This window comes from Megalops cyprinoides, chromosome 3 (assembly GCF_013368585.1).
Source record: "Megalops cyprinoides isolate fMegCyp1 chromosome 3, fMegCyp1.pri, whole genome shotgun sequence".
Lineage (NCBI taxonomy): Eukaryota > Metazoa > Chordata > Actinopteri > Elopiformes > Megalopidae > Megalops > Megalops cyprinoides.
The window spans coordinates 10,136,817-10,208,905 of NC_050585.1; the positions used below are offsets into that span (position 1 = coordinate 10,136,817).

At 39.3% G+C, this 72,089-nt stretch overlaps 4 protein-coding genes across 4 annotated transcripts; 1 reads left to right on the forward strand and 3 right to left on the reverse strand.

Annotated features, from left to right (window-relative positions):
• Positions 1–11,677: 11,677 nt before the first annotated feature.
• Positions 11,678–27,296, reverse strand: LOC118775287 (immunoglobulin superfamily member 5-like). Its single transcript, XM_036525121.1, has 9 exons — positions 27,182–27,296; positions 25,769–25,845; positions 24,490–24,801; positions 18,454–18,744; positions 18,037–18,162; positions 16,226–16,250; positions 14,227–14,315; positions 13,687–13,751; positions 11,678–12,841 (listed from the first exon to the last, which is right to left on the reverse strand). The coding sequence occupies exons 2-9, from the start codon at positions 25,812–25,814 to the stop codon at positions 12,737–12,739; spliced, it is 1,059 nt and encodes a 352-aa protein (XP_036381014.1). The 5' UTR covers positions 25,815–25,845; positions 27,182–27,296; the 3' UTR covers positions 11,678–12,736.
• A 4,789-nt stretch (positions 27,297–32,085) lies between these two features.
• On the reverse strand, positions 32,086–40,134 carry LOC118774116 (SH3 domain-binding glutamic acid-rich-like protein). Its single transcript, XM_036523272.1, has 7 exons — positions 40,026–40,134; positions 38,983–39,168; positions 38,535–38,615; positions 36,081–36,119; positions 35,770–35,811; positions 33,354–33,380; positions 32,086–32,157 (listed from the first exon to the last, which is right to left on the reverse strand). Exons 1-7 carry the CDS (start codon positions 40,068–40,070, stop codon positions 32,086–32,088), a joined length of 492 nt encoding a protein of 163 aa, XP_036379165.1. The 5' UTR covers positions 40,071–40,134.
• A 3,321-nt stretch (positions 40,135–43,455) lies between these two features.
• Positions 43,456–52,886, reverse strand: get1 (guided entry of tail-anchored proteins factor 1). Its single transcript, XM_036525556.1, has 5 exons — positions 52,723–52,886; positions 51,386–51,551; positions 46,500–46,567; positions 44,867–44,981; positions 43,456–44,279 (listed from the first exon to the last, which is right to left on the reverse strand). Exons 1-5 carry the CDS (start codon positions 52,810–52,812, stop codon positions 44,206–44,208), a joined length of 513 nt encoding a protein of 170 aa, XP_036381449.1. The 5' UTR covers positions 52,813–52,886; the 3' UTR covers positions 43,456–44,205.
• A 464-nt stretch (positions 52,887–53,350) lies between these two features.
• LOC118775337 (non-histone chromosomal protein HMG-17-like) lies at positions 53,351–56,872 on the forward strand. The gene is made up of 6 exons (XM_036525214.1): positions 53,351–53,562; positions 55,003–55,029; positions 55,204–55,233; positions 55,320–55,355; positions 55,617–55,730; positions 55,940–56,872. Exons 1-6 carry the CDS (start codon positions 53,545–53,547, stop codon positions 55,988–55,990), a joined length of 276 nt encoding a protein of 91 aa, XP_036381107.1. The 5' UTR covers positions 53,351–53,544; the 3' UTR covers positions 55,991–56,872.
• Positions 56,873–72,089: the final 15,217 nt, after the last annotated feature.

A 72,089-nucleotide genomic window follows, 5' to 3' on the forward strand; every position in this document is an offset into this window, starting at 1 on the left:
GGACTTTTAGGACTTGTAGGAAGGTAGTATCCAATGTATGTCTTTTGGGTGTGGCCATTATTTAGCAATTATAACAAATATTAAAGCAACTTATCAGTAATGCTTAAATTCAACTGTTCATGTTATTGTAAATAGAATTTGAAGTGTTAACCAGAATAGTATCAATATTAAAATATCAAAAACCACCTCATATTAGATCCCCATATTAGAGTATGAATATATGCAATGGGCAGTGAGGGAAAATCCCTGCTGTTTAAATTCATTTGATCTTCAATTAGTAATGGAATATGAAGTACAAGGAATGATGTTGAAATGCAAGAAGTATCCTTACCTTGGTGTGTGTTATGAATCCAATGGAATAACTACCTGTTTCAGGGACAGGTAGATGAGCAATTCAAGAGTACAGGGGGGTTTCCATTACACAGCCTTGCAACAGTTGCATACAAAATGTCAGTGGCTTGAGACCCCCAGAGCTGAAAGACTGCCTTCTCGCAGCTGAAGTTCATGCCATCTGTAGCCATTGCTGACAGATGGGGAGATGCCTGGAGTCCTGTAGGCGTGGATCTGTCCCAGAAAAATCATTCCCAATTGAGCCACCCAACTTAGGACAGCCCCAAATCAGTACAAAGCTAGTCTACGAATAGATGAAGAGCTGTTTTCCAAAATGCTGGTGGACACACACAGCTGGATAGAGGCTACAATGGCTTACACATATCATAGAAGCAAGGTCCATCTTATTGGTCTATGGAGAGTTTGTTTCTCTTGGTTAGCACTGATCATGAATACCCTTTCTCTACGAAACAGATTGCTCACTTGCAAAAAAAAAAAAATTACCTAGTCATCACATTATATAGTGTAATTTTTCACAACACCAGAAGCAATTTTCACCCTGGTCAGAAGTAAATCTGCACTCAATCCATGTACAGAAATAGTGCCCCAAAAGAATTTGTGTCACAAAAAAATAATGTCAAAAAAAGCATGTCACTATGCTGAATGCTTACTACCAGACAGGGATAGTTGTTGAGCAGTGGGCCTACAGGATCCTGTGGGGGATGCTTGAACTACCTGACTGTCCTCATCCCGTCTCTTCTGTACAGTTATCTATCAGTCTTGTGACTGAAGTGATTCAGACTGGCAGCTGCAGCAGGAGGAAGCTCAGAGCAAAGTGAAGCAGTTCTCTCAACAATGACATTAAAAGTTTCATTGACACCAGCACTGCAGACAAAAATGTCTTTTCACCTGTTTATTTTATTCCTCTTGAGAAACAGGAATGCAAGCACTTGTTATTCTGAGAAGAGCACTACTAAAGAAATGAACCCTGCAATTTTCAGAGCTGCGGGGTTTGACTGCATGACAGTGGCCCCTGAGGCTTTCCTTTCAGTGTATTAAAAGTATTATACTTTCCCCAATGTTTCAAATCCAAGTTTCACCAGTGAAATCAAATCCATTTACATCCTCAGTCCTTAATAAAAGTGTGTCTGAAGACAGAATTAAAAGAACAGACCTGTAAAGCACAGACTGCTTCTTCCTCTGAGGCAACATATATACTTTCTTTCTTCAATTTCGTTTTCTGCATTCGTAATGACAAAGGAAGGTCCCCATGACATGTGTCCCTTGAATTCTTAAGAAATGCTTGCCAGAGGGGTTTGGAACAAGGAGGCGGACTTCTATTCTGGTAAACCACAGGCAACCGAAAATACATTGTGTTGAGGCTGTATTAGATGCCATTACTGGAGTGAAGTCTGACATAAAGCCACATGAGGAGAGGCAGACCCTGAGAGTCTCTGATGTGGGTTTCATTTCAAAAGTGGGAGGGGGGCTTGATGCTTGATGGTTGTCTCTGTCAATCAAAAAATAGGTGCAGGTAAATGATGTTCCCTCGAAAGGTTAGGGAGGAAAGTCCCCCACCTCCCATAAATTATAGCAGTGATGGGAAGGTTGCTCCAGACATTCAAACTACGGGGGACTCAGAAGTACACAATACAACCCAAACTAAGACTTGTGTAAATGTCCCTGCATTTGTGTTGGTTTGTTGATATTTTGCATTATGTCTTCTGTCACATTGTGTTGCATTTTTGTTTGTGTTTTCATTTCGTATTTTCATTTTGTATTTTTTGTATTTTGTATATCTGTACAACCCAATTTGGTCTTATGTTTTGCCTGTAACTGTTTTTTTTTTCATTTTTTGTTTCCTTTTTGGGTTTGTGTTATTTTTGTGTTTAACTTTGTTAACTTTAGAGCCACTATATCAGACTCGTGCAATGTGTAAACATTCTCACAACATTCTCATATTGAAATATCAAGTCTCAAGTTGTTCTAACATTAGAAATATTTTGTATGTCTTCTAAACTGGGAACACTGTGAACAGCGTCCCTCTCCATTTAGACAACCTATTTTATGACTCCATTTACCCAACAGTGAATTTGTTGCGAGTGGTTCAAGCGGGACACCTTGCATAAATTTGTGAATAAATAAACTGAACTGTCAAGTTTACTTTTCGCATCTGCCCAGAGCCACAACAGCCATTTCTAAATGAAATCTAACAGCTAATTAAGTGAGAGGTTTAATTAAGCCATAAGGGCAATGTTAAAGGCCGTTTCCTGTAATGGCTTGAAACAAAATATGATGACAATTTTAAATCTCATCATAGCTACCTACAGCACGGATGCTCTTAAAAGCTTTTCCTTTCAGTCATTAACCAGCCAACTTACTATTTATCTGACACAGGGGAAACTGTAATCATAAGAAAAAGGCATCCTGCATTCTTCAGTCAAGGTGTGCAAAATAAGCTGGCATGTGTTATTTAATACTGGGCAATAAATCACGCCCCAGAAGTTGGACATTGCTGTTAGATGTAGTACTTTTTTGCATGGGAACAGGTGGATAAGTTATAAGTTTGGAAAAAGTGGGCAAAACAGGTAAAGCTAACAATGGACAGACATGAAGTGGAAAAAATAAAAAAAATGCTTCAGCTTTTTAAGAAAAGGGAATTACGAAAGAGAAACTGGCTGCTATGTACGGAAATCTTTATATGTTTGGAGGGATCAGTGACCGTGTGTTTACTGAAACATGAAGAAGTAGAATTCACGTCACGTACCATGTAGCCTGTACCTGAATTCTAGAATTGTGGAATTTTGTGCTCTGCAAGTAAATCGTTCCAATTTGTCACCCCTGGAATCGATCCAAGGTACCGTACAAGAGCAGAGATTGTAATGTGAATGCACCCATAATTGTTTTGCACACAACCACAGCTATTAAGTGAAGTTCATTTGAGTTCAAAGGAGTACCCGCCAGTTCACGTTCAGCTGGAAAGAGTGAAGAAAGGCAAGCAGTGATGTCAGATCCTAATGTGCATGAATAAATATTTATAAAGATTATACAGTGCTTTCAAGCATCACATTTCATTATCACAGTAAGATATAATTAACTGATGTGCAGTCACAAAGGCAGTGTATACTATGAGTTATCAAGTGGGGGGGGGGGGGGGGGGGTGGATAAGAGGATTTTAGTTTGCTCGAAAAAGAGTAAAGTGAGAAATAGAGGATGGTTTGGTAAAAGTATGGAACTGCAATTCCATAAATAGCCATAACAGAAGGAGCAGCCTCTGTCTTCACACTGAGATAAATGCATTTCATGAAAATGTGCTTAATATGTATTTGATAACACATCATCCCTTTATGAGACTGCACCTTCTGTAGACTTATTACCTCTGTGGTAGTGATACATCAAACCACTTTGAATGAGAAGCCAGCATTCAGATGTACGTCCACTACGAAGTGCTACCATCAATACGTACCTGAACTCTGTAAACTTATATTTACATGTTGGGTTTTGTTGTTAATGTGAAATCATTTTGCTCTGCACCCCATACTCAGCAGACATCTGCTTCTCACATACACAAACACTCTTTTTTGGGCAGGGGAAAGGGCAAGAGTACATAATAACCCACTGGGGAACCTGGAAGGCCAACATACTGCCACTGGCCCCACTGTTAATTATCTGTTTATTTTTTCTTTAATTACATCAAAAGAAGGACCCGTGTCAATTAGCAATGCAGATATGGGGAGCTGTGGAGCAGAGCCCCAATGCCTGGCCCTTTTTGATTTGTTGATTCTAGCTGTGTGACATCTGCAAGGAATTGGAGCATAATGGTAAAAAAAAAAAAATACTTGGCAAAAATGTCTGCACTCCCTGCAGGGGGCAACGCAACTTGTTACACAAGCGTTGTTACGCCAAGATGAGAGCGGGTCCTGCGCGAGGGTGATTCGGTGTGTGCGTGATGGCACATTCCATAAGGCTGGCAGAGACAGGGCCAGGGCACCGTGGAGCCGGTGATGTGAATTTATTTATTCAATGGCCCCCACTGATGCGAATATTCTTCTAGTGAGCTGGAGAAGAAAACTCGGCTTTGGGCTTCAATGAGCCCAAAAGGAAATGTAATTCTGGAGAAGAGAGCAAATGTGGTCACGTAACAGAGCTCTGATGTAACCGTGACTTTGTTGACTCACTGTAGGTCTGTCTATCAAAGAGCTGCCACTGTGAGTGTCAGACGGATGAAAAATGAGGAAAGGGTGGCCGGGTCTAGGCTAGCAGAAATGATGTTCAAACCTTGTATAAATAATGTGATTTCAAACAGTAAACTTATATAGGACTGGTGGTTCAACTTTAAACTGAGAAAGTGGGAGAATGTCTTTTGGATTTTCCTTTGTTTTGATTCAAAGCTAATCAAAGGCAATCTTGATTGTGTCTGAGCACATCTACTGTGTCAGACCATTTGATCTTGTTTTTGAAAGAAGCACATATTCAATGACTTCCAGCAGAGTAAAGAATGTGAATATCAGATCTACAGTATCATACTTGGAGCCTCATACTCTGGTCTCTTTCAGTGTGTTGTATTGTATTATGTTTTGTGCAGCACATTTCAATCAACTTCACCATCTCCTTTTAAACTCTTTGCAGTGTTCCTTAGCATCTCCTTGCATAGCAAAATTCAAATAGTTGCTTGAAAAAAATGTTATCCTGAAGATGGACTAGGCCCCACTTTAAGCTTCCAAAATCCAGTCTGGATAGGAAATGACGTTTCCCAGTATGTCAGAAGCGTCCATTTAATCAGGCATGTATTTCAGAGTATATATATATATGTACAAATTGCACAACCACTGTAGTCATTTCTCACTGATTATCCTGGCCTGATTTAGAGCATGTACCTCAACAACAGACTCATCTTTGGAGCTGTGATGTATATTACAACAAACTTGACCACGTTGCCTATGTCAGCACACCTGCTCAGGCAAACCATGTTAGATGTTAGCTTCATGCATCAGTTGTGTGTAAGGTCTTACAAAATGTATGATGACAACCGTGCTTGTAACTGAGATAATGCATATACAAGGCCCAAGCAATCAAAAGCTTGGCTGTTGCTTGCTTGGTGTTTCTCACTACAAGAAGGGCAAATGGGGTAAAGGCTTCTCTTAATGGTAGGTGCACACTTATCACACTTATAAGCATATGGTAGGCCCCAGACAAATATAAGACTGACTGAAGAAGACCTGCCTGACACAATGCTGGTAAATGAGGCTTGCTAGATGTAATGTCTTACTTATACCACGACATTACATTACCATCATTTAACAGACACTATCTAGAGCAGCTTACAAGGTGTGGCTATAAAGAGCATCAAACAAAGTGTCATAAAAAGTTGTACAAACAGGACACTTCTGACCATATTCAAACAGAGTGTCAGGGAAGCATGTAATTTAGATACAAATATTATACACGTATATTTACATTACATTACATTACATTACATGCATTTAGCAGAAGCTCTTATCCAGAGCAATTTCCATCACAATAGAACATAAATTAAATATTTGATTTTAAATATTTAATCTCTATATGTGTATTCCCTCACCATTATATTTCACATCATCCCTCAGCAGGTTTTCTGTAATTGCCAGCACTGTGCATATTTCAATGCAACAGGAGTCTCAGTATGTTCCCTTTCAATGCACACGCACGCTGGATAGAGTGTAGCTTGTTTGTGAGGTGGTTACAAAGAAGCGAAGGGTATGAAACCTGACAGAAAATGCATCCCAGTCTGGCACAGCTTGTTGGCAAGGAAAGCTCTTTATCATCTCCAGAGCATGATTTATAAGCTGAAATATTTTTGGTTGCTTGGTTCCACCATTATTGATTTTCATGAGGCCCTGAACAAGCATGGATTGATCACCATGTGTCTCGGTGTTTTTGCTGAACCCTAGAAGATGAGCATAGAGGATACAGAAATCTTTGCTTTTTGATTTCAACTGTTCAATCAGTCTTTTCTTAAGAAAAGGAATGATGTTTCATTTCAACATTTTTGCTATTTTCAACACATTAATATGTACTAAAAGACTTTAGTTACCACCCTTTTGGGGATTTGTGCATAATGGCAGAATTGACTCAGCTGCCACTATTGCTCCAAAACATGCCAGAAGAAAGCCGATATAATGCTAAATTCTGCCCCTTAATTTCGCAGTATGTACTGTATATATCACAGGGCTTTTGAAAATGTGAGAACCACTTAAATGCAACTCACCACACTGTGAAATTACATGTAACATCAAATGAACCACAGTCTACTCTGAGAACATCAATAATTTGATTAGAGTGCATTTGTTTAAAATTTACTACTTAAAATCCAGCCAGCAGACCACATGCATTAGTAGCACCGATATTGTTTAAGCTACTCTCAATGTAACCAGAGATGCAGGCTTACTGAATAGCTGAGTAGCTGATGACAATAGCTAGGGATAAAGGGACACCTGAGAAGAAAAGTTGGAGAAATGTGGTAAACAGTTCGAAGAACAAAGAAAGTAGCTGCGGATAAAATTACTGATAAAAGTCCTGCAGACACAGTTTAGCAACATGTCTTTTATCATGTGTGGACAGACAGAAGAAGCTCAGACTTCCAGAGCGCGACTCAAAGCGATCTCTTGCACATGCTCCAGATATGACAGGACTGAGACTGAGCACATACTGTTAGATGCCATGTGTGAGAACCATGTGCGCGGGCCATACTGGGTAGAGAGTTTACCAGGGACAGCAACAGTAGTTCACACACAGTAGATTCATGTAATATGAGAAATAAATGCTCAAACTTTAGACACATTCTGAAAATGTTGTGTTTTGGGAACATATTGGTTGTGAGTGAGCAAAACCAGGGGATGTAGAGCCAGACCAATGTTTGCACATACCAGTGTTTGCACAGTTTGCACACATGAGCAGTTAATTCCTGAGGAATGTGCAGAACATGAGATAAACTAACGTAGATCATCATAACTTCGGTATCTGGTCCAGCAAAAAATTCACTTAAAACGACAAAGGTCTCCCCCATCAAATGTAGCAATGCAATACTGTTGCAGCATTCCAAATTCTGTGATGGGTATATTTAATATAAATGAAATTTAAAATGTCAATTGTCAAAGCTTGGAGCCTACAACCACTGAAAATTGCTCAATTTTCTGTAGTTTGCAATGTGGCTGTGCTCTGACTGAGTTGTAAAGTTATACAGTACCTTCATCACATTTTCTCAGATTTAGAGACATCTGGCTATTTTTCATGAAGGTTTATTTGAGCATCATACTGTTCATGAATTAATAGCACAGAACAGCATACTGGATTTACCATTTTGTGTAACCATGAAAATTAGAAGCATTATCTGATATGTTGAGGACAAATTTTAGGAAATTTTAGGATTATGCTCCAAGTGTAAGGCTATAATTTTGTGCAAAATTCCCTCTGAGAACGCCAAATGAAAAATATACTTTTGTGATCACATTGTAATGTCAAGCCCAGGAGAGCAACATTTTCATTTTAACAAATGAATGCATTATTCCATTTCCATGTGTCAGTTCTTATGAGAGCATGCCGAGGTTCACACATGGTCTTGCACTAAGATTATCCCTTGGGGCTGCACAAAAATATGGAAATTAATTTCTTTTACCGTGTACGCTTCATAGAAGCAGATAATATCTGAATTATCTGAACTTCATATGCATGAGTTGTTAATCAAAGCAATATATACTTCTGAAGAACATGCTCTAAATAAGAGAAATGATAATTATAATGACAACAGCAATTAATAATAATTCTGTTGTTAGCACTGGAACTGTGGAACTGCCATTTCTCAGCTATTCAAACATTTCGATTTTTTTGTTACATTCATTATATACAATTTAAAGTGGTTGTCCTGTAAAATCACATCTCTTTCAGAATTACAGACTAAAGTAAAACAAAAGCTGTCTTTCTTTTTTCCAAAATATGTATGATGTCATGCTAATTTCATTTGTATTCCTGTTCAGTTCTGGGTTAATTGAATTGTATTTTACAACTATGTGACACATAAGGAGCTAACAAAAGCACTACAATGTTCCGGCAGTAAACTGTATTTGTATACTGACTGTGAGCTGTGTGTATATATTGTGATTTGCACCGTGGTAATGTTGAAGAAACCACTTACCGTACTATAATTTCCTATTTGTTTATTGATATAACCATCTGCCACTGGCATCCCCAAGTAACATCCCACCCATCTCAAACTGAAATATGATTGGATATTCCCAAATCATGCTTCAACAAGGTCCATAACTGGTGATAAATCTTTAGCCATCTCCTGCCATATTGCTGGACAGAAAAAACTCACTAAAGCACTGTACCCTAAATCCCACCCATGAACCAAGTTTTGTTCCAAGTTACATCTTGAACTGAGTCAGAAGCATACTTCCTCAATGAAACAAGGATGGCTTTGCAATACTTAAAAGAGAGAGTGAGACAGTGTGAAATGTGTGGGCTTTGCGTGAACCCGATAATGCTCAGAGCACACGTGCTGGCAAGGCATTTCCAACTCTGCTGAATAAATTCAGTTAGTGGTGCAGACAATAACAATTCATACTGTGTTATATGTTTGACGTTTATGATGTCATTTGAATTTTTGGAGTCACTTTAAAAGTCATACCCATCAATTTAACTGTATTTATTTACTGTGCCAGACGCCCTCATTTACAAAAGCTTTGCATCTCAAGCGATATGAAAATAATCATTTAAAAGCGTCTGCTTTTGGCAGCCCCTTTGAATATAATATTTGTACACACTCTGATCATCACATTTCTAGTACCATTATCACAGCATCCAAATTTATCTGGCTTGGATTTAGACAGCACTGTGGAAACCTTGATACCATCCATCATAATCAGATCCCTGACACTGTCACATGGACAATGACAATGTCAGATGGAAATTTACTCAGACTCAGGTGTCATAGGACTACAGCCTAGACAGATAACTAAACTGTGTTGGCCAACAAGAGCATCAACACTTCTACTGAGTAATTTAATAGCACTGTGGCAATGAACTCTTGAGTCAATGGGGCTGAAGATATTTGGTTCCATGTCATTGTAGCCCTGCAGTTAACTGTGTATAAAATTGAAGTCTTTACAAGGGTTGCTAAGAGGTCTGGTGGTCAGTATTATACAGCATGACTTTGATGTCACTGGTTATGGAATGACATTGAGCTTTCAGTCTCCAGAGATACCATATCTAATGTTCTAAAAGTGATATTAACATGGTGGAAATTCTGACATATTTCATTATCTCTCAAATACCTTGGCTTGTTAAAGCTGAGGGGACTCTTTTGTTAAACACAGAAAAAAAATATGCATCTTGCTGACCCTATGCAGATACTCATCCAAGAACAAAAAGGAGAGACCTGGCACAGATAAAATTCAGAGCTCTCCTCCCCCCGTGCTTCCTTTCTCTGAACCCCCTTCGCCTGTGTCACCCCTCCTATTTCTGCAGAGTCAGCAGAGTCACAGTGATTTCCCCCATAATGTCTCTGCAACTCATTCTGAATTTTGTTCACTATTATAAAGCTGCTGTATTACAAACTGAAGACACTCTGGATAAAAGTGTTTGGTCACTGACAGTAAGAATACAGACAATGCGATCTGTTTCTTTACCCCTACACTGTTTGGAGAACAAGAGAAAGAGCGGTCTCTGTAGCCCAGCACTGTCTCTGTAGCCTCTGCCTCACTGCAGTGTCTCCGGTGTGGCAGTGAGAGCAGATTAATCCCTCTCAGCATAGTGGAGGACTTTATCAAACAGAGCTGTGGCATCTCCTCCCTGACCCTTGGAGCTGTGCCCCGCCGATGAGGACAGGCAGGTCGCATTTCCGCAAAGGTGCAGACTCGACAAGTTTCCACAGCCCCTGAGGTGAAGCCACCTATGCCGGCACATGGGAGTGCATGTGCGGCAACCGGGCACACGCAGCTCGGTTCAGCTGCGGTCACACACTGAGGCAGAGGTGTCTCTGTACAATGCGCAGGACTCCCATTCTGTAAGTGCAGCAAGGACATACTCCTGTGCGCACTGCCATGATCTCCATCACAGCCAGCATTATACATATATGATGACAACCAAGTCCATAACTCAGACATTGTAGGCATGCATAGCCTACTCCAAACCGCAGCAAGCAGTATTGCATGTTTCACACTTCTCCTTTATGTTAAGAGGAACCTCTCCTGTGTGCCGAGTCAGTGAATCATCTGCTGCCTTTAATAGCTTGGCTTTTGCGCATATATTATCCCAGTTTAGAAAAACCAATGTCACCATACACAGTGTAAGTGTCAGGTCTATTGCAGCCCACAGTAAAGCTGCAATAAAGCCAAGCAAGCACGCAAGTACTTAGAGGAAGGCAGTAATGTCCATGAATTCTGTGGAAGTACAAAGCAAGAAAGACTCAACCAATGATGTAAGATACTCAGTGGAGTAAGAAGAGGAAGGCAGTGTTCTATATCATGATTAAAATTAATTTTACTGATGAAAGAATACCTAAAAACTCAGCATTGAATCTGAGCGCACCTGAGGAGTGGTTTTACTGATGCATACCAGTTTTGTTGACACACAGTGCAGTGACAAATATTTTCACTCAAACATTTCATTTCATTCATTCATTTAATTTATTTATTTAGTCAGGATATTACTGATTTCAAGGGACTCCTGGGTTTCATACATATATAAACATTGACAATTATTAACAATGTTAATAAGATGCTTAATAGCTGATACAATATAAACCAAGGTACACAAGGTTTATATTGAGACATAATTATATTATGTGAGAGACAAAGGGTAGAGTTAAAGAAAAATATGGAGAGAGAAGGAGAGAGAGGGATGACGGTCCATTTTACTTAGGACCACTGTCCACTGAATATTCAGAGTCTCTGTTTATTAACAACCTGATTAAACATGGAAGTCAGTCATAAGGAATCAGGCACGTGCAGTGGGATGCACCCCTGGGACTAACTCAAGTCTCTCCTGAACTCAGCTGTCACCAGGTGCAGTAATGCTAGTGTCCCCAGGGAGTGTCCCCGTCACTGTCACAAGCTCCATTAGCTTATAAACCCGCACAGGAAATCTCACAAAAGGCTGTGAACAACATAAAAAAAAACATTTTATACAAGATAATTTAGATTGAAAGAGCAATGCTTACAAACCAAAACAGACAAATGTTAGCTTATCACTGTCTCAATATTACTTGATATCTTTTCAAAAATATATATTATAATTATGTAAAAATGTTGTTTTAAATACAGCATAAATATGTAAATAACTGATTTCAGGTCTCTTCATTCAGGCCTAGTCTTGTAAAACTTCAACACCCAATGATTCTGAAGAATAATATGGAATAAAGAAAATTTGTGAATGGAGTTTATAATCTATAATTACTGACAGACTGTTTCAAGGTAGCAGACAATTTAGCAACTGGACTTGTCTGAGACATAATTTTTCATAACCTGGTGTATACAATTATCCATTTGAGGAGAGAAAGCAGAGCTTTGCTTTCAGTTTGAATAGTACTTGGCTCTAAGTAGCCTTCCAGGCACTGGTTTTATGAGTTCTTTCACAGTGAAGGCAGAGAGGTGGCCAGGGACAAAGGCCTTCTAACCCACAAGATTCATGAACCCCTGTTTGCGGCATGCCACAGGCTCTGCATACTCCATCTCGGTCTGACAGCGCTCTGGGACACCATGGCAAAGTTTTAACTACTTCTTCCTGTACCTCAGACACACAATAGCACTTTCCAGGCCTCACAGTCCAAGATCTGTGAACTCTAATCCAATATAAAAAGTTTTCTTCTGTGGCACAGAGGATATCAGTATCAGTTTACATATTCTGCAACCTGTTGCCCTGTGTGCTGACTTGCAGCTGTTTACATACCTATCTGTCACCTCCAGGTATGAGTCCAGACTAATCTCTAATTACATTACATTACTTGTTGGCATTTTTACAACATAAACAGTGAGCAACCTTTATGCGGCAGTGTTGTACCCTAACAACTGAGTTGATGGCCGTTCTCAGTGGTACAGATGACGTGTTTTCATACAGGAATTGGAGCCACAACCCTCGGCTTGCATTTATGTTTGTTTTTTAACTGTGGTACTGTTGGACCTTCTGAAACATGTTTGACTACAGGATGCCTTTGTGGCTTCAGAAAGGCATCCTATAGCCAAGACAAATTGAAAGGTGCTCTAACTGTCACACCTCATGCTCTACATTACTTAGCTATTTTTGCTGCCATACCTGATATACAACGATACAGCCATATTTAAAAAAAGGAAGATGAAATTGGACGTCTTGCATTTCCTTTCAGGGAGAGTGAACGTGATGCACACCCGCTCCCGGTTTGCAGAGCCCTGCGTCAGACGATGGTTGCATGCCTGTGCTTCCTGATTCCATCCGCAGTGAGCGTGTCGTGGCCGTGCCCATTGGCGGCGCTGTAACTCGTGCTAACAACATCAGGCATCTGGAGAGATAGCACAAAAGCACTCGTCTTAGTGATGTGTGGTATGCAATAGAGCCCACAGAGCCCCACAGAGAGGAACCTAGGCCATGGATTTGTGTACTGCTTTACTTCGGAAAGAACACAGATGGGGGTTAAAGATGGGGGTGCATCCTGCTATGTCCCCTATCAATCATCAGAATTACCAGTACAGAATATTTGCAATAATGTTAACATTATTTTGAGGAATTCTCTTTCAACTTTTCACATGAACACATGAACACACCCATGTATCATGCAAAACAATTGTAGTATAAATGAAAGTTTTCAAAAATTGAGTAAATGTCTTATTTAGGACATCCACTTAGTCAGTACAGTACATGATACTGAGTGAGTGATATACTGAGTTAGTAAGTAATATTGAGTGAGTGATCTACTGAGTCAATAAGAAGTCCCAGGCATCATTAACATGCATGCACCAAGCATTCATCCCACACAGAACTCTGATGCTTTCTTTGTCCAACCAAAAACTTATCCTGAGTATAATTTTATTTGTAAATTCTTAATAGAAATGCATTGCATACACCAACTGAATGGGCCTCTCAAAATGTCACGATGAGGTATGGTGTTGATTTGTGTTTCATAAAAATTCAAGGACGCACTCTCGTTGACTGTGTCGCACCCCAGGCTGTTTTGAGTAACCACTTCAGACAAACATTCATTTAAGAAGTAAGCAGGAGCACTTGCACCCAATCTGTTCACAATGTGTGTGCTGTCCACTCTAGTGTTCTCATCAATACAAGGCGTCCACAGCACCGCATAGAGCCGCCTGAATAATTCAGCTGCAGTAAGCTGTGCTCTTTTGTTACCTCAATAGTGCGGATGGAGTTCGTCTGGCTGAAGCCACTGTCATTGAATTCACTGTAGGCGACACCTGCGGAGGGATAAATGTACAATTTACCGTTTACTGGAGGCATCTTATTTACTAATTTTTCCACGTGGACTGTTGAGTGGCACGTTAATGGGTAATAAATGCTCCCTTAAAAGAAACTTTATAAAAGGTTTGGCTTGTTTATGTAAAGCATTGCGCATGGTTGGGCCAAGGTAGTAAATCAAACCAAGGAGAGGTGGAAAACAAAGCTCCTAATGGTAACAGGGAGAGAGAGTAATGTTAGTGTGAGTGTACCCATAACACTCCCTCTTTATTCATTTATTCCTTATTTATTTTTCATCCTGTCCTCCTGGGCCTGCTTCCTTTAATGTTTAGCTTTCCTGGACATTTCTATATAGACATTAGCTTTCAAATATATCTCCTTATCAGTCATTTTACTGGGTTAGGCCTGTACTGTTGTGTATTCCTGTTTAAATATCAAATGCATTCAAAAGTAAAGAAAAAAGACTCGTCTCACCTGTCTGGCCATCTGGAGAGTATGCCAGGTTATCCTTCCCCTGTGCTGCCCCCGCTGTGGCGCTCTTCTCATTTATGGATCTTGTTTTCCTGAGAAAACCAAAACACTCTCACCACAGGATGCTGGCTCATTCCAATAGAATGAAAACAGCTGGGAAATCAGACTCGTTCAGCAACAAGCCATTATACTTGTTCTAGTAACGATTAGGAACAATTTAATGAATTGTTGCCAACATATTGATAGAGATCATTGCTGTTCTAGCTTGAGTTGCATTAATTGTTGAAACAGCATCGTTTTACTCCAAAAATCTGCCACTGCTGTAATATTCTCCTATAATTGGACATTACATGTGACATCAATTTACCTTAAGGTTACATCACTTCATCCTAAAATTTGATGGGTTTTACTTTCAGTGTGCGCAAGGCACACTGAAAGTAAAACACAACTAGGAGACAAGCCTTCACTACTTGAGATCAACATTAAATGAGATTCAAATCATGAGCAGATGGTTCATAGTTACAGATTTGAATGTACACTTTGAATTTCCCCCGAAGAGCTCCATTTGTTTTTTTCTATATATGTACAAAACCTATTACCTGACTTGACTGTGTTTGCTAAAAAAAAGTGCTAATTTCATTTAGAGTACGCGTCAATTCATCAGAAAACTCACATCAGCCAATTACTTGAACTGTTTCACTTAGAGCTCCTGTTAGCTTGGTGAGGAACACTATTCCAGATTAAGAAAAGTCTCTGATCTCACAAGTGGACATGACAATAAATTGTGTTGAAATCCTGCTAGGATAAAATGGATATTCTCACTTTATAAATTAGTACACCACTACTTTGCTGTATTTGTGGAGTTTCTCTCCATGGTGTCATGGCAATCGCCATTCATAGTACTGTCGTACTAATAAAAGGTTTTGCTTTAATGAGAAGGGTTCTTATGGAAGTTTGGCCTTCAAGTCCCCAAAATTTTCCTCCCCTGCATGGAAAGCTGATCATGACAATGAAAATACTTCTGAAAACAGCCAATGTACATCTCAGTACTTTCAACATTCAAAGTTACTACAACAGTTGCTACACATCAAATATTTTGGTGTAGTTTATGTAGGAATTACATTATTCTTCCTCTCTTTCAAACACGTAGATAAAGGTTCTTTTATGCCAACCCACTTTATTTCTTAATATACTGTACACAATATTTCTTAATACACTATGATGATCATATTCAAACAACTACTCCAGGGTGAAATGCACCCAGCTGGCACAGGTTTGATGTATGCTCGACGGGCAGTTTGAGACTGCAAATTAGGGTAGGAAATTTAATACAGAGTGCTCCAAGCAGACAGAAGTTTCATTCAGGTCATGGAGGGATCGTAACAATATGCCTGCTGGGGTCAGGGCGGTTGTCGACCATAAATTTTGTGTGTTGGGGAGGCGTAAAGTTCACATTAGTAATAGCTCTCTTTCTTCTATTCATAAAAGGCAACAGCGTACGCATGTCTACATATGTTAAATATTTAGATTCATGGATTATTTTTTTCTCTCAAATGCAAGCCTCACAAAGAAGTTATTGCATTGAAACCCTATTAAATTTTCTGTGTAATAAAGGATTATTTATTTTTAACACAGTCAATTTTGTATATATTCTTCAGAAATCCCTCCTAAATAATCATGTTATCTGTTATCTTACATTCCCAAACAGCAGGGTAAGGGTTTAAAAGGCCTGGTGCTGAGTTGTGACCTCATGAAACAGAACTTTAAATCAATCTGATTAAAATGTATTGATTCGCTTTCACCAAAGTTTGTGCACATCGTTTCATAGATGATTAGCAGCTATAGACAGAGGAGACAGCCCTGCTTCATGGTTTTTCCTCCAGATTTGAATTAATTAGATGTAAGGTTTTGCTTCCGAAGCAAGCACTCCAATCCCCAGTGCTAATGAACTTCAGTCACTGAGGTGCAGGAGTCAGAATGGTGTCAGTCTGTTAGAGCTTACCTCACTTCCTCCTGATAGTTGGATTCTGAAAGAGAGTGAAATAAGACTTTAATAACCTGCTGAATTAAATTCATTCCTCTGGGAATTTGTGTTCTGAGGATGATTCAAAAGGATGTATATAATGCTATCCTTACAAACAATAACATGCACAGCAGAGGTCTCCTGCCTGTTTCAAAGTATTCTCAATTTGCTCAGCATTGCCCTGCAGGCCTGCATTAATACGATAATGTGTCCTACAACATTTTTTGCTTTTTTTTTTCTGGGAAGCATAACTGAGGCCTATGGGTGTTTTTTTTTTTTTTTTTGGTTCAGAAGATAGCATTAAGCGTTAATGAATCTTATCATACAAGCATCATTGGTTTCTTACTCCAGACCTATGGCATGATCACAAACAGTTATGTGGCGAAGGCATAAATGATGCTCAGCCGTAGGGACAAAACATGAACTCCTTTTTCTTGTTGGCTAGGCAACACACATTTCATTTTTTTAAAAAAAAAAAAACAACAGTATCCATATGAATGAAAATAAAAATACATTTTTGGATCACCACTGCATGTCCAAACAGTACTGTTTTTGTTCACAGACAGAAGAAAAGGAAGAGCCACACTGTATACGCAGCATGGCATTTATTTGATTGTCTAAGAAATCACATTAAGGGCTTTTGCTGAGGGCGAGTGACTTTGAGTAAAAATAAAACGCGCATTGTCTTACTTGTTTCCGAAAGGGGATGGACCAAATCAAGCATGGAGAATCTGTTAAACGTCTTGGAGTGAGGGAGAGTACACCTGTCTAAAAATAATCTCCAGCCCCTAAATGTGTCCTTGATTTCTGCTAGTCCTGAATCTGTCACAGAGATTATGGGAGTTTAATACGTGAGTCACAGTTACTTTTGTTATCGTATATGAGCAGGCTGCTCTGGAGCTAAGGACAACCATTTTTTAAGGGTGCTCCACAAACAACTAAGGAGCAGCTCCCCAAAGCTGCCAAAGGGCCAAGTCACTTCTGACTCATTGAAAAAATATCATTAATCTCAATGGCTTCAAGGTAAGAGACAGCAAGGGTTAACCCACCTTTATCGTTTTTATTCCTGCCCATCTCATGCAGTGATAACCAACATTGGCTCTCCATATACGTTCCATTTGAAAAATCTTTTCAAGGCAAACTTATGTACAATTTGAGGACGTATTGCTGTTTTCTTAAAGACAGACAGAATGTGTATTTGCTGTTTAAAAATAGAAATTGCCAGAAAAATAACCCCATTTATAAAAATATAAAAATAAGCATTTTCAATTCAGAATCTCATGAATCGGGGTTGTAGATTTACATACTGAAATGTAATTTTGGACACAACATTATGTATCTTTCTTTCAGAAACAAAACTACAGCAATAGTTGAAATTGTATTTTGCCCATTGCTGATTTAAACCAGCTGCCAACAACCCATCTCTGCATCTCTTTCCCCAACACTGACATTAACCTTTTAGCTTATCAGGAGCGGGTTGTGACCTACATGCCAGATCTCCCTACAATGGTCTCTTGTTGTCACTTGTCTCTCAGAGCTGTTCCCTTGTTCCGGACAGGTGAGCGGCAAGGCACAGAAAAGGTCAGCAGATTTGAAATAGCCATTTTTGCTGACACCTCAAGTTCTCTACATGCTAATGTGCGCATTTGCTGATCCCAGTAATCATTCTTGGAGAGAGGGCCTGACTGCTTAACTTTTTCATTAAACTTTTATAGTTCTTCTTGTACTCTGGAAAGCATAAAGGGAGGGTCTAATCTGACACTGGACGACACAGAATAAAAGCCCCTTACTTGCTGCTTTTCTTCTTTTGCAACAGAAGACGATCCCGATGACAAGCAGTACTAACAGTGCAAATGCGACGACAGACACAATGACTGCTATCAGCACAGTCTGGTCCCTCTGAGGTGTCTCTGGAACTATGCAAGAGGGATGGATTTAGAATTTCACAGGGAACATGCATGAAAAACACATGAAAAAAAAAACCCTAGCCATTATGGTTATACTTTAGGTTGACTTTGTGAGAGCAATGACCCTTCCAGGTGTCGACTCTTCTTTGGAAGCTCACGCGTTGATGGTGTAGGTCTGTGCATTATTATTCTTATTTTAACTGTACTGCCTTGTGAAAATGATATTGCTCAATCCGTGCCAATATTTCAGCATATAAATTAACAAGGAGGGCTCGAACAAGGATGGCATGAAGTTCTCACCGACCAACAGGAAGACACTGCTGGTTTGTGGCATAGACAGGGCAGGCACCGTGGCCAGGCATTCTACAGGGGCACTGTGATTGGCAGGGAGGCTCAGAGTGCTGGTTGAGCTGAACAATCCCCCTGAGGCCACGCTGCTGGTGTTGTAGTTGCCCTTGTCCACGTCTGTTCCATTGAAAGTCCAGGTCACAAGGGGCTCTGGGAACCAGCTCTGGGCCAGGCATTGGAACGTGGCCTGCTGCCCCCGCTTGGCTGTCACATTCCCACTTAGGATGGTCACAGTGCCGCTCTCTGGAGAGGAACAAAAGCAATGTTCAGGACATCACTTAACTACACGTTCCTTTTTGTAATGAGTTCTGTCATGGAGGTTAGGTTAAGGTCTTTTCTGTCTGGCTCTGAAGCTGCCATACAATGAACTACACAGCTTGAAGATACTTTTTGTTCTTCTTTAGATCATCTACCTTGAGTGCTTAGGGACAGATTTCTGTGGTTTGAACATCACTTACTGCATCATTTTTATTTTTTCAACACTTTGTGACTACTGCATGGCAATTTAAACAGATGGGTTTGGGGTTGCCAATGAAGAATCTTATATTCAAAGAAAGTGCTGAAATATGCGCAGGCTTGCCCGAACTCTTTATTCCAGTAACAGCAGATTAACAATGATTTGACTCACAAACCTCCAGCAGACTGTATAAAATTACCATTGATAAAAACCATTAAAAAGCCACAGTCACAGTTTCACCGTTCTAAAGTGTTGGTCCTAACTTCATTTTCCATTTGCGTTCATTCTGATATGGCACACTATGTAGGTTCACAGCCAAAGCTAATTTGCTTTCACATTTGATGACAGCATAAATTTTTTGTAATTTTCATTTTTAATACAATTAAAAGGGTACATGATTCACTGTCTCATATGCCATCATTCTCTGTGTAATCATTATCTTTTAACATTCACAGTAGCCTACAGTGAGCTAACCTTGCATTGACAATGTAGGTGATAGTTTTTTTTAACTATTGTGTTGTCTGTCACTGTGCCATTCATTATTCATACGGGTGCAGTTATTTCTTATTAATTGTACACGTTTGAGAATATATAAAAAAGAACAATTTTGCAGAGCCTCAGTCAGATAGATGATCAAGCTTGACAGACTTAATACTGTGAAATGATATTAAACATTTGCTCTGGGGGCTAGGGAAGAAGAATAGACACAACAAGAGTTATAGCTTTGTGGACAGACACCCCTACAGGTCCCTACAAATGAGATATTTATAAACCAGAGGGGCAGATGAAAACTAATGTGTGCCCATATCACTGTATAGGAGATTCTGTATGCCCCATTACATCATAACAACTTAATACAGTCAGCAGCAGTCCGGACTGTCCTCATGTGCCTTAATATCACCCTGCTAAGAACTCTTGGACACAATGAGTTAAGCAGATTCCCCAGTTCAGTCAGTGCACTTATAAATGATGGATCAAGTTTAGGTATCAGACAATAATGACCAACAGACTCTGAGGACTGGTTTACATCACTCAAAGGCAGATGAACTGTTGACAAGATCACTTTTGGTGCTGAGATTTGAAACATGTGCATCACCCTGACCTACAGAAAGACAAAAATAACCAAAACCAGGAAGAGCGGTATGATTCAAAGATATATCCGCTTGCCTGGTGCCACGTAGCAGCTAAGCATAAAGAACCAAAACTGTTGCCAGAAATTGATTTATGCTGAGAGATTTGTGATTAGGAGAGTGAGCACTGAAAAGTAGAAACTTTGCATAATAGGATGTTTTAGCAAAATGAAGTTTCAGGGAGGAAGTGCTGACAGCCGAAATCAACTGCTCATGATTACGTTTTATGGGGCAGCTTTTCACCAAATCCCCTGTGGGTATCTCACAGTTTGATGGAAGGCAGTACTGAGGACTGGTACAGACAGCAGGAAAATTACTGAAGCCTCTGCTTTATTTAATTGGAAAGATGTGTCTACCTTGGTAATTTATAATCAAAGCCCACACTGTTTTTGCCGTGCTGTCTCCCTCCTTTCATCTCATGGGCCTAGTTTCCAAGTGTTTGACGTCAAACAATTTTAGAGGTATGTTTTCACAAACTCTTCCCTGTGGAAAAAAGGCTGGAGTTTCTTTCAATCAGAGAATGTGCCTCCCAGCTGCATTGTTCAAAAAAGCATAACAAATCTCTGTAATACTACACAAATTCTATTCTTGTTGCAATACTGACATACTTGGAATATCCATACAATATGCTTATGTTTCCTTCTTTCGAAATATACAACATGTTTTTTACAACTCAGTTTTCAGACTCGGTTCCATTTTAATTGTTATGTATTTTAACTGTGGTTTTAAAATGCAAAGTGCTACAGACAGGCAGCAAAAGCATGGAGCCAATTTTAAAAGACTCGCTTCACAAAGTGCCACGTCGCTGCTGAAGGGGCTTTCATTTATTTGCGACCAAAATTCTCGGGTTTTTCCATTAAGTCCTCTGGTGAAGCAAGTCTACTGTCAAAACAGAGAGTGAACACCTAGTCGAGGGAGATTCAGAAAGTACCCGTGAAAATTAGAGCCGAGAAAATAAGACCTCTGTGCTTTTTTCTGACACACGTTCCAGCTGCTAGTTTCTCAGAAGGTGAAAGCCCCGCTCTCGCCCCCCCCCCCCCCCCCATTCCTGACAGGAGATAGCCCTTACTACAGCAATCACCTCTGACTAAATGATCCGCAGTAATACAGTTTCATTACTGCGTTAGGGGGGCTGTGCTCCTTATATCATGGGCCCGTTCTCCTGCCCTGGCGGAAGCGGGGGGAGGATGCTGGTGAGCAAAGCTGTTTTTAATTCCTGGGATTTTTCATCCTCATTCCTCAGCAGGACAATTGGCGCTGGAAGGGAAGTGCTTAATCTAGAAGAAGTATGAGCGGGCTCAGCCCTGCCGTGCGCTGATGGGAGCCATCGTGAGCGTTTACGCTCAGAGCCCGCAGCCCATTTCTCCATCTTAGAATTACATCTAAGTGGGCTGACTCACAACGGGCTCCTCCAGAGGAAACATAAACATCTCATAATGCAAACACTGATATGTTCTGTGTGCACATGTGCCTGCACATAGACACGCATGCATGCGTGTGATAGAGTATGATGCCTTATGCAAGTGCAAGGTGGATAGTTAGAAGAGGGTAAACAGGATAAAATAATCCAAGCCCTTAGTATGGATCTGCGACTCTCATCTCATCTAATTATATACTCCACATCTCAACAACGCTGCTACAATTGGAGCGGTAACTGCGTACTGCTGACCAAAAACACCATGATGTGCCATTCATTGAAAAGGCAAAGAACATACAGATGTTCCCTGCATCCATGGTGCAGGAGCCTTTCAAGAGGTACTGATAATGGACATTTATATCAGCAGCATCATGGATGAGGAGTCACTCTCTGCAGTGTTCTGAAGTTAGTGGAGTCATGCATTTGACCCCACCTGTAGCAAGAAGTACTTTTATGATTTTGGCAGAGCCCTCAATCTTTGACAGAGGCAAGTCAACTGGATACTGATGAAACCCAGAAAATTGCTCTGAACGAAAAAAGCAAAGCACCTGAAGTGAGACACCTCACAATTACCATTTTTCGTATTATCATTAGAGCAGCATGCTTCTCTCTCCTTACAATGGCAGGCTGTGGCACAGGGCTTCTATTTCTGCCCAACCCCGCAACATATGTGATATGTGATGTAGTAATCACATCAAAGTCGGGGTCTTAGCCCTGTTAATTTAGATTAGATTTCTGTTTTGTTGTTTTTACCATAGACTGCATTTGGACCAATGACTGAAGAATCAGACCAGAATCAACATGTACCATAAATAACAATTGTTCCGGTGTACAACAGACATCACAAACATGGTAAATGTGCTAGTACATCTGTTATAACACTTTCCAAAAACTGCCACAAGGTTAGATTATGTGCCTGCACTGCTAACCATCTTATCCATTAATCTTAACCATGCTCATAACCTTGTTAGAAGTTTGTCCTCAGGGGGTGGAATGGTTCTACGTAAGCAGAACAAATATACTTTCAGTCTGCAGTCCTTAGCTTTTCCTTCAATGACAGGAAATTACATAAAATGCAACAATTACAGAGATAAAGCAATCAATAAACTTTTGTAATTTTATCATGCATGACATAAGCAAAATTCTCAAGTGGGCAATCAAGTTGATCCATCATGATCCATAAATAGCTCATTCCATTTGACAGTGACAGTGTGTAACAGTCTGTAAGGTGCAAGGACAAAGGCTTTTATTCTCCATGTATGTAAGTAAAGGAAAGCTGCTTATTATGTATTCTAACCACTTTAATATGATCACATATGAGATGCAAACATGCTGAAATGTACAACAGTGGTCTTAGTCTTGATTCACAAGGCTTCAGGAGAGAGAAAAACATCATTGGCGTCCTGGTATAAGTAAGCTCACTCTTTATGTATTTTGCAGTCCTCATGCAGTCTTTGAGCTTGTTTACCACTGTTCTACAAGTTACTGCCAAAAGTCCTTTGTGAATACAATATGTCATTTGGAGTGTACTGTGCTAATATAATGATAAAAAGTAAAGATATTTTACTTATTTATTTTCAAATCAGATTTGTACAATATTTTTGGCCAGCTGTCTCAATTATTTAAGCTTAATTAGGTGTTCAATTAATTGTTCCAGCCAATGAAAACATTAAAAAATTGAAAAACAAATTAATCTTAATTAAGTTGAATACTGGTCCGTATAATGGTTATGGGTAATTTGAGAAGTATAACTTATTATTATTATTATTATTATTACTACTATTATTATTTTAATAACATAAACACACCTTCAGCAACACCATAATTCCATGAAGGGCTTGGAGATGAAAACTGTCATGAGAAATCAATCCAAATTAGTCACCAATCTAGCAATTAACCTCCTGTTTGCCACATTATCAAAATGCCTCAGTTGAAAGGAAGACCAGCACAGACCTTAGACAGTGGGACAGGGTGTTTTCACCTATAAGCCCATTTTTAAAATTTCATAACAAATGCACCATTTTTACAGCCACGGGTGACACTTAGAGTACATGTACATGCCTGTCATGATTAGCTCTCCCCCCGTAGAGCCCAGACATGAAGAATGTAGAAGAGGGAGGAATGAGTACCAGCGGTGTGCTGATGGACCCTAAACCTCAGTTCAATCTCCACCGTTCCTGTTTGTGATTCGACTTGTCTTAGGGTCCTCCAGAATCTCATATTTAGAACTGCACAATCGATTTGCAGCCCGTTGGATATACTTGCATCAACAGCACCTTATGCTGTGTCAAGCCCTTGCAAATAGTGCATTGAATCAAATCTTCTGGACTGCACAAACCAGGGGAAAGACTGGATAGACAAAAGCAAATCCCTTGATAAATACAAAATATGTGCATCCAGTTAAAGTAGTGAAGCAAATGTATATTGAGAAAGAACAACAAGATTTGCTTTTGGTCTTCAGACAATATTGAATTTTAAGAAAATATTTATTTTTCTTCTCTGTTGAAATTGCTATGTAGCTCAAGACCTGTATTGTACTGTCCTCTTTTATATTCTGTTAAGGATCATCAAGGTGCAATAACTGCTGGCAACTCTCCACATCCTCCTCTGTCTTAATAATACTGCAATTCAAAGGGGGTTGTTTCATTATTTTCTCCATTCTCTGCCAAGACTCTCACCATTTCTGATTAGTCCTGTTGTCTTTGAACAAAAGAAAGGTGGGCCCCACTTTACAATACTCATATGACTTAACTTTATTGTAAATATTACTTTGCTCTGTTTCTGTGTTGTGATCAATGCTCTCTGGGGGAAGTTCATGTACATGTTTTACACCTGAGTCCTGAGCTGTAACAGAAAGTACAATCAAAATTTTGCGTTTAGCTTTTCAATATCCCGTCAACTCATTTGCTACCTGAAACCCTCCCGGACTACAGAAATAAATGAATAAATAAACACAAAGCAGTAAAGTGTAACAGTGAACCAACCTTGAACAGACAAATTGGCCCGTTTGCTTTCAACATTTTGGACTTCACAGCTGACTAGACCGGAGTCGTTCAGTTGTGCGTTCTTCAGGATAAACTCCCACTTGGAGCTCTGGTCAGTGCTGCGGTTTACCGCAGTGTACCGTCCATCATTTGAGATGGGACCATGCTCTCTGGTGATGGTCAGGACGTAGTTGCTGTTCAGAAACCAGGTCATGGCAACCCAAGATTGACTGAGGCTGCAGTTGAACCTGGCATCTGTGCCACGGAGGATTGCAGCATTTTCGGGTTCCAGTTGGACCTGAGCAATCACCCCTAAGATCATACGAAAGAAATTAAAAAAGACCACTGTCACCACCGTGTTCTAAACTGATCACAGTGACAATTTCCTTAAAAGGGTAATGCAACACTGTCCGCTCTGCATGGTTATATTTGCATATATATTTTTACAATTATTTCATATGAAATAATTATATTTCACTTTTCACACAACAGCCTCTATTATGAAGTCTAACATTTGAATATTTTCAAATTTAGAAATGTAAACAACAGAATCTAGACAGAATCTGTGGAATTATAGAGATAGAGGAGACTTTGTGTGAAATGGGACTTAGGGTATCATAAATTTAATGTAAAGACAAAGAAGATGTTGAAGGTACTGTCCCATTGCTTTCGTACATACAAAGGATTAGCCTTAAGTAACATGCTTAAAGGTTTTAATTACTTTTGGGAGAGTAATTATAATAATTAAGGGAGGTTGCTTCTATAAAAGGTAGAAGTAAAAGACAAACTTGCAATCATAGAAACATCAGTAATGCAGGGGAGATAACTTGCATGTGCTGAAGTCAGCTCCATCCCCCTGGTGATGTATCTTCCCAGTTTCATTTTAGTTGCTGTTCTCTAGTTAATTTTATTAATTGTTTATGTGGGTGGCCTTATGTGAGTGTAGTTTAGTACAAGTGTACTCCTACTTCCACCCTATGGGAGGAAACTGTTTGTAGTGATACATTCACATGAATTGTGTGTTGGGATATTTATTTTCCGCACATGGCTCAGTGCAGTTTAATGATAGGCAAATCACATATTATAAAATAACGTGTCTCATTGTCTTTTGTGCATGTAAATATGGCGTACAGTTACATACATGTACAGAAAATGATTATTGTGTGTATAATTATTTATAAAATCTTCATATCATTATTCAGAGAATTTTTAGGTGACTTTGGGATAGGGATCACAGGGACACTCTGAGATATGACTGTGGCATCGAGCTGGACGTCACCTCCAATTGCAGGTAGCAAGAGGAATGCGAGGAGTATGGAGGTCATACTATCCAGGAAATGCTCATTCCAGCTGAAGCTGAAAGGAGATGTAAAGGCAGGGGTAAGGCAAGGAAGTTCAAACACAGTCTGTTTGGCTCTCATTGTGATTTGGGAGAGAATGCTTTGAGGAGACGTGCAGGTTTAAAGAAAGAAACTCACTCTGACACAGAATTCACTTGATAAAAATGAATACACTGTGGTCAGCAAAGATCACTGATAACGCTATGTTGTCCGGTACAAGGTTACACACAAAATAAAATCCTTAAAGAGTGAAACTATGCTGTGCCTGCTGGCCAAATCTCATTAGATGAATGTTTCTGTTCATCTGGAGGGAGAGTGGAAGGAAGTTATTTTGTCAACATGGGGATTATAAAGCTTAAACCTGAGATAAGCTTTTTCAGTCTCCAGTTCATTCAATGAGCGGGAGCACAGGTTCTGACTCACTTGCAGCACAAAGGTGAATGTCTGAAAGGCCAAATAAACCAATGCTTGATTTATTCATTTTTAAGGCTGCATTCTTCTATCTGAACAGTTCAAAAGGAAAAAAATGGCAAGTAAAGCACAGGCTCTACACGCCTTTCTGTGAAGGGTGTACACCTTTCAGAGTAATGCAGCCCTACCCTCTCTGCAGCCCAGAAGCATTCACACCCAATACTTTTTCACATTTAACAACAGCATGTCTTTCAGATTCAGAAACATTCAGTTGCTTTAAATTAAAAAGTTGGGTATTCTGTGCTTATATTATGCTTCTGTGAATAGGTGGTTGAAGAGGTGACAGCTTCTCCATCATTCAAAGAACATTTGTTGAAACAAAAAGTTGCTTTTTTGAAACACAACAAAATGAAATGCTAGTTTAGTTTTATGTTTATGATATGCACAAAAAGAGGAACTGTGCACCTACGCAAGAGGAAAAAGGTGGTTCGTTCACCTGAAAACCACATAGAAAAACAAATGACAACGTATGGAATGATCAAAGAGCCAAGGTGTTCATAGCTAAAATATCTATGTTTACCTTCAAAATGTGCTGGTTAGTTCATCTTAACATGATAAACAAGCATGACAATTGTGTAAAAATATAGCCAGATGTATTCAATTCATTGTCCAAGTTTATGAGCACAATGTTTCATCAGCCCTATTAGCAGCCTTCATGAGAAACAGTTGAGTGTCTCAGAATTTTCCAAGTCTGTGTTTACATTTGTCTTTATAGCCACATTTTTGTTAACGGGCTGTCATCACCACAAAATAATCAATTAAAATAATAAAGCTTTTAAGCTGTGTAAGCTTAATTTGTTCCCCCGTCTGGACTTATTCCCACACAGGTGCTGATAGTGTTTATTCTCCACTTCTGCATTACATTCATCTTATTCACTTACCTTAATGACTTGAGGACTTGTCACAAAATGGGCCACGCTGTAACCTCAGTGAGAAAATCCATTTATCCAAAGTTCCACGCTCTCCTGACATCCAGCCTGAAACCAAAATGCTTCACCTGTGTCAAGTGGACCTACACCAGTCTGCTCTGAGTTCGCAGCAGGCAGAACTGAAGTCAAAGTTCTCCTTGGTGGATTAATGTTTAACAGAACAAATATATACCCTGTGACTCGTGCCCTGAGAACAATAACCACTGAAACTCGGCATCTCTTTGCGTGAGGCGTGGCACCAGAGCTTGCGGGAGGATTTCAAGTCACTGCAACAAGGGTCACTGCCGTGTGAATTGAGGTGACTTGTCTACTAAGGAGATTACATTTTGGGGGGCGACCTACGACCCATCTGTCTCTAAAGGCAGTTATCAAGTTCTGATGTTCAAAGCCATTAAGAGTGCAGGCCAGTTTTACAAGACTGCCTGCAAACAGACTCATATGAGTAATAGAGACGGCTGCCACACGCCTCAAATTACATTGTTCTGAGGGTTACATTAGAAGATAAGTAGACTTACGCAATCAACGGTCTTCCGACACAATGGCTGTATTTATGACGTACTTGTGCACTGCCGCCCCTATATCCCGAGAGACAGGGGCGTGACTTTCACATACTTCCTGTTGACTTGAACACACACCGCCCAATTCCGCCATCATATCTTTAAATATATAGCTGCAATGAAAATACAACACAATAGGCCACAGAGCTACTCCAACACCCAAAAGACTTTATTTACATCCTTTTTTTATTTTTACATCCTGGGTCTATTTTACACCAGCTAAACCATTCTACACTTTCTACAGTGCAACAGCTGAAACTGACTTTGGAGAACAATGGAGAGCAAATATTGACACTGCAGTGCGGTTTGGTAAGGGTCTTTTCAAATGGTAGGGAAACCCATTCAGGCCACCCTGGCCACAGCAGGAGTTTCACTTGGCTGCCTTGAAATGGGGAGGGACTGCAATGTGTGGGCACGGAGTGTGCGGTGTCATGTCCTAAATGCGGTGGAACAGTCGCACCCAGATGGTGCCTCTGGGCAGCATTTTAAGTCCACTAAGAGGATGTTCCTTCATCTGATGTGATTTATGATAACCGAACTGCAGTTCTAGATAATGCACTGAATACCTTAGCTGACATAAGCTTAATCACCTTATAAAACCTGGCACAAAGACATACACGTTTAATGTGCATTTCAACTGAACTGCATCTCAAATTGAATACACGCAGAGCGCAGATAATGTTCTGTGCTCCTTTATATGGTAAAAAAGAGGGGCCGGCAGTAGCAGTGAGGAGGTTTCGCCGAGACGGTGGGGGGCAGACAGCAGATGTGATCGCCAGACTCTGACCAATCAAGTGCTGCCTTTGTGCCATAAGGGGAGGAGTCCGGGAGATGACTGGTGGCAGAGGGGGGTCTCTCCAGCCTGTAAAACAGGGCCAAAAAATGAGGGGTCACTGTGGCACATGCACACTGCTGCACGGGGTGTTGACAGCGGTATCATGTAGCCCGATGCAGCTGAGCCCAGCATGAAACCTGTTACGATTGGTTCGTTCCCCTGACCTTGCCCTCAGGCTACTGTGCCATTCTCGAAAAAAAGAAAAAAAAAAAACTTCAATCAAATAGAAAGCATCCTTTCTTGGACGATTTCATCTTTCCCTGTTGGAGGCACTATTACCGTTATCCAGCGGGAGATAATAGAAACTACAGCAAGGAGCCAATCACCAGTGAGCAGGGGCAGACAGGCGTGAGCAGAGAAAGTGGGTGAGGAATGGTAGCTCTGTACAGTATACAAGCACTTATAGGTTGCCAGCTGAGGGCAACAGTGAGTGACTGTTCCGCAACCAAACTCCCCCACAATGTTGTTTGCACTATTCTGACTGAATCGGCACAGATGTAATTCAAATGTAATTCAGTGTGTCTGTATATGTTTATTATCTGAATGTTCTACTTACAAATATCCTCTTTTGTCACCCATCAAAAGAACAGTGTAGTATTTCAAAATGTAATTTTTAAGTGCAGGGAAAGCAAAAAAAAGAGGCTGATATCATGTATTCTGGTGCATTAGCAATAAAATGACATATTCTAAATACCCATGATATGTGCATAAAGTGATAAACCAATATAGACATTAGAGGCATTCTATTAGCTATAATATAATTATCTGTTTATTACATATATTATAAATAGATAATTTCCATGTCTCACTTGGCTTTCTTAATGAGCGTATTTTACATAGTATGGTATTAAAAAATATACCCAATTTCATCAAAATGTTATCAGCTATATTCTACACATACACGTCCTCTCAGTTTCCTTGTAGAACTACAGAAATATAATTACGGCATTTTGAAAGGTGGAAAGAGAACAAAATTTCATAGGAGACCCTGGGAAAAACTATGGTGAACAATCAAGGTTAAAAAAAAAAACTAAACTTTGATTTCTTTTGTAACTTTAACTTTTTAATTAACAGATTAAATGGCATCTGGGGACAGAAAAGAAACAACTGTGAAAGAACTTGGATAAGAATTTCTAGACACCTATGAATGCTTTTTTTCCTCCATCTGTATAAAGCTGTAGCACCACCCAGTGGTCATAATGGTAAACACGGATAAAGACAGTGAGAATTTAATACCTTAACAATGTACAAGGGAACACAAACCCAGACTCAGGATGAAGACTGTTCATCTTCCTCAACCTGCTGAGAAAAACAGAAAAATATGAACGCGAATCTCAAAATAACAAAATATTAATACATCCATCAATATATAAAGATTCTGTTTCCTTTTTGTTATTCAAAACTAAATTATTAAGTGACTTTATGACATCACAGAGTCTCAGGGTCTGTTGTCACATTACATACTGCTATACTGAATGAATAATGAATGGCTATACTCACAAATAGTCTGTTATAATAAGCCTAAAGTGGCCTGCATGGCCTATAGTTATGATTATCCTCAAAGAAGAATCCTAATCATTTCAAAAAGGACACCCTACACAACTGCTATCAAGGGGTACAAACAGAGATGTTCATCTTGATAAGGGAAACTCTGGGGTGACACCAACTTTGGACACAAAGACACTCTAAAACATTTGTCAGCTATCACATCTCTTTCATCTCCGGATTCCTGGTATACAGTTTATGGGGTGCTGCATTGAGGTACCATGCTGGTGCAGCTGCTGTTCAAGGGTGTTATTCTACCTCTGATTCTGCATCCAGCTCCTCTTCCTCCTGAGACCAGTTAAAGACAGAGGGAGCACAGAGAGGACACACAGTGGGACAAAGGCAATGGACATTCAGTATGAAAGGAGATGCAGCTTTAACAACATGCGCTGTTAGGGATCAGAAGGGGTCAGTATCAAAGCTCACTAACAAGAGAGGACCATCTTGCAGTGAATAGAACAGGTATGTGGTTGAGCTGTCGATCACCTGGCATTCGACTACATTACATGCTTTATTGGCCAAGCAGGTAGCTGTATTTAAAGATACAAACCCACGTTCCATCTGCTTATTGGCCTTAACCCTGCACCACCAGTGCATAATTTCACTGAGAGTGTGGCAGGCTTAACTTCACTGAGAATGTAGCAGGCTTAACAAGGTGAGCCTTTGAGTATTAGCATTCTTGAGACTGGCTGTCTTCATGAGGCTTGGTGGTATGGTGACAGTCAATGGTCCGGAGTCAGTCAACTTGAGATTTACACAGTGAATTGAATAATCTTGTGTACTTTAAGAAAAAAGCAACAGCCTCATTTAAGCCACCGCATTAACATGCAGCAATATGACATGTGCACTGAATATCAGAGCAAGCAATGTGCATTTGCTGGAATACTGGAATGCACTGGAATAGCCTTCAAATGCACACATCTATAGACTGTAGTCTGTGTATTTATACTTTACCATCCAAACCATTTACAACCCAGCGATGAAACACACATGCTCATAGCATGCTATGGGCAAGAAAATTACTTCGGTTATGGAGGCCTCCTCTTCCTCTTCTCCTTCCTAGAGGACGGGGAATCATTTTTTAAGGAGCTTAAAATCCACATATCAGAATAAATAAAGAATATGAACTCTGCTTTACTGAAAAGTGGGTCACAGAAATGCAGCCATGGTTGGCACTCATCTACATGATCTGCTTGCAAAATGGGGCGGTCAGCAGGACAGAAATGGGAGTCATGGCTGGGCACTGGTCTGCCTGTGCATGCGCAGGTCTCCGGCACGCTGAAACTGCCCTGTCTGCTGACCTGACCTTGCCCGGAACCTCCTGCCATAACTGTGACCTCGTTGCCTGGCAACCGAGGCATAAAACTATTCTAGACCTCAATGAATGGCCAGTGACATGTTCTGTATAGGCCTGCTCAATAATGGTCTCCATGGTGATGCATTGGTTTCCCTGAATGTGTAGCCCCTATTCAGACCTTTTAGCAGAAAGGGTAAAGTGTCCAGGCATAAAAACAGATATGATATAAACCTGCCCTTTGTTTTAATTCATTTAAGTCAGCAGGTCAGTTTGAGGCCAGATTTTGGAATCTGGCTTTGGACACCAGGGATAACATTCCTACTCCTTTCAATACATGTCATGAGGTTCCACAATGAGACCTTTAAATTTTGTTCTAAATTTCTTACGACACAATTTGAAACCTCCTGTTCAGTCAATGATCATGCTTTAAGCCAGTACTGAAAAGTCATTAAGCCAATTTTCCTGCTTGTTACAGGCTCAAAGTCTGAAAATAGCAGCAACTACAATCCTCCTTTGCAGTTGCGCGCACACCATAACACACCTCAGTGCACCTGTCTCTCCCTGGATGCTCTCCAGATAATGAATCCAATAATAATTTGAGGTGCACCTTGGCAAAATCTTATCAAGTGCTCTCCCAGAGAGCAGTAAGAAACAGAGATTGATCTACCTGTAGCTGTCTCAGCTCCTCTTCCTCCTGCAGAGGGGAACAGACTTTGTATGAGCAGGGTAGCACAGGCACAGAAACACAAGCAGCAGAGATTTTGCCTGGATATTTAATTCTTTCCACTGGAGCATGGGGGTTTGAATTCTTAGAATGTTTATTTACACTCTTCCTGTCGACAGAAAGAGGCTGTGACCAAGGATCAACTGACAGCGATCAGAGTATGGTTGTAATGCAAGAACACAAGATCTTGTCTTGGTCTGGGTGATCCTTTCATTGAAAAAACTTCATGCAGTTGTAAACATACAAACTTTATGCTCTATGCTGAGAGAAAGTGTTAAGTTCACATTAGCTGCAACCCTTAAAAAATGAAAAAGAATGAAACTATGGAAACAGAATAAGTTGAAGGTGGCCAAATCATACTGGAATCATAATTTTTTTTTACAAAGGTAATGCATTTAAACACTAATCTGAAAGTCAACACTTGTGAATGTCCAAAACATTACTTTAACACAAGACTCCCACTCCCATTGTACCTTCAGTTTTGTGATACAACAATTGAAATGATACTTGAAGTCAATTGGCTAGCTATACACGTACATTGTAGCACATGGTGGTTCCCTGAAAATCTAGCTTTACTGCAGTACTGATGATACATTTTTCAAAAACTGCTGTTTGAAACCAGAATCACTCTGGATCCCTAACCACTGTTTCATGGTTGTGTGTGGGAAACCTCAATTCATATAGCAAAATACAGCAACACCATCTCTGTTAAAATTTAAGGTTAAAAATATAGAGATTTTCAGTGCTGCTGTGGTTGAATGAATCGAAAAAAAATAGAAAATTAAAAATTCGCAGAGACATCTTGTGGAAGCATGTACACTGAGGTATTAGACAAATGGAATCCTAGAACATCCAACGAACACAAGGTGTACATACATAGGGTCGAAGGGAGCAACGGAGGGCAAACTAAAGCTCCTCTTTCTTGTTTGGAATCAACTGAACCAATTGAGGTGATGCCATTTTTCATGGTAGTGCAAGTGATCAAGAATGTTGTTTGGAACAAGAAGTTAATGATGGGGAAAGACAAGGTGCATGGGGATGGAGGGAGAGCAGTTAACAGCTGGAAACTTTGCATGCACAAAGCTGACTGCCTCCTTGAGCCAGAAGCAGCACCACACAAAGCCAAGAGAAATGATGGCTAAATACAAAGTACACATTGAGTTTACCTCAGAAAGAGACAAATCCTCTTCCTCCTGGAAAAACAAAAAAATGCACAAAATGAGGAAACGGGGTAAAAGGGGGATTATGCTGCATCCATTAGAGTACAGGATTATCAAAAAAAGAACACACATGTAATTGGTAGTGTTCAGATGAGCCTTTCTGCCAGGGGCCTGTGATCAGGTCCCTCTGGGATTCATGAAAGAGGAATAAAAATGCTTTCTGTTTTGATGTGCCTTCACCAGAGCCACTCTTGCTTAGCTTGCTTAACTGTTTCAAAGAGAACACACAGATCTTGAAGCTGAGAATGTATGTTTGTCTCTCCTTAATTGGAAAATCCAATCCTATTTGTCTCGTTTAGAATATGGAATCAGTTTTTAAAGCAAAGAAAAAAAAACTCTAAAACCAAAAGACTAACTTCCACCTAAAATGACTGTCAACAGTTATAAAATTTTTAATTTAGTTATAAATATTTACTAATCAGCTTTGGATCTTGTTGAACAACGATGGTGTTAAGACGCCATGAAATGTGCTTATAATATTACTATAAATTTATTACAATAAACAATATATTATGTTACAGTATCACAACACTCACATTTTAAAATGTAACCCTTTCTACTAAATTATGGAAAAATGTGTTGCTATACATTCAGGAGCTATATTAAACCCAATCCATTAATAATTCTCTATTTGCTGTTTCATGGCAGGTAGTTCTCATTTTGAATCTCACTGATTATATTCATAATAATTATTTTGTGTTTTTTTTTCAATAAGCAAAATAGGGCTTTCCAGTCCTATCGGCAGCAGGAATATAACACAAACACAAACAGCAGTGTGGGGAGTAGAAAGCGAATAGATTAGCGACAAGAAGGCTAGAGGCTCTAACATTAGGTGTGACACCAACTTGACCTGCTTCAGTAAATATGTAGCTGTACAGGTGTTAAGTGTCAGACTTTGAGGAATGTAGGTCACCCCCAGTATCTCCTCGCCAAACAGAAATGTTTCTAATAACAACTTAGTCATTCGAACCAACAGAGCATACAAGGACATGTTAAGGATGTGCAAGCATGTGTGCAATGTTACTTGCTGTCATGGTTACACAATCATAGGGGTTAAAGACAGAAAAAAAAAATCCCATGACTTTAATTTATATACAAAGGGTCAGTGGTTTGGAAGCTGCATAGGCCCTCATTGGAGTTGAGAGGCAATGTGCTGAAGGGGGTTTCAAGAGGGCAAAGTCCCGTGCTGGAGCATTTTCCCCTATTTTTATTGACAACTGAGACATTCTAGCACCAGGGCTCCATGCTTACTTTGAAATGTGCTTGCCCACCTAAGCAACCAAGTATTTGCTCGAACAGACAATACAGTTGCCATGTTTTTTCACTGTACACACCTGGCAAGGACTTTCTGTTCGCTTGATGACAAGGCTGAGATGAATGGAGTCTAACTAAAGTCTAACTGAAGGGTGTGTGCGAGTCAAGAGTGATACACAGCATGGAGGCAGGTGGATCAGAGACATATTGGCTACTACATTCACAGTGTATTGACTGGTAGTAGTACTATCGATTATAGACTCGCTAAATTATGGATGAAAATACATATTCATAGGTTTATGGTTAACAGAATGAGATAATATTTAATATTTAATGATCAGGTTTTCTGCAGTGGTAGGGGATAATATTGTGAAGGAAAGCTGCTACTGAGAGGAAAAAGAGTTTTATTTAAAATGGGAAAAAATAGTTTATTTGTTTTTTTTTTACATATTTTTTAGTTACCAAGATGGGCAACGGTTGCCAAAGTCGAGCACAGGTTGATTTTTTTCTTTGGTTTTAAGCCACCAAAAATGATCATACCAGACACCTCTGTTCTTGCCGGGTTTCTTAGGCCCATCCTTAACAACAAAACATTGTTCTCTGTTCTCAATATTAAGCACTGTGTGATATTAGATTTGGTCCCCTGCAACCCTTACAGGCACTTCTGCCCAGCCTGTCTGACAGCCAATCGGACACATTTTTATTACTATGGATGTACATCAATCCCAAAAACAAAAAACAAAACTTCAAGCCATATGTTCACTGAGTTTCAGCAGAAGGCATGGACAGAGCTACACCTAAATATGTCTTGTCTGTCAGGTGACAAAAGCCCATGGGCAGCCCACATTAAATCTAACTGCAATGTAAACGTCATCCTTAAGTGAAAATCACAAATGTGAGACAATATTTAAAACTTACACCACAGGAGTTCAGCAATCAATAACATTAAGGAAACATGTTTTACAAGAACCCCAAAGATGTAACAACAGGTTACTCGAAGTAAAGGACCCGCTAGTTTCAAGACGGACTATTAGGCTGAAGACTATTGTTCAAAACAATTCTGTGAAACAGGCAAAAAAGTCGATGATGTCAGAGAGCAGTACAGTACCTTGGCCTCCTGTTCCCATTCATAACCTTCAACTTCCTCTTCCTGAAAAAAAGAACAGCATGTACATAACAATGCATGCTTACATGTATTAATAGAGCAATGCCTGTTTTGAGTATAAGTATGTTAGACTTTACATCAATTCAAATCACAATTAAGCAAAACACTTGTGTATGGATTAGGTCATCTATCAGGTGTTGTAAAATATTATTTGAGGGACAGTGGATTTATGTTCAAAATCCATGAAATTATCAAAATAAAATATCCAATCCATACAGTGTTTACAGAAACAGCCCCATACAGCAACACTGTACCTGTTTTCCCTCCTTTTTGTGTTCACTGGCTGGTGTTTCCTGAAAATGACAAATTACTGAGTTAACAGCAGAACAAATGAAGTCTCCACCTGCAGGAAGCGTTTATGATGGGAGCAGCACGACTTGAATGTCACCAATAAATCAGACATTAAAAAAAAATCACACCACCTAGGTATGGAATGACCTGTGCAACAGCACAATCCATGACCACAAAACCGACGGGTTTTCGTCCTCGGGACCTGCCAATAGGCTGCTTTTGAAAGATCGTGACAAAGTTGTGTGTTGGACATTATGCACCAAAGGGAGGCATAAAGTGATGTGCATGCCGTTGAGTGGGTTCCTTAAGAGTTTGCCACCGTGGAGGAAACGCAGGTAATGATTCCACATCAAAGCCTTGAGGAGGAGCAAAAGTACAGCATAAGAAAAGAATGAGGAGAGCTGGTGTGCAAGCAAAGACACATGTTGACGGTGCCACATGCATTTCCACAACAAATTTCAGCCTTCGGTGGTGTTCTCAAGTTTTTCTTCATCTTCCTGTCCTGTTTCGTTCCCTCTCTTTTCACTCTTTCTTGCTCTTCCACTTGTTCTGGTTCCTCTGTCTTTCTGTGGTGTCTCATCCTTGTTCCATTACTTGACCCTGTCTTCCCTGTTTCCAGAACCAGAAAACAGCAAACCGCAAAAACAAAGAAATACAATTTATAAAATGATGAGCACAGCAATTCCAGATAGACATCAAACAGAGCAGACAAATACATTGAAGGAAAGCTCAAAGTAAACACAAGAATAAATGGAATGCAGCCATGTGAGAAGTGATGAGGGCCTTGAATAATTGTACATAACGGAGAGAAGACTGCCTTTGATAAGTGTCTGTGATGACAGAATTCGGCAATGGGAATTAAACATTTCTACTGATTGGTTGCTTTTTTAATGTGTTTGTTAATTGGCTACATTTCTCTCCAGTTTCCCCTCATCTGTGGAAAATGTGTGATTTAAATTCAAAGTTGATTACATCATCTGTATAGATGTGTTACGTGTTTGCATATTGGTCCCTCAGCAAATTCAGCGAGTTACAGCAATGATCTCATAGGTTATTGTCATGAATCTAAAGAAACTCCAGATATATTTACCATAAACCGATCATTATACAAATATATATAGTTATGCGTAGAGAGAAATTAAACATTTACACAGGCTGCTAAATTACTAGAACAAGAAATAGTCGCCGTTATAAATTTCTGGCATAAAATACATAAAATGCATAAAATACAGGCATATTTAAATTTAATAGACAGACCGACCTTTTCAAATTTATTGGCTTTTGTTTGATAAATCATCTTTACAATCGTAATCACACATGCAAACAGATCTTTAAATATTTGGATTCACCTCTATATCTAACAGCAATAGCACGTTACATTTCTAAAACATGGCATCATTCTACTGTGCTCATACCCAAAGAACATGTTGTTCTTTTTGTTCCCAGTGTACACTCTCGTCTGATAGGACACCACCGCTAACATGCATGAGCTAACCATAAACATGTGAGCGCTGTGAGTCAGGAGAACAGCAACACACCCAAGTGTACCGTTCGGATAGATAAAAACTACTGCTGCAAGTCAGTGCACTACCGGTTGCATGAAATCCTGTGTTTCATTTTATTGTGGATTTTGGCACAACTTCTGTCACCCGTCTGTTGTGGTATAGATTTGTGGTGCAGATTGCTCTGTAAGTTCTCACCTCTGCACTTATGTGTTTTACTTTAAGTAGATGAATTTCCTTCTTATTATTTTTCATGCTCCAGAGCGTGTCTCATAGCTGTTTGGAAGAGTTTCTTTTAAGGAGCAGAACCTGTAATCCAAGTGCTGCTGGTTCAAGTCCCTGGTGTGCAAATGCAGTTGTGCCCTTGGGAAATGTACTTAACTTGAATTATCTCAGGGTATCTCTAGTCATATAGGCGGATAACATGTACAGCTGTGACCAATGTAAGTCAATCTGCATAAGAGCATCTGCTAGGCAAAATGTAATGTCTGTGGGATTGCCCACAGACACAGGGGAAAGAAATGGAATGGAGACTGGGGAGAGTGGATAAAGGACTTTCTCAATGACTCTAAACACAGAGACTGCTGTGCGTACAGCAAATGAAAGATTCTGAAAACAGAGAATGAAAAGGTATAAAGTGAGAATTACTGGTTTGTCTTCAAAGTGATCCTAAACATGTCTTCTCCACCCTGAAGACCGCAGCTGTTTAAACCAGAAGAGTCTCCTATACCAAGAAAATCATTCGGCTGAATGACACAGCGGTATATTCTATATTCTCACTCTATGATGGGGAACTCTATCCTACCCATATCATATGTAATATGTACCGCAGAAATATAAGTGCAGCAAAAATATAACACTTAATACTGCCACAAATACATCACCAAAGGAAAGATAAGGAGAATGAAGTCTAACCTTTAACCCTGTGGGTGGGGACAGCCCCAGGAAGGCGAACACCTGATTGTCTTCCTTTGCATCAAAAAATGTTTCGTAGTCCTGTGAATTGAAAGCAGACTGTTAGGTTCTCTAAACATTCTTCGCTCTTTCTATGGAGCCAGACCCCCATATTTCCCATGTAGTGCTGCTGAGTAAACCTTGTCCATGCTGCTGTCCCACACAATGACTCACTCACATGCATATGCATGTAAACATCCACAAATTCTGTTCATGTAACCACACACATACAGACACGCATGTATACATATATGCACATGTGCTACAAACACACACCCATGTCCACACATACACACATAAACAAACTCACACATACTATACAAACACACACACACACACACACATGCAAGCACACATGCTGAGAGAGGAACACAGAGAGAGAAAGAAAGGAAGAGAGATCTGTCTTCACCCCACAGTAGTTTTCCTCATTGAAGATCTGCGGGGGTAACGGTATCCCGTTGGCAGGCTTCTTCTCCCCAGGAACGTTCTCCCTCATCCATGCTCGATTCTCCTCATTAGTGGCAATGTCCACCTGCGTGTAGTTCACTTTAAGAGCCTCCAGGAGCCCCAGCACATCCTGCTGTTTCTTCTTGATCTGAGGGTATTGAAGTGTTCACAGTGTCAGACCTCACAGGATAGAACACACAGCAGTCCTTTAATACTGGGTAATACTGGGAAATCAGACCGTAACCCAAATCATGTGGGCATCATCCTTAGAGAGGGCAGTTTTATTTTTGTTTTCAACAGCTATATAGCACACAAATATGGTCAAATAAAACTTTATGCAGGGGTGACAGGTTGCAGAAAGGTGCGGTTAACTAAATATGACAATAAACCAATGCATATCTGTGTTGTGGTATGAAAAGAACACATTGTAGCAAAAAATGGAGCGAGTATGTCGTGACACGTGAGTTAGAGATCTCGAAGGTTCGGGTTGGAAAGTGGTTGTATGTTCCCCAACAGATAGCTGTCGCAGGTCTGGAAAGTGATCTCGAGAGCCAGGATATATTAGGAAACTCAACAGGGTGCTGCTATGTGGCTACGCACAGTATCTGCTTAGTTAAATGGCTATAAAGTTCTGAGTCAATTAAGTTCGCTCAGAAATTTTGCGATTGTTCTACCCTCCACGTAATCTCACTGACTCGCTGATTCATTTTTTTTTTCTGAGTAAAAAATTCTCGCACGGTATTCCCGCAATATTCCATGGAATGTTTAAATCAGCTTTGTTCAGATAGTCATTCAGGTTCATTCAATGAAGAGCAATGTCATTACAGGAAACAAAATTGCACGTGTTTGAAATTGTTACTCAAATGATGTTTCAGCATTATCATGCTTCTTCCATGAGAAAGCGTCAATCTTTTTTCTTAATACAACTTCTCTTTAAAAGCTGATGAGTTTGCAAGAGCATTCTAAGCACAGAAAATACACTATACTGAATAAATATTATCTTACCGCCGTAGATCCCGACGATGATGCTAAGAATACTTTGATAACCATTTTTCCGACAGTCTAATTTATAGATTGTGGCACCGAGATTCTTAAAGACATAGGCAGCCTCCCAGAAGACTGGATATCAACAACAGCTACACTGCGTAGGTCACTTAAATTCCGATTCGTCTGCTTCAAAGCGAGATTGGTGGATTTGCATTTGGCGGTTCTGCAGTTTTCCAGTGATTGGCAATTCCCCCTGTCGTTCGGAATGGACCAAATGCAGTTTGTTCCCTGTGCCTGAACAGTGCATATATGGATACAGAGGACATGGGAGAGACACGACTGTTGTACTGCTTTGCGACAAGAATTTATTTTTCATTTAATATAATTAGGCCGCTATATTATTAGAATGAAAGGAAGACAACGGAGGGTGCATCCAGACTAAAGCGCAAGCGCTAATACATTTAATAAACCGAAGGTGCTCAGTGATCGCTTTTGCAGAATTTGTTTCATTGCAGTACAGGCACATACAAGATAAATTACAATAATTTTAACATATATACGTGAAAATAAAAACGTGCAGCCGAAGATTTATGAGCCAAAACCCCCAGCAGACGCCACGGAACCTGTATATTCATTGACCATGAGTTTAAAAATATGTATTAAACCGCATCGTCCTAATGCACCAGAACTACCGCAATTTGAACACCAGGGGGAGTCTGGAACAATTCATTATTAGAGTGAGATGTGCAAATGCGTGAGATGTAAGGGGAAACGGAATAATACACCTTTTAATTGAAACTCCCAGGATGTAGAAGTAGATATTCGATTATATTGGTGTGTTACTTACTTTTAATTTGGTAACTGAAAGTTCATAGTGTTTAACAAACGAAAATAAATGTAAACAAACAAATGCGTGCAATCATATTAAGGCAAGGAGTATAAATACAGAATCTGCTAAAACACATCATCTAGGGGTCACAGATAATGTGTGTCAGGTTCTAAAATAATGTTGATCAACATCACAAGGCTATTCACATTCAAATCAAAGCATGTAGGAACCAGAATTCTAGGTTTCCTATGTCATTAGTTATTGAGGCTGTAAAATTCCTATGTCATTAGTTATTGAGGCAGTAAAATTGTTTTAACTTTTTTAACTTAGAGGAGATCCACTGCATGGTTGAAGAAAACAGACGGGGTAAGGGGAGCTGGGGGGCTATGAAGGTTCCACAGTATTTGATGCCTTTTATTCATATTTATTTCACAATATCATACCAAAAGTACCCAGACAGCAAGCACACACAATACAAGTACTGTTCAGTAGGTACGTATACCACAAGGGTTCTGTTACTGAGAGTATTGCATTTTTTTTCAGAAATATGTTGTAATGAGTAATTTTCAAGTGATCACATCTATTTTGACAACTGTTTCAAAACCCTCATGAGGTCATTTAATTTTGTTTGCACATGTCAGCTGGATAAAATCTGTTAATTATTTAGAAGCTTAAGACAAATGCATCAGCGTTACAGGGCCTTACACTATTCATAATACTGCTGTGGCTTTATTAATGGGTCTAGGAGAAAGCATGTATGAAAAGTTGGAATCAATGCAAATTTGTTTGGCATGCGAAAGTTTTTGGGTAGATATCAAGTTTTTTTTTTCCTTCTTTTTGCTGCAATTGTGAGGAGAACAATGATGCTGGACAAAGTGACAATGCATTCCTAAAAAAAGAACCTGACACAAATAGATTTACTTTGTCACACTTTGTTTACTTTGTTAGGGAAAATTACTGGAGGTGAATATAAAGGGAGAAATGGGTGTGTTATACACTATATGGCCAAAAGTATTTGGACACCCCTCCTAATTATTGAGTTCAGGCGTTTCAGCCACACCGGCTGTTAACAGGTGCATAAAATCAAGCACATAGCCACGCAATCTCCATAGACAAACCTTGTAAGTAGAATGGGTCCTACTGGAGAGCTCAGTGACTTTAAATGTGGCACTGTCATAGGATGCCATCTTTGCTACAAGTCAGTTTGTGAAATTTCTGCCCTGCTAGATCTGCCCCTGGTCAACTGTAAGTGCTATTATTGTCAAGTGGAAGCGTCTAGGAGCAACAACAGCTCAGCCACGAAGTGGTAGACCACACAAACTTACATAGCGGGGCCGCCAAGTGCTGAAGCGTGTAGCATGTAAAAACCACCTATCCTTTGTTGAATCACTCACTACAGAGTTCCAAACTGTCTCTGGCTGCAACATCAGCACAAGAACTGTGCGCCGAGAGCTTCATGAAATGGGTTTGCATGGCTGAGCAGCTGCACACAAGCCCAACGTCACTACGCACAACGCCAAGTGATGGCTGGAGTGGTGCAAAGCATGCTGCCACTGGACTCTGGAGCAGTGGAAACGCGTTCTCTGGAGTGATGAATCACGCTTCACTATCTGGCAGTCTGATGTCTGATGGAGGAATCTGGGTTTGGTGGATGCCAGGAGAGCGCAACCTACAGGAATGCACAGTGCCTACTGTAAAGTTTGGTGGAGGAGAGAGAATGGTCTGGGGCTGTCAGGTGTCCACATACTTTTGGCCATATAGTGTACTTTCTTTCCATTAGCCAGGGTGACCTCTTGGCTAATGTAATGGATCCATCTATTAAATAAACTGCTTCCTTACATTACCTTGCAGTGCAGTAAGCTCTGGAGGGATGACAGTGTACAAGTGTAACTGCTAGCTAGCTAGCTGAACACAAGCAATATTTCACTGAACCCAAAATATGTGAACAGCTGTTTTGAAAGTAATGTTTTTTTGTAAAAAGTAACGTAAAAACATTGTTGTTTGAATCATAGTAGTAGATATGGCTTTATGTCCAGTTTTTGTCCATCCACCTATAGCTAAATCTCCTGATGGCTGGAAAAAAACATTATGGATAAGTCTGTTTTAGCCTGTGTTATCTATATAGCAGCACTGTTAATGATCATTTTCTGAGCAAATAAAATAATCTAAAAGCACTTTAAAAACATTTTAATTTTTAAAAAAAAAGTTTTATGATAACTTTTGCTGCATAAAGTCACCACCAGGATGTTAACATGGGCCAAGCCTGTCATTGCCTGTGCAAAACCAGGACAAAAGAAATTTTCTCCATGCTGCTTAGATATGCACAGAGCTGTGGCGGGACTGTGCCTGTTACTGAATATATTTGCACCAAATACTCTCTCTCTACCAGTCTCTAATGAGTACAGATTAAGACACTCGTACTGATATTCATTTTACTGGACTTTCACAAAAGCCTCAAGCAGTTATGACAAGACAAGTCATTCTATGATCAAGATTTGCTGCTGGAATACTATTTTTTTCAGGGTGCAAGTGGCTCCCAAAACAACTGCTAACACATTTGCGCCTTAGGCTACTATACCTTAAAAAAGGACATGCCAGGAGACTTTTTGATGTGTTTATTTGTATATCAATCACAAGACGTCACTCTGAAATGGCTTCCAAGACAATCTCAAGAAACACATGTACAATTAAGATGGGACATTGTAGAATTATAGTCTTTTACAGTGCCACGTTCTGATTTACTGAAGAGTTGCAGCATCTCTTCCCTTGTTTCCAAGCTTGTCGATTCACACATTTTTGCTCATAAGAGGAAGACATTACATAAATTAAATAAGGAAATAAAACACTGAAACAGCTTCCCAAAAATGGTAAAAAAAAAAAAAATCTGTTTCCTTTCTACCGTAATCTTTCACTAAATCAAAACCCACACAGGGACTTACATGACCCTTGGTAGCAGCTACTTTACTGGTAAACTTTACGTAATAAAGTTTGACCAACCTCTGACCAACCTTCGACCAAACTCAAGAAAGGTCTTTCATTTTTCATTCATCAGTCTCTTTCTGGGCAGATTGCCTTACATACCTTTCAAAAGGTACTCTGCTTTTGGTCAGTGCCTGTTAACCCTTGTTAGATTAACTGAAATTCCTATGAAATGAATTTTTAATAACCCATGTATGCTGTAACAACTTTTCAACATTTCAACTCTGCGTAATACAAACAGAACACACAGTTAACTTAAGGCCAATGCTTAATAAGAAGACTTTGTAAACATAAACAGGAGTGAGGCTGCTCAGTACCAACCGGATACTGGCGTTACTTGGTTCTTGGTTCCAAATTTATTGGAAATCAGGGCCTTATCAACCACTTTCCTCAGCCAACAGCCTGGAGAGCGATTGCCACCACCTTGTTGCAAACTACCAGCCAGGTTGTGATTCCAACACCACCTGAAACAAAGACACTGCCATTACTACGATATGAAAAGGTTCTTTAGAATGTGAGATATACACTTCTCCTGAAGTAATCTGACTCTCCAAGGGACTCACACCTGCTGATTCTTTGATAATCACTCATCAAGCGAAATAATTAAACCAATATGGCATTCCGAATGACACAAAACACAAAAGAGTTTGATGTGCAGATGCAAGGGCTTATCAGTGTCTGATCTGCAGATAGTCTGTACATATTGCTACTGGGCAGAGACAGTGAGGACACAGATAGCTACTGCCTTAAACAACCCTACAGATGAAAATGTCATGTTCACACTCCTTTAGTTGAGGTATTTATATTAAGCTTTGAAAGCATGAAAACACAACATACATTTTTAAGAAATTCTCATTCAGCTTTAGCTTGAGGACTCAACAGTATGAGAACTACACAAAATGAGGTCAGTCTAGTGGAAAGATAAGCATTTTTCCGTACGCATCGCTCAAATATACATCTTTTTTGTGGTATGCAAATGTGCAGTCCTAAAACGTTCCCTACTCCATATGAGGGTGAGGCCTTTGGCCCACTCAGCATAATCAGGGCTTACCTGCCACTCCAGATGGGAAAGCTACCAGCCGCTCCAGAGGGGCAATCCACTTACTGGGCAGAACCGTCACTGGGTCGGCGTAATACTTCCAAATCAGCGAGATCATCAGAGCCGCCTAGCAACAGAGCACACCAGTCTCTCTTCCCATCTCATGTCTTGGCACAACCAATGAAATGAGACACACAAGTGGCAAAGAAGGACACTCGTCCTATTTTTGAAATGATAGTAGGGTGGGACAACTGGTAAGAAAGAACTGCTTTTTTTTCCTTTTAAAGTATTATTATTATGCAGTTCTGTAGTACGAACTGACACAAAACGCTCACTGTGCAAAAAAAGCCATAAAGCTACTTTGAAATATGACTTCCCACTCCAAAAATGTATCAATAATGCTAGCCTTATGGGTACAAGCTTACCTAGTACAAAGATGTGTTCTATGGTAGGAGTACGTTCGATTATGCACAGGCTTTTGGGAATAACACAAAAGGCCTTTCCAACCATGTGAAATGAATAAGTGACCCCCATTGTCAGTTACTGGCTGAAACACCTTACCTTTGTCTGTGTTTATTTTCTGTTCTACATTACTTCACCCGTAATCATTAAAAGCAGAAATAACTTCTGATTCTTACTTTTAGATAATGTTGACCTATGACAAAAATCATTACATGCTCTCTGTAATTAGCTGTGGTTTATACTCAACATTTGTATCTACAACACTGCTTATCAGGTTTTCCACCTTTTTATCCACATATTAACTGTTGTCTGGTGACTAGCATATTAAAACCGGGAAAAATTAAACAACCACAATTTGCTATGTACTCACAATCACAAAGCATTTTACAAAATGAACTCAGAGAGAAAATTTCACAATGATCTTACTTAATCAATATTTGTACCTTAACAGTTGCCAAAAATTTGTGAACTATAGACAGGCACCTGGCCATTTAATTTAATTGAGAAATTTGCATATATCAATTTTGAGATTACAAAATGTAATGTTCAGTACTTAGAAGGAGTTGTGGTGTTTTAGTTAAGACCAGCAGTGATAAAATTGCATCTTAAAGCCTAGCACATTAAGATCTCTAAGGCCAAGGTACAACATCAGCATGCATTGCTGAATACTAGCCAGAACTGCACCAAACTCACAGCGGATAAAACAGGAAACAGGCGAAATCGAGGCTAATATCATTAGCCATCAGTGCTTAACGCACTGGCTTTGAAACATCACATGTGGATACTGGATCTAGTAAGATACTGGTCCTTCTGTTTTCATAGTAGCAACATTCATGCATTTGATATTGTAATTAAAATAATGGCATCTTGCTCTGAGAGTAGCATCTTTTTTAAACAAACTCCTAAGCATGGAGTCCTATAAATCCCTTATTTTCCAGCATTAGCATTAACATTTAAAAACACATAATTACATTTATTTATGAGAGGTGTGACAGCACTAGGGGTCACTTGCAGCCCTAAGACCAAATCTAAAAACAGTGGAGCGTTTGGCTTTGTTTTGATGTGAAATGTTAAGACAACTCTTCTCACCATAATCCCATGGCAAAAGATATCAGTAAGGCTTTCCCCATACATCTTTTATGTTAATTTACATGTTGAAATATGTGACAATTGTGGGACTTACCTGGAGAACATAATACACTATGTTCACTACCCATTTAATTTTGGCTTGTTGGGCAGTTCTGGATTTGACTGGGAGGAAAAAAACAAAAATGGCTTAGTTAAGTCAAACATCTAACACAGGTTACCACTTATACACCGTAAATACACTGACTACCATCTATTCAGTGAGAGAAAAAACTTGTAAATTGTAATACTGATTATTTTTCGCATCACATCATTTATGAGTTTTGCCATTGCAAAACATTAAATGTGTGGAAAAAAAACTGAAGAAATTGTCTCAGACTCCTGTGATGAATGTATCTACGCTAACAAAACAGTTGAAGATGATTCGGAGACACCCTTGATGTGAAATAAGTATAAAACCAGCAGGTGAAAGTGAGTGACAGCTGTGAGTATGGAGCTAAAAAGATCGGGGGAGGAGCCACCCCACCTGAAAGAAGCTTTGTTCAAGCCACAGGAAGCGCGTCATTATCAAGGTGACCTTAACTTCATCCGCCTCCAGCTTATTATGCTTATCCAATCTTTTCAATCAAACACCCCATATTAATAACCAAATGATACCCTTTGCCCTTTCACACATACTGCTTCCCTTTCTCCCCTCACAAAAGGCATTTTAAAGCCACAATCATGTTCATTCCACGCTGAGAAATCAACCAAGCATTCATGTTGCCAAAACCACTAGCAAAATCCGAAGGTAAGAATAAGAGGTTAGTTTCCTGACTAACACCTGGACTGACACCTGCAAGCTTCCCAACAGTAACACGGTTTACAATTGCAGGGGGGCTGATGCAATTTTGGGCCTGGTAGCAATATGATAGCAAACACAATTCTATTCAGGAAGACACACATTGGACCTCTCTGCAATGTCCTTCCGTGTTGTGAACAGTTGCACTGCATTCTCCTTCTCACATGGACGTATTGACCGGTTTAGACCAACTTTAGAGATACATTATGTTAAACTTCTACCATAGCAACAATACACCAATGTAATTAAATGAATAAGCCTCACATTAGATTATTACATAGAACTAAATCACATACCAGCCATGGCTGAATTGAATCAAAGTCAATGTTAGTTTTGTGTCAAAGCACAAAAGTTTTTTCTTCTGTAATCACATGCAGTAGTGTATAAAACCTGTTGTTCCAAATAGCAGGCTGGTCCCGCAAAATATAATCATCTCTTCAACTGGAAAGTTTAGAATCAGAGAGAAAGCAGCACCCCTCCTAGAACAATACCCAGTAATGTTTAATGGTGCTCTTTAATTTTGAACAGTTTGAAACGCAGCTTTGTCAATGATTACATTTTACTGAAGACATGCATGCTTGTGACTGATGGTTGATTAATCAAGAGACTGGTTATATCCCTCATCAGAAGTACATTCAATAAAAAAGAAAAAAAAAAAACATGATCTGGATTTAGCTTGGTTTCAGTCCAGATATTTTTATGAGAATGAATGCTGAGGAGCTCAAAGGTATGCTTACTGAGTGTTCCTGAGTAGAAATGCACTTACCATCATATTGATACCATACTAAAATTGCATCAGTCCCACAAATGCACACAGCAGTTTAAAATGCTGCAAAAAATACATAAACTCATATGTATTTAATGTATAAAACACAAATTATATAACCACCTCTCTCAGCCAACAACTAATCAACAGTCAGAAATGTGCATCATTTCCATCCCTACTCCTTAACATCTATCAGAATCCCCTCTCAGATCTAAATATTTGTGAAATAATAATAAATAATAATAATATAAGTTTATCTGATGCATTGCCTGGTTCATTATTCCTTCTTTTCACATTCGGTGCCCTTTCAGCAAAGACAAAATGTAAAAACTAATTCTATACAAAGTGACTCTTGATTTCCTAGTTTTCTGATGTGACTGCAATGGTTACTCTTTAGAATATGATTCAGGAAAAGGCAAGATGATGCTTGTGATGCAGCAAAAGGTACTTGTGGTGTGTATTTTACCAAACAGACCAACTATTTTAGCTACAAATATCTGACTGATTTATTTAAATCACAGAGTTCTGCATTAATGTCATCAAAATACAAGTGAGTCAAGCATAAGTGCCCCAGTAGGACGGGGGTGTGGTTCTGAAGTATGCCATGGGACACAATGAACAAAGTCTACAGAGAAATAGCTTACTAGTCACACAGTTGTGTGGGTTGTCGTTAGCTATGCAGAAACATTCCTCTTAAAAGTTTCAGAAAAACATTGGTAATGTTCCTTGAATATAATAAATTGAAATTTTCCCTCCATACACTAAGTCAATGTACTGCACTGGGAAATAACCCTTTGTATGTTACACCACAAGACTGGATGCATCGTCTGAGTGGAGTGACAGAACCATGAGACTCTCGGATTTTCAAAAACAGAAAACAACAAATATGTCTAAGTGTGAGGTACTAAGTTAAAGGCAGTAAATCCACAATGTAGAAAATGAAACTCCCACACTTCCTATTACTTGACACTAGTCTGATATATTTAAGCATGTGAACAAAGTTAATATTCTGACCCAGTGATAAGTAGTCTGAAACAGCCATTTCAGGGGAGCTAGCAATTGTCCATGTTTAACCTTCTTTTTTAATCTCTTCTTAATTTTCATGATTGATGTCAAGTTAGTTTTGAGACTTTGACTTTGATAGTGGAGTATGTGAAATCTTGTTAGATCTTTAATACAGTGTTCAGTTCCAGCACTGTAGTTTAGACACTTGTTTGAAAAAATTACTGGAGTAAGTTTTAAAAATATATTAGATGTGCTGGGTCTCATACCAGCATACCAACTCACCTAAAATCTGACCACTCATATATCACAATGACGCAATGTCTACTTTACATTACAAGTTCACAGTCACACTTAAAATCTTCCTCGGTTACGCAGAGGGGCCACGCAGTGGCTATAGTGTGACCACTTTCACAAAGACTTGTCTTCACGTGGCATCTTCCCTGCGGTGCAATGCTACATCAGCAAAGTTCGCGCCTTTCACAAAGGGGCCAGTTGGCATTGTTTCGTCTGTACATTCACGCAAGCCACTGAATGGCACCATTTACTACAAAGAAAATGGTGTCGAAGACATTTGGTCGCGGTTGGTATTACAGAAATGGTGTGCTGAATGACACGTTCACAGTGGAGCCCCTTCCTTCCTGTGTCTGTTCTTCGGTAGCTGGAAATGAGGGACAGCGGCAGACAGCAGCTGTGACACTGGGGGCCCCAAGTGAACACGCGATCTGTTATCTGAAACCCACCTGCCACTCCCACTCTTTTTGTCATAACAGGCATCTGTAGAGTCAATCATGGAAAGACAGAGCTGTTTGAACACTCAGTTCCCTATACGCTTTCCCGCCTTTAACTGCAACTGCAAGGGTGGGTGGAGGGTGGGGTACGGTTGGGGTTGTACACCATGTCCCCTAACAAAAACGATGAAAGGACATGCATGACCCCCGTTCTTCCTCTATCAGTTTTGTGAATGTCTGATAAGACATTTACAAGTCCTACACTATGCAATGTGATATAACCAGAACCGGTAAACTTTCAGAAGAAACTTTGTAAGTGAAAACACTGCAAACAACTGCAAGAAAATGTATGCAGTCCAAACCAGTAAATTTCAAGTTCCCTGATCACAGCCAAAATCCTCAATTGTATTAAGACACTGAATTTTATCAGTTCAAGCAACATGACTTGTTGAACAAAATTCTGCAATGCAATGCAATATGTAAATTCAAGATAATTTCCATGAAATTGTTGTTGTACTCTTAAATATGAAACATTACATTATAACATATCCATTAAAATTACAAAATTGGTTTGTTTATAGTAGGAAACATTGTCTTTAGAAAATTATTTATGATCACTCCATGAGTGTGCCTCCAGTTTAGATATGCTCTGACACATCACTGTTTATATGACATCATGCCAGTTGTTACTTTAATCTCCTGTGCATTGCTGTTATGTTATAAAGTCAACTTTACCAATGCCAACCTAATAATTATGCAAGACAAGTTAGAGATGCACAGATCTGGACGGAAGGGTTTAAATGCCATTGATTGGCAGGGTGGCTCCACAGTGTTGTGTGGTTGTGTTCTTGCCGACTTGATATGTAAGGCTTGGGACTTGTTTAAGACTAATGAACCAGTGGATAGCTCTCTATTCTAGCGTTTTTACTATTATCCATTTTTCACCCTTACTGCGTTGCTAAGTTATGGTGAAGAGGGTCTTATTTTGCACCATTGAATCACAGCACCGTATAACCATTGGATTGTGGATATTATGTAATAAAATGGTAAACTGGCTCACTTACCCAATAGCGCAAGACTAAACAATCTAGCCATGCCTGCATCTTTAAAGTACTAATTTTTGCTGCTGTAGTGCGATAGATAACTAGCCAATCCAGTTAGCAAACCTAACTATATTCACTAATTGGCTGGATAAATACCAAACACAATCACAAGTCACTGCTAGTATGCATCATTATTGTCACAACAGCAGGAAAAAAAAAAACAAAAATGGTAGAACATAAGGACTGATCCTATATAATAATTTATAGTATGGTAATGACATGGATAAAGATGATGTACATTTCACCTTTTCTGTTACCCTTACTAGCGATAAATGGTTGCATTTTAAAAGCTGATCAATAAAAAGTCCAAATAGCATTAAAAATCCCTTAACAACAATATATTGACACATAATAGGTAATGATATGTCTTCAGTATGAGGAACTTAAAAGCTGTATGTCTGTCATCTGTTCCTGGAAGAAACTGGCCTATAAATGTAATAATGATAAAATTAAACAATGACTAGTTTGTATGCTATTCAAATGCAAATGTTATATTTTGAAACATGCACACAGAGGAATGGCTTATAGATTCCCTCTTACCGTGGGTCTTCAGCTTGTCCGTCATCTTGTTAATCTTGCGCTCCAATCGGGCATACCTGGCGAACTCATCCATCATACTAATGGTGGACAGCTCCTTCTTCATGTCTTGGATCTCTGTCCTCATCTCCATCTCATGTTCTGCATCCTTCTGGAAGACCTTAGAAAGCTTTATTTGATGTGTCCAAAGAAAAAAGAGGTTATTATTCAACTCTGAATTTGCAAACATGAAGGACTTTCATGACTCATTGTCATTAAAGAGTGCAATTATTATTATTATTATTTGACCTCAAAGGTACTATTTTATTTAGGTCCCAAAATAATTACGAGAGGTCAAATCAAACTCCCTCAGTCAAAATACCCTCTGAATCCACGTGGCTTAACAGGGGATTTCAGTTACTGAGGGTTAGTCCTGGAAACCAATGAGTAAATTCACTTATGCTACGTATGTCACATATTATCAGGATAAATAAGGGGATTATGAGTATAATATGCTGTTACAGGGGGTTCCAGACATGTTTACTTTGACAGAAATGACTCTAAACTATACCAAACATTACTCCAACCACAATCATTATACTTGCCGGTCGTTAAAACTTCCCCTTCTTCGAATCTGGAACTAAACAGCGCCACGTTCTCCTGCTCTGGGGAGTGTGGGTTCTATCGGACCTACGTTGCTTTCCTGCATTTTCAAATGTTTCGGCTTGCTTAAAAAGTAAATTTCCGTAGTTGTAAATGTGCAAAGGAACTGGTACGTGCTGGGTGAATTAAAACACCTACCATCAACGGTGTACGTACACTTGCACATTTTTGGCAAGGGTTCAAGATGTATCGAGCTAGCCATCGTGCTAGACTACGAAGACATTCATACTGAATTTAAAAAGGCTCGGCTAGCTAATTCATTTCGTGCTTTGCGCCCTAAACGGTCCTTTTAAATATATATTTAGTGTATTAGGGTACTGGTCGCAACCTTTGACGGGAAGACATTTCGGACACAACGGAGTGCGCTGGATAGCCAGACGAGCAATATGAGAGTGACCAGACAAAAGGCTCCAAATACGACCACGTTGACATGCGGCCATACTGCGTTCTTACAGCTAAAATCGCGTCTAGATAAGAACTCGTTTCAATAATATGGTAATATTATTAATACGATAACAAAACGACAACGCAGACGTTGTCTGGAGCACCTGAGGGAAAAAAAATTGACACTGCGGGTAGCTTAATGATGATGCAAAGTGAACGTTATTAACGGTTTTAATTACGTTCAGATAATGAAGACCTTGGTTATGTTGTTTCTTAAAGGTTTTAAGATGTCGCACGTTTAGCGAAATACTTACAAAAGAAGAAATAGTTGGCAATAACGTTTTGACGAGATTGCACAAAAGCACAGATCCCAGTACCAGAAACCAGGCATACCCTGCCGCCATTTTTTCCCTGTTATCAACACCCTTGTTACTGTAGTAGCTAGCTAAGACTAGAAGGAAGCACACCCCCTTACACCTTGTGCACAACGATTAACAGTTTCTGCACACTTGCAAGTGTATTTGTCTTTTAAAACGTTTTAATCGATTGTATCGAGGCAGCAACTACCGTATTCGTGTTCACTGTGTAGTTTGGTGGGTAGTGTCAACAGAACACATTCCCTTTGCAGCTGAGAGGGCTGTCAACATGTTGTCTTGGAGACTTTCTCGAAAAACCTTTAGGAGAGTACATACAAATCTTAGTTTAAAAACCGAAATAAACAACTTAGTGTGGTTAGAAATAAAAGTTCACATTCAGAGACTTCCCACCCTCTCATAAAACCAATGCGATAGAAAAATAAATAATGGACTGATTGGCACATACACATACCCACACAGGTATCTTGCTATGATTTAAAAATATGTTGACGAGTCCTAAGGCCAATCAATGGCAACAAGGGGCGGAGAGTAGGTTGCCCGTCAGGTTGGTGCTATAATGAATAGAATGGAGAAGGAGGGGGGACAGAATCCAATCCGGTTTGAGCTAGTTTTTGTTTCGATGGAACATTAACGTCTAGCTACACTGTGATACAGGGTACTGTTTGAATCTTTTAGTGAACACAGTCAGTATTTTTCGGCTTGTCGGCTCGGAAAGATTGTTACATTCCGTTTATAAAATTGCCTACAAGAAAAACAGCCATGCCTAAAAGAAACAAAGTAAGTGTAATTATGTTCATTCAATGTACAGACATTTGTATAATATATTTTGCACTAACGTTTGATACCATATCTTTTTCAGTCTGCAGTGAATATATATGTTACTGGAGCTTGCAACAATTTAGTTTGGTCAGCCATTTAAAAGCGCGGTCTCGTTGCACTTTCTCGTGCGGTCAGGGATTTAAATGTGCCTGTCTGTTTTCATTTGGAAATTGGCGCCTTTTATCAAGCTTGTACTCTTTGTGCAGGTATCTTTCTTTTCGTAAATGTAAGTGTATTCTTTGTAAGTAAATTCTTTAAAATTGCACGTTTAAACAATATGTGCACAACACGTGCCATTTAGTGGCTTTTCGGGGTTGTTTACAAATGTATTACGGTCAGTTATAGGACCAGACAAAGGGGTGTAACACTGCGTTGTTTGGCTCTGCGATCTACCGAACTAAAGTTTGTGGAAATTTTTCACCCTGTGGTGAAAAAGCATAATGCATGAGATGTTAAGATAAATGCAGTATTTTGTGCAATGTTTGCAATATTTAAATGTGCAAATTCGGTAGTTAGACGTAAACCAAACGTTTGATGCAATTATTGTAGTCCCGTGCAGTGATGCGCATGGAGCCTATTGCACGACTCCTCAAGGCTCTTGGAAAAGGGCAGAAAGTCTTCGTGTGTCATGGCTGCCCTTGTACGCAAGAAGAACATTAGCTGCGTAGCTACATGTTGTTGCAGTGCATTACTTGCTCGCGGGGTTGCTTGTTCAAACATGCAATAGATGACTGTGGTATTCCTAAACGTATTTTAATACAGGGCTGTACATTATCTGAAATGTGGCGTTTTGTGCGAAGTCGTTCGCATGCATTCACTCGTTTTTTCCCTGTTGCTGGGGCTAATTTTGCGTTATGCAATGGCGATTCTCCGACATCACAGCGCCGCTCGTGTTGCCGAGGATTCTAGTATATTCTCTAACCATTTGGAGGATCGCTGAGGATCTCGGAGTTCGAAATTCGAATGAATGGCGGGAATACATAGACGTAGCGATGGATACTGTCATGAAGTTAAGCAATTCCCCATTTTTTCCACTAGTGAATGAGTACGTAGGAGGAGGCGGAGCTGAATTTCCCTCCTCTCCGGTTTGAGTACAGACGGTGCATTGCAATACTCATTTACAAACCACTGGGAGCCTATTGTATACAAAATAAACCGTACACTGGGCTAATTACGTGTTCATAAACAAAAAAACCTAAAGTTTTCTTAGTTGTTGAAACGGTAACTCTTTTACAGTGCATAACTATTGTCTTTCCTACCCCACCCCCACCTTTGGATTACATAACTGCACTGGTACTCTGCGGTGTGTTATTTTGAGCCCCTCCCATCTATTACACTCTTTCCCGCCTATAGGTTCTACAGTTTTGTTGAACTTACCAAATTCTTTTCTTTCCCCAGGCCAGCAATGACACTGAAGCCAATGAGGTATGTGATGTACAGGTCACTCAGATGCTGTCCCTTATCTTGACTTGAAAGTTTATTAAACTGTCCAAGGAAGAGCATGATGGAACCCATTTCAGTCCCACAGTTAGAAAAGTTTATAGTAAATGGGAAGATGTTTCTATGTGAACACTCAACATTCTCTTTCCATTTTCACAGCCCAAAAGGAGATCTGAGAGGTTGATAAATGTAAGTACATGGCTTTTTTTTTCTCTGAACAGAAAACATCTCTGCATAAAAAAAACCTGACCACACAAAACATTTGTATTTTGCAGAAACCCGCTACCCCAAAATCTGAGCCTAAGCCAAAGGTAGGGAATACTGTCATCGTTATTATGCTGCTGTATTGTTTTGTGTTTGTTGTTGCCGTTTTGTGTGCGTGTGGTGGGAATGAGGGATGGTAAATATTTCGCCCATTTGGAGTAGTTCCTTGTTGTGTTGGCCCATTCCTCTGCACTTGTACGTTTTAATGGCAATATGGCATTGATATAATATGATGCTGATATAAACCGTTTTGCTAGGTTAACTGTTTCCAGGTGTATGTGAAATGGCATTACTCTCCTTTCTCACAGAAGGCACCTGCGAAACCCAAGAAGGCAAAGGAGGTGGAAAAGCCCAAGCCAGAGGAGGAAAAGAAGGAAGAGGAAGTCCCCGCAGAGAATGGAGAAGCCAAAACTGAGGAGGAGGTGAGTGGGTGTATGGAGACACATGGCTGCCACAGCACTTTGACAACACGGACTATTTGGGGGTGTGTTGCGTACATATGTGCTGTGAATCCAGGGAGCCCATGTAATTTATGTGTTACACTGTTTTGTATTGCTAGTTATAGCTGTTGTATTTCTTCACGTAAACTCCTTTCAACCTGTGTCACACTTGTGTGTGTTTTGACCTTCAGGCACCAGCTACAGAGGAAGAACCTGAACAGAAAGACGAGGTGGCGGAATAACATCTCTTTCCCACATCCTTTTACCAGTGCTCCCTGTACCTCTTTTCTTGTACAATTCAGGGGAATATTTTTATCTACTATTTTCTAAATGCAGGTTTTTTAGTAGTTTGATTGTAGAAACACATTTTTTTAAGAAACAAAAATACATTTGGAGAGGGGTTCCACTGCATCCCACATTTTTACATCTCTGGAAAATTATGGTCATTTTAAATGTCAGTGGTTTTTATTTTTTCAAAAGGGGAGGGAGTGGAGCAGGTTGCGGCATTGAGAACACTTGAGTGTCATTTTCAGGAAATGATTGTACAACTGAGAGCTTGCCTGAGAGACTAACATTCCATAGGCTATATGAGGGACGATATATGTAACCTGTATCGTATGGGGACGGGGAGGAATTATTCAAGGGGTTATACATTGTTTATTGTTTATAATGGAAAAAAAAAAGTTTTAGAATGTTTGTAAGCTGTGTTCTATAAATGTTATCTCTTGTATCCATGCAGTTTTCTTAATCAGCCATTCTGTTTAATAAACCTGTTCTGTAGTACTGGAGTTTTCCCTATCAGGCCTGTGCATTGCGTGTATTGCTTTTGTCTCTGTTTGGTGATAGCATTGCAATAACATTGTATACCTGCTGTGAAAAGGGTTTTCAGATTTTCTATATGCAGTGTGTAATGGTACATTTGTGGGGATGGTAAAATGGAATATATCTGTTTTTAGCAAAGCTAATGACATGCATAACAGTGTTAAACATACTGATGGTAACTATTCCTTTTAAGGATACTGAGAAGCAAATGACTGGACATTAACTTGAACTGTCAAGTGAACATACCAGCAGTAGCAATATTCACAAGTGGGGTTTAGGTAACCAGTACAAATGTACAGTTTTTTTTCTTTGTTTATAGCTGTATCTGTGTAATGATTGGTATAAACAAACCAATAAAAAATGGTTGTAAGTTTTGTGGTTTTTTCCTGATGTCCTTGAGAAGGAAGTAATGACATTTAGTAATTATACAGTCATTCTATGATAGTTCTAAACAAGTTATACAGCTACTGGACTCAGTCTGAAATACACACCTTGTATAAGTCTAACTTGGAGAGAACTTTGTATACTGGTACACATGTAGATCAATAACTGATCATATGTGAGAGACTGAGACACTGCAGACTGGAAAAGAAGTGAAAAAAAATGTGGCTGCGTGCAGCAAGAACACCTACTTCCAGCAGAGGCAAGAAGTAATGTATTCACTTTATTCCTGTGAAATAATTTGCAAGATGCATGTACCAAACTTAAATTTTAATGTGCATCTTAAATTTGTGCAAAGCTTGTGAAAATATATGATTTTAGCTAGTTTTCACAATGAGTGTATTATTGTGGGGCTTATAAATATTATCATTGTATGTCTTTGCCTCTGTATATACAGTATAGCAAGTGGTTTTTGTGTGTTTGCTTCTTTTTGTAGTTATGTGCACATGTTGAAGAACTGCACTGTGCCAATCCAAATTTGTCTGCTCTGGCACTCTTATCAATGCTTTCTGGGACATGGGTGTGTCAGATGGGCCTAAACCGCATATGCATGCAAACATCCACTGCCTTCATACTTTTAAAGTATACTCTTTCAAAGTGTAACCTTTATCCAAGACCTTAGTGTTTGAAATTTACTGTTATATGCCTTCATGATGTGTATAAATTGTAGATATGTGTCAAATTTGTGACTTTGAGGGATAGAAAACAGACTTTTCCAATCTATGCTGTTAATTAAAAAGACAGTTGATGTTCATCTGAAAGCAGCTCACTTATTAGTGGAAAAAGACCATTGTTAAGGGTGTTAGATCACTTGAATCAGTTATTTTACTTAATGGCATTTTAACACTAATTCCATCTGTACAGCATGCATGCAGTTCATCTTGTACTAGTGTAGTGTTGTCGCCAGGCGTTACCTATCTTACTGATTTAACAGGTATATTTATGCTACGCCTGTGGAGTGATGCCAGTCGAGGCATTATTAATTCTGTCTAAATTGACCCATGTTTTGCAGTTTTATACAGAGGAGCTGACCAATTGTATCACACCGTTGACATTACCTTACTGTTATTTAGATATCTGCATTTACAGTAGATAATTTATTAAGTAAAATACACTCTTAATGAGCAAGTATTTTATTGCGGGCAGAGTCTTCTTTTTTCTATCAGGAATTTATTGCTATGATGTGAAAGAACCCCGTAAGAGAGTGAAATGGTTCCTCAAAAGCAATAATTTGGTCATGAAATCCGCACAGCCGTGGGGGAGGGGAAAAGGGAAAGCTTAATCTGCTCAAACGTGCTTGCTTTTTTTCCCTATTCCATACACCTTTAAATCGTTACAAGCGTCTTTAGAACGGAAGAGCAACGCAACAATTAAGTTCATTCGAAAGAGTAAGCGACTAACATTTTTCGCATTTAAAATATTATGAGGAATGAAAATGGCACTTAGGGCAGTTAAGACTTTCCTCGTCGTCTCCATCAGATACCAGTCACCCTCCATACATTCGACCTTGCAGGGTAGAAATATATAATATGGTGTTTTAAAATTGATGCGCATTAGGTTTTATCATACAACAAGCTATCGCCTGTCGAAATATGCAATGGTGAGCGTACATTTTGGGGAAAAACAGACGTGTCTCCCTTTGTCGCTGCAGCGACAAGGATGCATCTTTTCCCTCCCCTACCCCATTTCCTCCGTACAGGAGGAAGTTTCTTATGGCTTAGCTCAAGCCTCCCCTTAGAACAAAAAGTGGGAGGAACCATGGAAGATGTCAAGGCATTAAATAGCTGGATCTTACACCCTTTCATACATGGATGCACTTTACATTTGCAACCAGTCGCCATTACTAACTTAATTAACTCAAGCCAGAATGTTTCACTCATTGGTGAGGTGCAAAAGTGATCATTTTCACATTGAGAATTTTCTTCATCTTTAAAGCAACGTATTTGCTATATTATCGAATGCGTTCCCTTTGTACTGATCCAATATTACTTAGCTTGCTGTATCGTATTTTGACACATCGTTCCCTGTCGAAAAGCAACATAAAGGAAACCCAAGCCAGCTTCCAGTCCCCTTAAATGTTTACTTTAGCTGTACTCTCTCTGTAAATGTTTGAACGTTATCGGGTATTTATACAGTTTGAAGCTACATCGGATGTCTGCAACTATTTTCATATTTGAACTGGATCACTGTATATTATTGTATGTTATATTATACAGTTAGGGAATCGTGATGTTTCAGAATGTTTGAACGTGCAAACGCACTGCTACAGTACTGTTGCTACATCCGATAATTAACCATGAGCTTCTCGCGGATTACATACACCCATATTTACTCAAAATACTTCGTACATGTTTTGGTCAAAGTATGGAAAGTCAAGCTCTTGCACGCTGTTAAATTTAATGTTGCACAGTTAGACTGCATATGCTCACAAAGAAGGTATCCCGGTTATATCGTTTTCCCCACTAACCACTTATCAACGCCTGATTTTCGATTTTAATGCTGAAAGATCCTAGTCGGATCTAACAACGATTTGCCCTGATTTTGTGGGCAGAGCATAAAAAAATCCCCCGATCACTGCTGAAAAGAGAGCAACTGTGCTACCCGAGGTGTGAGATCCAGATTGAATACCAAGCCTAACTACAGCCCACTATCACGAGTGAAATTGATAAAGAAAAAATAAATGCCAGGTGTGCTACGACAAATAATACGACATTAATACAATGCCACGTACATACCAACTTTAATTTCAGCATTCTTCCCAAAGTGCTTAGCATTGCAGGACAAAACGCTACGTAAGAACAAAAAATGTCATGCATATAGTAACAATATTGAAGTGTTACACTATCAGATTAATGCAAAACAACAACAACAAAAAAAGATAATCATGATACTTGCACGCATAGCACTTTTTTCCCTTATAAGAACTATAAAAAATGTAAGGGCATATAATCTGATACTGAAAGAATTGCACATGCATTCATCTACTTTAGAAAAGACTACTGGATTTCCTTGTTTTTTGGTGTCCTTGGTCACCTTATTGAACAGCTACAAGTTGCACAAAATGCTATGACCAGGGTACTAATTAAGAACCAATAGATATCATATTTCTCTTGTCTTTGAGTCACTAGGTTTTTAGTATTATAATTGATTTTAATATTTATTTGATTGTTAAAGGAATTGATTTAACATTTTAAAGGACATAATGATTTACACCTTTGCACATTACAGACAAGTTTGTTCCTCATCATCCAAATCATACACTTAGGTCAATAAATGCTGGATTACTTTTTTTATTCCAAGAGTTCAATAAAAATCAAGGACAAGCTGTTTTTCGTTTTTGTGCAACATTGCTTGGAAATCTTCACCCCAATTGTAGGTAACTACAAAAATGAAGGAAACGGTTGCATGAATGAGGGACACAAAGTATGTTGAAAGCAGGTGCTTCCCTGAGTTAATTAAGCAATTGACATGCTTAGGGTCATGTATAAAATTTTGGGGCAGGGCCATTATTTTGGTTACCACGGCTAGAGGAGGACATCTCAATGACTTTGAGGGGGGGGGTGATTGTTGGGGCATATGTGGCAGGAGCTCCAGTGATGAAAACTGCTCAACTTGCTGAGCATTGCATTGCATTGAATGGTTTGATGAGCATGAAAACGATGTAAACCATATGTCATGGCCATCTCTGTCACCAGATCTCAAACCATCTGAACACTTGTAGGAGAGTGTAGAGCAGCTCCTGAGACAGTATTTTCCACCATCGTCAACAAAACGCCAGATGATGAAATTTCTTGTGGAAGAATGTTGCCGTGTCCCTCTAAGAGAGTTCCAGACAGTTGTATACTAAATGTCAAGTTGGACTGAAGCCTAGGTTGCAGAAAAATGCAGTGTTTTCTGGAATAAATTGTATAAAATGTGGTGTTTGTGATCAATATAAATTTGCTCTCTGTAGTGCTGTTAAGGTTAAAGTATTGCATGCAAAAATGAATTTATTCCCCTATATATATATATGCTCTTATATGGATAAGATGAAACATTATAGAATTTTATTACATTAAAGGGGAAAAGATTGATAACTTGCATCACTTAGTTTTTAAGATGTGGTATCTGATGCATAACCAACAAGTACATATAACATTATTTAAACACTATATAATTTACAAACCCAGGGCTGGAGGACCCAACAAATTGTCTGAGAAGAAGACAAGTTGTAGGGTTCCTGACTCATTCAGTGGTTAAGGCCAGGTTCAATCCCAGCTGTGTTCACAGGTATCCTGCAACTTATCAGGCCCCTGCCAGTTGTTCAGATGACATCAGCAGAGTAACACTTATTCTCCAGTGAGTGCCCACTCTCATGTAGTGTGTAAAATAGTCATTCGTTGCAGCCAAGTGTATCAGAGTATTCATTTTGTCTTGCCACGGTGCTTTTGTACAAGTCTAGAGATCATTGCAGTGAGACAAGCATAGTATACAAGAGTATACTACATAACCCTACTGTAGTATATACTATAAATGTATCTCTCCTGTTTCTCTCAAAAAAAACACTGCAATGGTTTGTGTCCAACATATTATCTCATTTCCTCTCCGTATAATTCAATTGAAACTGCTCTGCTGTCTGTAACTGAGGCACTCAGCCATGCCAGAGCTACCTCCTTAGCCTGTGTCTTAATCTTCCTTGATGTATCGGCTGCTTGTGATACAGCTGACCATCAGGTCCTCCTGGCAGCCCTGGGTAAAGCAGGCATTGTGGGTACTGTCCACAAGTGGTTTTCTTCCTACCTTTCTTTCTTCCTGACCATTCCTGTAAGGTGACATGGCATGATTCTGTTTTAATGCTTCATTGCTCCACCACTATAGTGTCGCAAGGGTCTGTGCAGGGATATTGCCTCATGCATCAAGGCTTGCCTCAATAATGCACTAATTGGATGATCAGCAAGCATCAAACAAATAAAAAATATCAGTAATTTTTCCAAAACTGAACTTTTGTAAATCCCAGCAAAGTTATGACCATTTCATAACCTCTCCTCCCTTGAAAACATGACTGTGTCTTCAACCCAGAGTGCTAAGAACCTGAGGGTGCTGCCTGATGCTAACCTATCCTTCCTCAATATAGCAGCATAGAGCTACAGATTCATTCTATTCATTCAGTTCTATAACATCCCTGAAATCCATCCATTGCTTTCATCTAAAAGCACAACTCTTGGTTAAAGCCTTTGTACTTTCCAGACTGGGCTACTGCAACTCTCCTTTGGCTGACCTCCCTGCAAGAGCCATCAGACCCCTCAACCTGATCCAGAATGCAGCTGTTCACCTGATTTACAACCTACCCAAATCCTCTTATATCATACATCTCCTCATTGCTCTACACTGGCTACCTGTTATGGCTCAGATACAATTTGAAACTGCTTCTGATGCACAGAGCTGTAACAAAAACTGCATCCTCATACTTACAATACCACTTTGTTCTGGAAACCTAATAATCCCCTCCTGGAGGGGTTGCTCATCAAGGTCACATCCCTTCTCTACCCTTGCCCCCAAGTGGTGTAATGAGCTCCCCACTACTATCAGAACTGCAGTATCACTGTCCATTGCAGACTAAAAAGCCACCCATTCAGATCATACCTTGGCTCTCTGTACTCTGACACCCCCTTCCCCTTCTAATACTAACACATGAGCTACTATCTGTAAAACCAGACTGATTTAATCCTAAAAGATAAAAGCTTGGTGGGACCTGCAGTGGCATTAGCTCAGTTGTAAACGTGTTGAGATGATACAAACCTGTGGAGTTCATGGTTGCGTGCTTTAAGTTTAATGTTGTATGGTAGCAGTTTAAGGTTGTGTGTCCTTTTAACATTTAATCCCACTGTGGCAATGTTTCACAATGGCAGTACATTTCAAGCTTGGCACTAATGTTTCAGCATCTGTGCCTAAAACTTCTGAATGCACTTTTGTAAGTCACAATGGACAAAAGCATCTGCCAAACAATGTTTATGTACAGGGCTTGCATATTAAGGAAAAGGAATTTTAAAATAGAAGCCATAACTTGACAACATTGCTCATATGTCATAGGGCATTCATATGTCACCTGTGCGTCAACAGAAGAAATGTGAAGGAGACTTTACGGGATATAATACCGTGTGTTTCAGAGAGAACCCCTGTGAAGAATGCTCGCCTGTAATAACAAGTGAGTCTTAAACCAGGGCTCAATGCTTACTTTGAAGTGTGGTTCCCCATCAGTTTTTGGTTGCCTGAATGGACACTATCATTCCCATGTTTTAACATTATACATTTTCACCCCCAACAAGAAATTCCGGACAAGAGAATGCTAACCTTAGTTTGTTTCAGCTAGACAGTTATGTTCAGCTGTCATTTTTTATTGCAGTGTGAGTGCATCCAATGTTTTGGCTACTAACACTTTAGAAGGTATAGAATAATAATGATATCCTATTTCAGGGTCATAAGGTGGCAGTTACCGACAACAGCAACAAGGGGATGTTTCATATTTAGGCTATGTTTTAGCTACATGGGTAGAAAAACACAATATAATGTACCGTGTGGTGCTTTCCTTGTTGGAGATGTTATTTGACTGTAAATAACCTCATCAGTATGTGCATGTGCTTTTCAAAAATCAACACCTGAACCAAGCTGAATGTATGGTAGCTAGCTAGCCAGCTAACCAGGTTAGCAAGCTAAATAAATTTGCTTCATCACAGTGTGGGCCAATACACTAGGCTAAATGATTCCCTACTGCTTCTCTCTTGGGGTCGTAGCACACTATAAAGGACTGATAGCTGGCTTACTAGTTTGCTACTGCTGGTAGCTTGGCTGAGTTGAAGACGTCAAACCATTAGTCCTTGTAATGAAAGAAAATTGAAATGGTTATATACAGAGGCATTGTTATGATCTTGAAACACTGGGGGCTTAGCCCAGCCCAGAAATCTAGATTTTCACCCAATAATTGATCTGCTGCTTGAATGACACAGAGGACCCAAAACATACTTGCGTTTTTGATCAACGATATCATATTATTTTCGAGGGCTTTAATGCATGATCGGAATAATTTCACACATGGGATTCATAAGATCTTATGAAAGCTGCATTTTTTGCATGGAAATAGCCTACATGTTGTCTTGTTTTATGGAAGACAGGAGGAGGAGGAGGTAAGTTTTTGGGTTTTCTGCAATGGTGAGTCATAACATCGTAAAGGCGGGCCACCGTTGCAAGGCAATGAGAAGGAAAACAATTTTATTTAAAGAGGAAAAACAGTTTACACTTTCAGTGTTCAATTAAATATTTATTTTATTAATTATTATTAATTGTTAATTTTATTATTGGTTGCCAAATTGGGCAACAAGAAATGGTTACCAAAACCTCTATATATTTGTTTGCCCTGGGCAACCATTAATGGTTGTAACTGTTCGTTCCTCCAAAAAATGAAATTTAGATTGTTCCATTCCACTGAAGGTGCTCATTATGTTTTTTGTGATTCCTATTCTGAAATATCTGGTAATGCTGGGCCCAACAAGGGAATGAGGTCTGTCTGGTGCTGACGATGAAAACATGCTGCAAAAGTGCAAATAAGAGTGCTCTGTGCAATGCAAATTCAGTAGATGACCATACTAAACATGTAATATTTCTACTGTGGGAACGTTATGAGTGACAGCGGTATAACCCTGTAAGTGTCTGCATGAATATGCATCAATTGGGGGATGCAGGAGTTGATGTTTCAGAGGGAGAAAAGGCAAATACTACCATTCCGTGAACTACAGGGCTGCTTAGTATGAATACGAATGCAAGATATACTGAGCAAATTTAGTAGAGTTAAATTAATAAGAAATAAGCAGTAGTTAATAAATGAGATTTTTATGTTCTGGCAAAAAGAATATTTTAAAGGAAGCTTGTTCTGGTAGAGCATACGTTAAGTAAGAGGAGCAAGACTAATAGACATTAAGAAAAAAATATTTTGAATAGCTTAATATGGCCTACATAAAGTAATTTAAAATCACCTCTATCCTAAGCCATACAACCAAGTGAAAATGCTAAACACTAAGTAAGAAGGAACATGTGTAGGTGTAGTTTATCAGTTTGAAGTAAAAAAAAAAAGAAAGAAAGAAAAAGTGCATTTATGCAATTTAATAATGGCAGCTGATGATAAATCTTGGACATGCTGTGTGATGGAGTTCCATTATCCAAAGGTATAAATCAGCAGCCAGTACAGTACAGTAGGCAGACATCCTTAAATGCAATCCTAAAACCTACTGGCAGCTAGTGCAGGAAATATGACAGTGATGAGTGATGGGTGCCATCTTTTGTTCATGCCAGTCTTCTTGCTGCTATGTTTTGTACACGTTGCAGTGGGGCAATGGCATGTTTCGAAAGACCAGAAAAAAAGAGCATTTTAGCAGCCGGTAGTCCAGTTTAGACAAATCCATGCATTGATCTCTCACCATTCAATTGCGAGAAAAATACTCTTACTTTTGCTTCGTCCCTCAAATTAAAAATGCAACCTATAATCTGAGTCTATAACCTCTTCTAAATTCCACACCTCATGTTTAATGTTTAATGCCAAAACACTAAATTCATGACCTTTCCTTTACCCTTTCCGATAATCAAAGCCTTGGAGTTATCTTGGTTGAGTTGAAGGAAATTTTGAGACAGCCAGCTTTTAATGTCTGCCAAACATTCAACTAAGTGCCTAATAGCAGTGTCATCATCAGGTTTCACAGTTATGTACAGTTGTGTATCATCAGCATAGTTGTGTAAATTGACACCCTCCTTGCGGATAATTCTGCCCAATGGGAACATATACAAGGACAAGAGTTAGGGGCGTAGAATAGATCCTTGTGGGACCCCACATGCATTATTACCTCTTTTTGATACAGTCTATAATGTTATGAAGACTTGTGTCAAAGGTACAGTCATGACTAAGTGAGTTCTAGCAGGTGACGTAAGGCAGTATTTGAATCTGCCGTCATGAAGGTGATAGGAAGCAGGACATCTCACCAACTGGGTGGTGGAGGCGGCACATCTGAGAACCTTGGAGGGGAGGAGCAGCCAGACAGCCAGCAGTGGAGCAGGGCAAGGCAAAAGACGTCCTGTCAGAGTAGAGACAGTAAGGTCAATGGGCATAGCATGCAAGTGCTAGGCGTCTGAAGTGCATTCAGACTACAGTGGTTCAAGAGGAGGTGGGCAGAGGGAATACCACTCAAGCTAAGGTCCGGATGATTCAGCATAATGGTAGGCAGGCCAGCTAGAATGGAATTGCAGCAGTCAAAGTTGGAGAGCACAGAGTTGATGGTGGCAAATTCTTTGGATGCTTGCCATGAAGAAGCAGCAGGTGTGAGTTCAGTGTTACGGGAGGGGGAGAGCGAATTGTTAATATTAACTCTGAGGTTCATAGTGGTCTGGGAGTCAGAATGTCATCCTGGGAGAACATGAGGTCTTGAACTGGCAACATCTTCGCCAGGAAATACTAAATGTGTAACTTGGACCTCATTCACACAGCACCTAGATACAGCTGCAAGTCCCCTTGTCTGCTCTTACTGAGGACAAATTCACACCCTATTCAGAGAAAGGACTGCAGTTGCTGGTACTTCTTGAAGCAGATGGTGCCCTCAGTCCCATTTATATGCTAATGTGTTTGTGACCAGAAATCGTGGTTGACTAACAATGAAAGTTTAATAACTGAAGTTTGGAAGGAAACTCCTATATTCACAGATACTCTCCCCGAAACCAATCCACACCACCCAAATGTAAATCATTTACTAACCTCTTATCTGTTTGCATATTCTGCCTCCTCCCAAATCGCCACTTCTTGCCCCTCTCCTCCTTCTTGCACATACCCATTCTGGGTTTTATTCCAGGGTCTCCTGAATGGCTTCGACCCTCTCCCTGGCTGGATCCAAGGATCCATTGCCCTTGTCCTGTAAAAAGGGATGGCTCTTTCTGCTCCAGAAGTTCAAAAAGAGGGGCCTCTTAGTACCATCATACCTATGGCTGCTCCCTCCCATGTGCTGCCTCCCTGAAGGACTAGATTTCAAGTTAAGACAAAGATCCCAACAGACCTGCTTCAAAGCTTTTTCTTTCCACTTGTAATTACGGTTAAATAGGTTTCCATTGTTCTGGAATTTTGTGTCTTATCAAAGTTGTCGCTGATGACATGATAGAAGCTTAGTGGCTAGCTAACAATGAAACATGTAATTTCATTCTAGACCTAAACCTGGAAAAAACTTTTGTTATGTTTAGGTTAAGCTGAGGTTATAAAAAAAAAAAAAAACAGTCCCTGAAGTTCATAACAGCAACCTCAAAGTAAAAAATAAGCAGTAGTTCAGAGTTCAGTGTTGCTACTTATTTTGGACACATGCAGGAATGAAAGTATTGTTTTTAATTATTTAATGAAGCCTCCCAGGTCCCATTTTTAATGAATACATTCTTTGTCAATGTCTATGAAAAACAAACCAATAGGCACAGTTTATGCATTAACTTCAGCTGTGTTCTTGTGATTACCTCAACTCTCACATATTAAGAGTAAGTTATGTTCCTTGAACATTATGTTTAACCGCACACAAGTGATATAAATAATTGAGGCTGAGGCTGTAAACTGAACACACAAAGGGTTGCTGAGTGAAACTGCTCAATAAATAATATTGAAAAATGGTATGTATTGTTACTAGAATGATTTTTAAAAATTTTTAATTACAAAAATCCTCCTCTGTTGGGGACAGAATTTCTTATTCTTCTTATTCTGGGAGAGTCAACTAACAAAGCTCCCAGTCAAATACTGTATATTACTGATGTGTTGAAAATTAAAGCTGCACAGTTTTTTATTTATTTATTTTTTTTTAAACCACAAACACGGTAAAAACAGATACTACAAGATTTAATGGCTCTCCTGTTTATAGATTACAAGAACACAAACTCTGCAGTTAAACACCAACAAAACTAGAGTTTTCAACACCAAAGGCGTGCACACACACACACAGAGCATAGTTTTAAAAGTATGAAGACGATTTACATGTTTATTAATCTTCATTAAAATTAGTGTATTATTGGTAAAGCTGATTTCTGTACATTCAAGAATCTTATCATGAACAGGTTTATCAGTATGGAAAACAACAGCTATGCTTCATTACATTTCTGCTTTGATTGTGCTTGCAAAGTCAACCTACCTGTATGAATAATGGTAATACTTTCAGATTGTAACTACTTAAACTGATATGTGAGAACATCCATTACATTGTCAGTTCATATAGAGAAATGGTTGTTACTGGTCTTGAAGACTTCCCGCAAGTTGTTCTCTATATGAACTTCACAGCCAGTAAATAACATAGTTAATATTTCCTAGTCACTGTTTATGCCTCCATGTAGCTGTTCCTTTTGTAGTCTTATTCTGTCTTGGACAGGTTCTATATCACCATTTTTGAAAAGCAACCGCCTTCTACAAAGGCCATCACATGTCAAATAGCACTGGTGTCCAAAGACAAGCTACGTCAGTGTTAATATTTGAACCATATGACACAGCAAGGACACGGTTGTTTAGTAAGTGGAGTATCAACTAACTCACATAACTCAAACCATACATGGAAGTGTGGACATCTGCACCAATCATCATGGTGGGCTGCAGGCTGCTATACCAACAGTACACAGTGACTGAATACAAATAATGGGGTTACATTCTATAGCACTTGCTTCTGAGAATCACTGATCTCAGTTCAGGGCTCAGCAATTCATAAAAACTTCTTCACCATGTATTCCCTTGCTCAGTGTCGAGCAGAGATCTGTGGGGCTATGAAGAGTAGGGGATAATTTGTCATGCATCCCCTGTAACTCAGAAGCTCTTAAAATGTGTGATATATGATGATTTCTGCACAAGCTTAAGTGTACGCAGAATATCCTTTAAGATAGCTGTGTAGCTGTGAAATATCCTTTCTTAGTGGAGGTGATATTTCTTTGTAAGTTGTATGGGAATCATTTTTTAGCACAGTCCCATCTATCACTAGTTTTCTTCTTGTATATCTTCTTTCTGCTATATATTATGAGTGTATTCCTGGTAATAATTTAAAACATATTAACAGTTTGACATACATTGATAAAGAATGAAGAAAATATATTTATATTCTGAAACTGCTAAAATGTGTTTTAGATTGAATGTCTCAGAGCAAAACCCATCCTTAGAGTAGAGAGATTATGTTAAACAAACAATTTAACACATGTTATTAATGGGGCTGGAGACCCCTACACCATATCAGTGAAAAGGGAAGGAACATCTTCCAATACTTGCCAGTTCAAAGCAGACTGATACTATCCTTTTAAAGCGCATTCATAGCAATAGTGAGTGCACAGGACCACTGTTTATTTTATCATATGAGTTCTGTAAACTGTAAACTACTCCTCTGTGTCACAATGAAATGGAATTTTAAATCATCCATAGAGGATTAATTGCAACAAAGTGAGTGGTTTCATCACAGAGAGTTCAGGTTTCATACTGAGCGATTGCAAAGACCTTTTACTTGTTTCTTGGCCAAACACAATTGACCATACATGCAACGTGCACATCACCTCACTTGCTTGTTGCATAGTTTTTCAGAAATGATATGATTATAGCAAAGAATTGTTCATACACTGTCCAAGTAGGGGGCTGTGATTTAATGACTACCACAGAAACGTGTCTGCATGAAACTTAAAGCTATTTGGGAATTCTCCCACTGCATGCTAATTCAATGACTGAAGTTTCAGCTGAACAAATTTCCTCCCAAATTATCACAAAAAGCATGCACATTCATGATCAAACAACTTAAGTGTATTTCTGTGTGTTATATATCTGTCACAGTTTCCCATTCCATAATACTCGTTAATTTGACCAAAAAGAAGGTGTGATGGCTATGCTTACAATATAAATACTTATTAATAGTTGCAAGTTTTGCACGTGAAATCTACGTATCATAACATTTTATGACACTTGTTGCTGATATAAGCCATTTTGAACTTTAATTGCTCATTAAGTTGTCAAACTCTTGATAATTGTTTATAATTAGTGGACTCTATCGGCATCTGGAGGATGAATGACTGAAACGGACTTTGAAAAAACTCGCCGTGCAGAACTCATGGCCCTAGTGATGTGTAATCCAGAATAGACTCATAAAGCTAGCCAATGGATCATGTTTATTTTGTGAAATGACAACTGTCATCAAAAGGGTGTTGCTATGGAATATTGGGCTGCTTCCCAATCCGTTATCTGATGTTCCCTTCCTTACTTCACTTGGCACTCCCCTTCATTTTGAGAGCCAGAAGTAAAATCCTCACCATCTTGAGGGCTGCCCCATATAGCAAGGAGTGAAGTGAAACTTCATCATGGTCCCTCCCTTTGATAGAATCTGCAGAACAGTACACTCCACTAGAAGGGGGCTTGTTTCTGTATATCTCACAGGCTGTTGCACACTTTGCCGCAAGACCTTGTGTGCAACCTCCTTGAAATCTATGGCAGAGTGACAGTGTATGTTAGTGAAGCTATTACAATGGCAGAGAAGACTTATGACTGTACATGCTGTGACAAGACAAGTTTATACATGAATATTCGCATCATTCAAATCATTCACATGTTATTGCTGAAAAAATGTGTCTGCGAATCAAATTTGTCAGAAGCAAATGTATGTTTTTGATGATCAGATAAATCTCTCTGACCAGGAATCACAAACAAACCAAATCTTTGGGTACTAACACTTATATACAGAATATACAGCTAACATAACTCAAAATAAAATCAGTTGCCACAAATATCTCCTGATTGCACCCGAGCAGTTTAGCTGGCTACTGAACAAAGCGACTTATAAGGGAATCGTGGCAAGATACATTAAAAGCATATCAAATCGTCAATAAGAGCATAGGTACAGAATATCCAGTAATACAGTGATTAAGTATGATGCTGAAAAATAGGTCAAGTATGAGTATACAGCAGTAAATGTTTTAGGATACACATAGAGCCTAGCACTTACACTTAAGAGCAAAACACATGCATCATATTTACCAAAACAAAGAACCTAAAAATTATGCAGGGCCAAACAATTATCAATTAGAAGAGCCTTGTCTTGCATCACACATCAATATCCTTACAATACATAACCATGATCAATATGAACACCATTTCAGATTCAAGGTTATTTGAGATTAGAAGTGATCCAGTGGTCATCCTTTGCTAGTTAACCATTTGCTATCTTGCAAGCCACCAACAGGGGCTGTTCTCTATGGTTCCTGTAAACATATTTGTAGTAAAGACATTTCCTGATGATGAAAATCTTCGTAATGTGTGCTTTTTGCTGGAGCCAGTCACGAATGGACTTCGCAATGTCGTTAAGTGCAATGCAAGTTATTGCAAATTAAGACACAACTACGATATTCCATTTCGTATTTCATTTGCTGTTGAAAAGCTCAGTCATATAACCATCAGCCTACAACAGGCAACATGGTCAGTGGTCAACTTCCCTGTTTGATTATGGCATTCTAAGCAAAGTCAATTTGGTTATAACAAGGCAAAGACTCGCATGATTAGTCAGTAGAAAAATAGGCCTTTTCTGCAAATTACAAAGTGTTCTCTGAATGAATGTTATTCTGACAGTGAAACGCGAGTTAAACATGTTCCAAGACTCATTTTAAGTGACGGTTTTCTATTTGCGCACATGCAAATTCTTATGTGATTAGTCTGGAACGATAACGTAACGTACCTGGGCTAAACAGACAAAAATGCACCGTGAGAAGCAACAAAACTATACAAATCAGGATGTGCCGATGATAAATTTGGGGTAAGCCATATAATAAATAAACAACAATGACCAGCAGGAACTATACCTTGAGGGTTGCAGCCATGAATATGAATGAGTTCCGACCTTCACCAGCACTTCTATTTTTCTTCTCTTTAAGTGATATTCCATAAGAAAGTGTCAGTTTTAGAAAATCAAGCCTGCTTTTCTCAAACTGAAATATGGTCACTTCAAGACACTTTTTTTCGTTTTTGAATACAGATAAACATGTACTATTTATTATTTAATTTATTTTTGGACCTAACACACAGGGAAATGCTTTACA

Bases quoted from the DNA above. Each gene is read 5' to 3' on its own strand.
- LOC118775287 (XM_036525121.1), bottom strand. From the start codon at position 25,814: ATGACCTCCATACTCCTCGCATTCCTCTTGCTACCTGCAATTGGAG. The intron at 16,251-18,036 runs GTAAGGGGCTTT...ACTCTCTTTCAG, and splicing joins CAAAAGAAGAAAAGCAGCAA to AATCCAACTATCAGGAGGAA. The intron at 14,316-16,225 runs GTAAGCTCTAAC...TGGTTTTCTCAG, and splicing joins AACTATCAGGAGGAAGTGAG to GAAAACAAGATCCATAAATG.
- LOC118774116 (XM_036523272.1), bottom strand. From the start codon at position 40,070: ATGGTTATCAAAGTATTCTTAGCATCATCGTCGGGATCTACGGCG. The intron at 36,120-38,534 runs GTTAGACTTCAT...TGTCATTTTCAG, and splicing joins CCCCACCCACAGGGTTAAAG to GAAACACCAGCCAGTGAACA. The intron at 32,158-33,353 runs GTAAACTCAATG...TCCCCTCTGCAG, and splicing joins AGGATTTGTCTCTTTCTGAG to GAGGAAGAGGAGCTGAGACA.
- get1 (XM_036525556.1), bottom strand. From the start codon at position 52,812: ATGGCGGCAGGGTATGCCTGGTTTCTGGTACTGGGATCTGTGCTTTTG. The intron at 46,568-51,385 runs GTAAGAGGGAAT...TTTTCCTCCCAG, and splicing joins GGACAAGCTGAAGACCCACG to TCAAATCCAGAACTGCCCAA. The intron at 44,982-46,499 runs GTAAGTCCCACA...CTCTGTTGCTAG, and splicing joins TAGTGTATTATGTTCTCCAG to GCGGCTCTGATGATCTCGCT.
- LOC118775337 (XM_036525214.1), top strand. The intron at 55,030-55,203 runs GTATGTGATGTA...CCATTTTCACAG, and splicing joins ATGACACTGAAGCCAATGAG to CCCAAAAGGAGATCTGAGAG. The intron at 55,356-55,616 runs GTAGGGAATACT...CCTTTCTCACAG, and splicing joins AATCTGAGCCTAAGCCAAAG to AAGGCACCTGCGAAACCCAA.